The 71,835-nt window shown below is 49.9% G+C and overlaps 2 protein-coding genes across 2 annotated transcripts; one reads left to right on the top strand and one right to left on the bottom strand.

The window, feature by feature from the left end:
* Positions 1 to 35,843: 35,843 nt before the first annotated feature.
* On the top strand, positions 35,844 to 40,074 carry LOC111589308 (uncharacterized). Its single transcript, XM_023300130.2, has 3 exons — positions 35,844 to 38,749; positions 38,964 to 39,235; positions 39,323 to 40,074. The coding sequence occupies exon 1, from the start codon at positions 35,918 to 35,920 to the stop codon at positions 37,202 to 37,204; it is 1,287 nt and encodes a 428-aa protein (XP_023155898.2). The 5' UTR covers positions 35,844 to 35,917; the 3' UTR covers positions 37,205 to 38,749; positions 38,964 to 39,235; positions 39,323 to 40,074.
* Positions 40,075 to 40,294: 220 nt separating this feature from the next.
* LOC100127010 (anthocyaninless 2) lies at positions 40,295 to 41,837 on the bottom strand. The gene has a single exon (NM_001112604.2). The coding sequence runs from the start codon at positions 41,803 to 41,805 to the stop codon at positions 40,618 to 40,620; it is 1,188 nt and encodes a 395-aa protein (NP_001106074.1). The 5' UTR covers positions 41,806 to 41,837; the 3' UTR covers positions 40,295 to 40,617.
* Positions 41,838 to 71,835: the final 29,998 nt, after the last annotated feature.

Here is a 71,835-nt window from a genome sequence, read left to right as displayed (position 1 = left end):
GCCGCGCGGGAGGACGGGCTGACGGACAGGCTCTCTCTCTCTCTCCCTCGCAAACGCTTGTAACCCCCTACTGCAAGCGCATCCGCCCTGGGCGCAGGATAACACGAGCTGCGGTTCCCTTTTTTCCCCTTGTGTTCCATCTCGCGCCGACCCATCTAGGCTGGGACACGCAGCGACAATTTACTCGTCAGTCCAGGGACCTCCAGGGGTCGAAACGCCGACACTGTCGATGATCCAACTTGATCCCCCGGATGCATAAACCTACAAAACAAATTTAGTTCTTGTTTTTAGGTACCCAAACGGTTTTGGGTCCTTTGACATTAGATACAAGAACTTTGGGTACCCAAACACAAGTCTTTGATCCCTTGTGTTTGCCCCCAACATACTTGGCAACTACTTTGTCGGATTTGTTAGTTAAAACATAAGATGCATCAAAAGTTTTAAATGAAATGTTAGAATCATTTGATGCAATAGGAGTTTTCTTCTTAGGCAATTTAGCATGGGTTGATTGCCTAGAGCTAGATGTCCCACCCTTATACATAAATGCATGATTAGGGCCAGAGTGAGACTTCCTAGAGTGAATTCTCCTAATCTTGTGCTCGGGATAACCGGCAGGGTACAAAATGTAACCCTCGTTATCCTGAGGCATGGGAGCCTTGCCCTTAACAAAGTTAGATAATCTTTTAGGAGGGACACTAAGTTTGAAATTGTCTCCCTTTTGGAAACCAATGCCATCCTTAATGCCAGGGCGTCTCCCACTATAGAGCATGCTTCTAGCAAATTGAAATTTTTCATTTTCTAAGTCATGCTCATTAATTTTGGCATTAAGTTGAGCTATGTGATCATTTTGTCTCTTAATTAAAGCTAGGTGATCATGAATAGCATCAACATTAATGTCTCTACATCTAGTGCAAATAGAAACATGCTCAACGTGTCGGTGTTTTGGGTCTGACCGCACACCCGGGGTTGCCCCTCAAGGTGTTTTTAGGAGTAGGACGGTGTCGCCGACTGTAGCAAAATGGTTCGTGCCAGGTGCACGAGAGACGGTGGACAAGGTTTACAGGTTCGGGCCGCTTAGAGATGCGTAACACCCTACGTCCTGGTGAGTATGCTTGGTGATTGAGGTTACAAGGTAGCTCTCTGAATTGAGAATGCAGAGAGTTGAGGTGGGTGGCTGAATAATAGGGTCGATCATTCTGAAGGGGTGCCCCCTAGGCCTTATATACTCGACCGTGGGGAAATACACGTGGATATGATAACAATGTGCACCTAAAAGATAGTAAACTGCTTGAGTCTATCTTCCTATGGTTCTACCGACCTATCCTCGCATGGCTCCATTGCATGGGGACTCCAGCGCGGGAAAATCGGATTTCTGTTGTGGTCGCTTGCTCAACGTTGTGGGCCGTCCGGGCTTGCATCAATCCGGCCTCATGTCAACCTGCTTTGCTGATTGTCCCTCCCCAGGCCCACGAAAGAATGACCTTACGATTTATTGGGCCCTTGGGCCTTTCGTGAGGTCTTTTACTCTTCCAATGGACCTGGGGGATATCTGTCCCCCACAAGCCCCCGATCTTTGGGTTGATTTTGAGGTAATCAGCCCAAAGATCCCAGGTCCAGCTTGCAGGTAATTTGGGGAAAACGATTTCTTACTGTCTCCTCCTGCTTTGATCACTCGTAAACGGAAGCTTTGTTTCGTGCTTGTGCCTTAGAGGTCGGCATTTCATTTTGTAGGACCCTAAACTTCATTGGGTGCACCGGAGGTGCACCCAATGGGTGTAGCCCCCGAGCTTCGAGTAGATTTTAGAAAATAATCTACTCGAATGTCTTCATCAGAAATTATTTTCATCTTTACTCCTGCGCTTTGGTTGAGGGCTAGCCTTGTCTTTAATCTTGTCTTATGCCTTAGAGGTCGGCACCATCTTGGCTTCAAATAGTGATTCATGGGGTGCACCGAAGGTGCACCCAATGGGTGTAGCCCCCGAGCTTTGAGTGGATTTTTGAAAATAATCCTCTCAAAGGTCTTCATTTTGTGTCCTTTTGCTGAGAATAACCCTTTCTTTTTTTCTGAATGCCTTAGAGGTCAGCATTATGTCATCCATATTATGCTTTAGATGTCAGCATGTATTTTGTCTTTTTCAGCCGAGTTCGTGATCTGCCCATATCTCGCTAGTGGTGCAATTTATTCGCTCTGCGACTGATTGGACATTTGATGGACGCTCTCTGTCTAGTATTCACGTCGCTTCTGTCGGTCATATTTTGTACTTCACCGGCTATATTTGGCTTTCCTCTGATCCTTACTGATATCTCATTTTTGTCTTGAGGTATTCATTGCACGCCCTGCACGGATGTGACAGTTTTGAAAAATATACTAATAATTCCTGGGCGTCCCGCCCAATGGGTGTGGGCAAGGGACGGCTTGGTATGTTGAGTGTTTTAGCCGGCTGCTTCTGAGTAGTAATGTGATGTGACGGCGGATGTAATCATATCATCCGCGCTATTGACTGGAGTCCCAATGGGTGTTGTGTTGCGTGAAACGGCGTCAGCCGCCTGACGTGTCTTCAGACGGGTTGAAGTGCTTATTGAATGCTTTGCGACTGTTCAGTGACCGTGGTTGGAGGTGAGCGGTTGCCTTCTTCTTCTATAAATAATGTCGTTGCCTCTCCGGCTTTTTCACATCTCTTTCTGTTCTCTGTTGCTTGCTTTTCTTCTCTCCCTTTCGCTTCCACCATGGGCAAGAACAACAAGCGCAAGCGTGAGCCGACTCCTCCATCGGAGGATTTTGGTGACTCGGAGTACTCAGAGGAGTTCTCCTCTGAGTCTGAGGGGTCTCCGTCTCCCATCCCCCTGCGTGAGTCGTCTAACGACTCAGACGACTCCCAGGGGCTCGCGGCGGAGGTCTGGACTTACATCCGGGCCGTCGAGCGCTCCGGGCTCGAGGGCTCGGATGAGTCGGAGTACTCCTCAGATGAGGAGGACTCGTCCGAGGAGGACGGTGGCGGCGACGGCGAGGACGACGACGGCGACGACGAAGGCGGTGGCGGCGGTGATGGTGACGGCAGCGGCAGGGGCGGCAGCAGCGGCGGTAAGGATGGCGACGGCGGCAGCAGCAGGGGCGGCAGCGGCGGCGACGGCAGCAACAGGGGCGGCAGCGGCAGAGGCAGCAACAGGGCCAGTGGCTAGATGTCACTGGTCCTTAGATGTTAGTATAGTATAGTTAGAATAGTTTAGTAGTATTTAGTAGTGTAGAGTAGTATAGTGTAATGTAGTAGTAGTAGTAGTAGGGAAGTATCAACTCATAATGAGTTGATTTGTAAGTATGATATCTTCCCTTTAATGAAGAAATTATGTTGCCTTCTCTGTGCCAATCATCCCGCTTATTTGTGAAGTTGATTTCCTTGGAGTTTGTAAGTAAATAACTCTGGCATCATTTCGACGTTCTTAGAGTAGCTGCCGAGTGACTTGTAGACGACGTCGGAGTTTTAGAGGTAACTGCCGAGCGACTGAAGACAATCGTCAGCATTTTAGAGGTAACGCCGAATGACTTGAAGACAACGTCAGCGTTTTAGAGGTAACGCCGAGTGACTGAACACGATGTCGGAGTTTTAGAGTCAACTGCCGAGCGACTTGAGGGTGACGTCAGCATTTTAGAGGTAACGCCGAGCGACTTAACACTATGTCGGAGTTTTAGAGTCAACTGCCGAGCAACTTGAGGGCGACGTCAGCGTTTTAGAGGTAACGCCGAGCGACTTAACACTATGTCGGAGTTTTAGAGTCAACTGCCGAGCAACTTGAGGGCGACGTCAGCGTTTTAGAGGTAACGCCGAGCGACTTAACACTATGTCGGAGTTTTAGAGTCAACTGTCGAGCAACTTGAGGGCGACGTCAGCGTTTTAGAGGTAACGCCGAGCGACTTAACACTATGTCGGAGTTTTAGAGTCAACTGCCGAGCGACTTGAGGGCGACGTCAGCGTTCTAGAGGTAACGTCGAGCGATAGCGGGCTGCGTGGGCCACTTTGAGGATAATAGCCGAGTGATGATGTGGCGCACCGGTGTTTTGGAAATAACTGCCGGGTGATGACGTGGCACGCCGGCGTTTTGGAAATAACCGCCGGGTGCTGACTGGGCGCTTTTTGAAACGGTATCTGGCTTGGGAATATCCTATAAGTGTTGCGCTTTTAGCCGCCTCTGCTTTTTGTGCCCTAGTTCTTGCTTTCTTGCTTCTGAATCCTTTCTACAATTCGCCTCCCACTCTACTCGCCGGTAGAATCGAGATGGCGCCCAAGAGGAAGGCCTCGAGTTCGTCTGCCGCGGTGATTCCTCCAATCGATCCCAAAAACCAGTTGCCTTTCGCAGGTAACCACATGTCTGTCATCTCCGAGCCCGAACTCTTCCACCTCGTGTCCATCGGGGTTCTTCCCCCGAGGGAGCTCTGCTCTTGGCGGATTTGCCATGGGGTCATTGTCCCGATAGAGGATACCCATGAGTCCGTGATCTATGCCCCTTTCCTTCTCCGCGGCCTCGGTCTTCCCATTTATCCCTTTTTTTGCGGCCTCCTTGATTTCTACCATCTTAACTTGACCCATATGAATCCCAATTCTATCCTGCAAATTTCCATTTTCGTTCATTTATGCGAAGCCTTTCTTGGCGTGCTGCCACATTTTGGGTTGTGGAAGTACTTGTATCACTGTCGCCCTGGGATGGCCGGGGGACAACATCAGTTGGTTGGGGGTGCTAGCTTGGAGATGCGCCGCGGGAGGAAGGCTGAGTATCTTGAGATCCCTCTCAAAGACAGCATCAAGGGATGGCACTTGGAGTGGTTCATTGTTGAGAATTATGGAAACTCTCTCCCCCCTCGGTCGGGAAGACAGCCGGACGTTCGCACCCCGAGTTGGACCGAGTCCCCCACGGATCAGGAGGTAGTTGAGGCAGGTGCTTTGCTAGCTGAAGTTGGATTGCTGAAGGAGAGGGGTCTGACTGCTGAAGCTGTGGTTACTGATTTTGTCTTCAAGAATATTCAGCCGTTGAAAGACAGGGCATACCCGGCTTATCTGTATCGAGGCCTAGCCGACTCAACTCGGGTTACCAACAGAAGAATTCCCTCTGTAGACTTGGTGAACCGACTTGAGATGATCCTTAGAGGCAAGGTGTCAAATGTTGGTGCCCCAGTGGCCTACTTAGCCTGGAACTTGCCTCCTCCCAAGGCCTTCACTCTTTTCGTGTCGAATCCACCTGTCACTGATGGCAGTTTGGGCCTTAGAGTGCGACCCTCTGCTGAAGAAGTTAGCGCCTTGGTTGCCTCATTCGGGGAGATTCCTGATGATGAACGGCAGGTCCATTTTGAGGTACCCCTGAATCCTAGTGATGCAGAGATAAGTGCTATGCTTGATTTGCTGGCTGAGGACTCTTCTGATGCTGCTCCTGCTGGGAAATTGGTGGTGGCGCCCCTCCCAGAGGCTGGTACGACCTTGGACATTCAGAAGCCTGCCAGTACTCGCCCGAGGCGTCCTTGCCGAGCCAATCAACCTGATCCTTCTGCTGATGAGCAGAAAAAGAAAAAGAGACGCCTCCGGTGAGTATCCAGTTTGGATCGGGACATTGGTACTTCGGCTCCTGCTGCTGAAGAAGCGTCTGTGACTGAATTTATTGACGCTGACCCCAATGGGTGTACCCAATCTGTTGCTGTTCCCAATGTGGGTGCTCCATCTGTTGCTGATCCCAATGGGTGTGCCGCCTGTGTTGCTAATGAAGACGACGAGGAGGAAGAGGATGAAGTTCCCTTGACTCGGAAGAACAGTCGGCAGTTCATCGCTAGTGGTGAAAGTAGTGGAGTTCCTTCTCCTGCTTTGTCTGCTCTCATTGGTCTGCAAGAATTGTCCCTGACGAATTTTGATCAGACTCTTGAGGATATGGTTCCAGAGGATTTGTTATCAGAGCCAGCAGATGATGGTGTGATGGAGGTTTGTGCTGATGTGCTTGATGCTGGGTTGAGGTCATCCCGTGCCTCGTCGACCTTAGAGCGCGATCTCGAGGGTCAGGAGACTGACTTGGATCGTCCTGGTCCTACGGAAGTAACTGAGGGCCCATCAGCCTTAGAGGTGGCTACCGCAGAGAACTTGGACCCAAGGATGGTGTTGACACTTGCCTAGCCCCCGAGGATGTTGTCGGGGATGACTTGGTTCGGGTGAGAAGTGCAAGCCACTGCCCAGCCCCCGAGGGTGCTGCCGGGGATGATCCGGCTCAAGTGGGCAGTGCAAACTATGACCCAGCTCCCGAGGGTGTCCGAGCGGGGTCTCCTTCTTGTACTTCTATGGACGTTCATGCGGGATCGCCTCCGCACTCCGGCTGCATGGTGGTAGCCCAAGCTTTGGACCAGGGGATCGCTTTAGAGGGCAGCGTCCCCGCTGACCAAGTTTTGGGCTCTGTTGATGGCACTGAGTTGGTTCCTGCTGGTTCGTTGCAAGCTGCTTCGGGTGGCGGCCTTACGCCCGGTCATCAATTGATCTCTCATGATTTGGGGGTCCCTTCGTTCTTTTCCAACCTCCAGGTACTGTGATATACTTTAGCTTGATTTTTACACCGCATGAACTGCTATCATTACACTCATCTGTTCTCCTTATCAGGCTTTGGTGGACGGGATGGCTAGCCAGCTGAGGTTACAGGGTAATTCTGTTCCAGAAGGAGCTTTGTCTCTTGCACGTTGGAATCCAGTGTTACTTCAACATCGTATCTCTGACTTGGAGACGACCAATGCTGGTTAGTGCTTTTTTGTTTCTCTTTGTCTTCACTATAGACTGCTTTACATTCTGACCCCTTTTGTTTGATTGTCTCCTGCTAGGTATGACTCGGCAGATTTCCACTCTTGAAGAAAAACACTCTCGAGATCAGGCTGAATTGGTCCAGCGGTGCTCTGACTTTGAGGAAAAGTATTCTCAAAGTCAGACTGAACTAGCTCAGGTCTCTGCCGCCTTAGATGACGCCAATGCACTGAGCTCTTCTCTTCACGCTCAGCTTAATTCTGAAAAGGTGACTTATGAAACTGTGCTTTGCCTCATTGCGCTCCTATTACTTGCTTGATGTTTGAGGGAGTTGACTTTTGTTTGCAGGAAGAAAAACATATCCTTGCTGCTTCTCGCGACAGTCTTGACAGATTATATCGCGATTCTAGCAACTCGCTGACCATCCTGGAGAGGAGTCATCGCTTCACCATGGAGGAGTTAGACAACCAACGTTGTAAGCTGCAGGAATCCACGGATGAGGTGACCCGGCTCAAGCAGTTGATATCAGCGAAGGACGCTACTATCAAAGAACTCTGAGCTTCCAAGAAATCCATCGCCCAGGAGTTAGAAACTACTCGGCTGGCTGCCAAGGTTGCTGAAGAAACTTCCATTACTCTCAGAGCCCAGCGCGACAGAGCCATGGACAAGGCCATTCGGGCGGGGCGAATCTTGATGAGGAGACCCAGCGTGGTTGTTCCCGAGGATATAAGGGCTGACGTGAATGCTGCTCCTGATTCCTCGAGTCGCCCTTCCTCGTCGATTGCTCCTGAGAAAGACATCACAAAATAGAGAAACATTTTGCGTGCCTTGAGCGCGCGGTTAGCATGGTCAGACATTTGTTAGAGGACGTCATTTCAGTACTTAAACGACATTGTTATTCTCATATTGTTTCAGAATTCATCAGTTCAAAAATTTGCAGTAGTAAAATGATGTGTGATGGTTTTGAAACTTGTTTGTGGGATGTAGAAGTCATCCCTGTATGAGTAATCGTAAGCGCGTCAGATCGCCTTGAGTTGCTACCGACTTAAGTCGGTCGCTTTTGTTAATAGGGCTTAGTGGTCACCCTGAATTATATAAGCGCGAGCATGTTGCACCGGCTTAAGGCGCTGCCGACTTAAGCCGATTGCTCCGTTAGTAGGGCATAGTGGTCACCCCGAGTTAAGTAAGCGTGAGCATGTTGCACCGGTTTAAGTCGTTGCCGACTTAAGCCGATTGCTCCGTTAGCAGGGCATAGTGGTCACCCCGAGTTAAGTAAGCGCGAGCATGTTGCACCGGTTTAAGTCGTTGCCGACTTAAGCCGATTGCTCCGTTCATCAGGGCATAGTGGTCACCCCGAGTTAAGTAAGCGCGAGCATGTAGCACCGGTTTAAGTCGTTGCCGACTTAAGCCGAGTGCTCCGTTCATCAGGGCATAGTGGTCACCCCAAGTTAAGTAAGAATGCAAGTTAATCATGAACAAACTGAGTCTCTTTGAAGCCTTTTTTTCATTGATGACATACTTTCATTTTACAGAGTACATCGTCGTCCTGATAGCTTTTGAAATACAGCTAGGGATAAAACTTCCTGAGGTGTTCTATATTCCAGGAGTTCCCGACTTCTGTGCCATCCATCTGAGTGAGACGATATGATCCTGGCCGAGTGACTTCTGCTACTATGAAGGGTCCTTCCCATAAGGGTGATAACCTGTGCCGTCCCTCCCCCGTTAGAATTCGGCGGAGGACGAGATCTCCTACTGAGAAGGATCGCTGCCGCACGGCCTTGTCGTGATAGCGCCTTAGAGTCTGCTGGTATTGTGCTGATTGGATTACTGCATTCAGCCGTTCTTCCTCGAGTACATCAATGTCCTCTAGCCTGGTGGCTTCGACTTCTACTATGCTTTCAAAGATCAATCTTGGCGCTCCGAACTTGAGGTCGGCTGGTAATACTGCCTCTGACCCATAGACCATAAAGAAAGGAGTGTTTCCATGCAGAGCTCGGCTAGGTTGGGTTCTTAGGCTCCAGACGACATAGGGCAACTCCCTTATCCATTTTCCTGCGAACTTTTCATTCTTATCGAAGACCTTTTTCCTGAGTGCTTCCAGTATCATCCCGTTGGCTCGCTCAACCTGCCCGTTGGCTCTTGGGTGTGCTACAGAAGCATACTTGATCTGAATACTTTTTTGCTCGTAGAAGTCGAAGAACTCTGAACTTGTGAAGTTGGATCCTAGGTCAGTTATGATGCTGTTTGGTATCCCGAATCTGAATATTATGTCTTGTATGAATTCCACGGCCTTAGCTGAGGTCAAAGAGGCAATGGGTTTGAATTCTATCCATTTAGTGAATTTGTCGATTGCTACCAGTACATGAGTGTATCCTCCTTGAGCTTTCTTGAAGGGTCCAATCATATCGAGTCCCCAGCATGCAAAGGGCCAAGTCACTGGTATGGTCTGCAGTTGCTGTGCCGGCAGATGTTGTTGCTTCGATAAGTACTGGCAAGCTTCGCACCTCTGAACTAATTCGGCTGCATCACTCTTCGCTGTTGGCCAATAGAATCCTGACCTGAAGACCTTCCCGACTAGTGTCTTAGATGTTGCGTGTATTCCACATTGCTCGGCATGGACCTCCTCCAGAAGTCGCTTCCCAGTAGATGAGAGAATGCACTTCATGAGGACGCCTGATGCACCCCTTCTGTATAATGTCTCCCCAATGAGTGTGTAATGAGCCGACTGTCTTGCAATACGCTCGGCCGTATTTTTGTCATCTGGTTCCTCTTCATTCTTTATATACCCGATGATTGGCCTTCTTCAGTCATCAGAGTCTGACTCGGGTTGATTTATAATATTACACTCTTTTGCTTGATCCATTGAGATGCTCGGCTGTAGTATTTCTTGCACAAAGACTCCAGGTGGGACCTGAGTTTGACTAGATCCTAGCTTGGACAATACATCGGCTACCGTGTTCCGATCTCTTTCTACATGATGAAATTCCAGACCCTCGAATTTATCTTCCAGCTTTCGGACGGCAGTGCAGTACTTTCCCATTGAATCGCTCGAACAATCCCATTCCTTGTTTATCTGGCTAATGACTACCAGAGAGTCTCCGTAGACCATCAGTCTCTTGATGCCCAATGATATGGCGATGTTCAATCCATGGATCAGAGCTTCATACTCGGCTGCATTGTTGGAGGCCGGAAACAGCAACTGGAGGGCATATTTGAGGTGCTCGCCTCCAGGCGCGGTGAAGAGAATTCCTGCTCCGGCTCCCTGCAGCTTTAGCGAGCCATCAAAATACATTCGCCATACTTCTGCAGTCTCTGGGTTATCTGGTACTTGCTGTTCAGTCCACTCTGATACGAAGTCAACCAATGCTTGAGTTTTAATGGCAGTGCGAGGTCGAAATTCGATGTCATGAGATCCCAGTTCGCAGGCCCACTTGGCTATTCGGCCAATGGCTTCCTTGTTGTGAAGAATATCCCCTATTGGAAAACCAGTAACCACTATGACTTTGTGGTCGTCAAAGTAGTGACGTAGCTTGCGGGCAGTTAGAAGTACTGCATACAATAGCTTCTGAACTTGAGGATACTTTTTCTTCGAGGGACCCAGAACTTCACTGATGAAGTAAACAGGATGTTGCACTGGGTAGGTATGTCCTTCTTCTGCTCGCTCGACTACTAACGCGGTGCTTACCACGTGAGTCGTGCAAGAGATGTACAACAGCAGATCTTTAGCTGGTTGAGTTGATGTGGCTCGCCGTGGCGGCTTCAGTACTGGTGGTGTTGTCAAGAATTTCTTCAGTGCATCTAGAGCTTCCTGTGCTTCTGAAGTCCACTGAAACTTATCCACTTTCTTGAGTGGCTTGTAAAACGGTAAACCTTTTTCTCTCAGCCTGGATATAAATCTGCTCAGAGCTGCCATACATCCAGTAAGTCGCTGAACCTTCTTTTGTGATCGAGGTGCTTCCATCTTCATGATAGCTTCAATCTTATCCGGATTAGCCTCAATTCCCCGGTGGCTGACAATAAACCCGAGTAACTTTCCTGCTGGTACCCCAAAAACACATTTTTCGGGATTAAGCTTCCATCGATACCGCCTCAGACTGTTGAAAACCAGATGTAAGTCTTCGATGAAGTTTTCCGAGTTCTCCGTCTTGATTACCACATCATCTACGTAGGCCTCCACATGCTTGCCCCAGTGGTCGGCTAAGCATGTTTGAATAACTCTCTGATAAGTCGCTCCAGCATTTTTGAGGCCAAACGGCATGGAGGTATAACAGAAAGCACCAAACGGAGTGATGAACGCTGTTTTTTCCTCGTCTTCCTTTGCCAAACTAATCTGGTGGTATCCGGAATAGCAATCCAGGAAAGACAGCACAGAACATCCAGCGGTGGAGTCCACCACCTGGTCTATCCTCGGGAGCCCGAAGGGATCCTTTGGACAGTGTTTGTTGAGATCAGTATAGTCGACGCACATGCACCAATCCACTTTATTCTTTTTTAGTACAAGAACAGGGTTGGCTAACCACTCGGGGTGTAACACCTCTCTAATGAATCCAGCCACGACCAAGCAAGCTAGCTCGGCGCGAATGGCCTCTCTCTTGTCGGGTGTGAAACGTCGTAGTTTTTGGCGGATCGGCCTTGCCTGGGGATAGACCTTCAGTTTGTGCTCGGCTAGTTCTCTTGGGACTCCTGGCATATCCACAGGTTGCCATGCAAATACATCTCGGTTATCTTGCAGAAACTGGGCGAGCGCGCTTTCCTATTTGTCGTCCAGGTTAGAGCTGATGATGGCAGTCTTGCGTTCATCAGCGAACCCCAGGTTGATCCTTTTAGTTTCTTCAGTCGGCCGCATAGAGGTCGCGGCCTGAGCTTCGTTTGCCGGTACTGCAAGGTCCTCCTCAGGCTTAGAGTTCGCCTGTGTTGAAGAAATCGTCGACGACTTGGTGGTGAGGGCCGCTTGGATGGCCACTCGGAAACACTCTGCGGCGCCTTGGAAGTCGGCGCGCACAGTTATGATTCCTTGTGGTCCTGGCATCTTCAGTATCATGTACGTGTAATGGGAAATGGCCATGAATTTGGCCAACCCCGGCCTCCCGATGATGGCGTTGTACCCGCAGTCGAAGTTCGCTACTTCGAACCTCAGGAACTCGGTCATGTATTTCTCCGGAGTTCCGAAGGTGACGGGCATGTAGATGTGGCCCAGCGGGTATTCCCCTTCAGTCGGCACGATGCCAAAGAAGGGAGTGTCCGACTCGTGGAGCTCTTTGAGGTGAACTCCCAAGCCTTGGAGTGTCCGGGGGAAGGTGACGTTGATGCTGCTCCCCCCGTCCACTAGCACCTTCTTCACCCTGCTCTCTCGGATCACCGGATCGACGAGGAGCGGGTATTTGCCAGGGTGGTCGAAGTTGAGCCATTGATCCGCCCGAGTGAAAGTGATCGGGTGCTCCGACCACTGGTATGGGGCGGGAGGACCGGTGGTCGCCACCAGTATCTGGCGATCATTGAGCTTTTGTTGTCTTTTGTTCTCCTGCGACCCGTGTCCACCGAAGATGACATTGACCTCCCTGTCAACGCGTGGGAAAGCTCCTCCTCCTCCCTCCTCCTGCTGATGGGGTTGTCGTGGTTCTTCTGGTCCTCCCCTCGGCGGAGGAGGAGGTAGAGGTTGGAAAGGTCGGCCGTGCCCGACGGAGTGCTTGAAGTCTCGGCAGTTCCGAAGAGTGTGGCGCATGTCCTTGTGGTACGGGCACGGGGCATCGAGGATGTCGTCCAGCGTGCGCTCGCCTCCGCGAGGTCCTCCTCGGGCGCGTGAGGCTGGTGGTCCGGCGGCGTGTACTTCTTCGCGAGGTCTCTTCTCCCAGCGTTTGTCGGGCTGCTGGTTCGCATCGCGTCGTGGTGCCACCGGTGCGGGCTTCGCTCCTCCGATGAGGTCCTGGGTCCGCTCGTCGGCGGTGATGTAGAGGTCGGCTTCCCGGAACAGCTCTTCGGAGGTAGTCGGCGCCTTCTGCAATATGGCTCGGACGAAGGCTGAGTCATTGGATCCTCTGTAGAAGTCCTCGATCACGGCCGCCTCTGTGACCTCAGGGATACGATTTCTCATGGTCTGGAATCTTTTGAGGTATGACCGGAGAGTTTCGTCTCCCCGGCGCTTGATGGATTTGAGGTCCCACGGTTGCGCCGGTTTGTCGGAGAGGGACTGGAAATTGGCGGTGAAGCGTCGACTGAAGTCGCCCCAGTCGTCGATGCAGTGTCGGGGTAGATGTCGCAGCCATTGCAGCGCGTCTTGCCCGAGGACAATGGGTAAGTACGCGGTCATCACGTCTTCGGACGCCCCGGCAGCTCGAGCAGCGGTGGTGTAGACGGCTAGCTAGCCCCCTGGATCCTGCTTAGGTTCATATTTATCGACATTGGATACCTCGAAGTTAGGAGGCCATTGGATGGCCCTAAGGCGTGGAGTAAGAGCAGACACTCCACACGTGTCCTCCTGTCGTCGGGGATGATGTCTGTCCCGGGGAGGGGAGTAATTGTTGTGGTTCCTCGATCGTCCCCGGGTAGTACCGCCAGTTGAGGCCGTTGCCGACTCAGTTCTGGTGGTCTGGCTCCGAGCTGGGATGCCATGATCCCTGTCGTACTCCTCCCGGCGGCGAATCTCGTTCTCGTGCCGTCGTTCACGTGAAGCATTGATGGAGCTTCGCGCGTCCCGACGGTTGTTGATAGCGTGTCGTAGATCGTTCGGCGGGTGAGCAAGCGGTAGAAGATGGTTGGCTACCTGAGTGAACAGTCGTCGATAGCCCTCGGCGTCGGGAGTCCGAGGGAGTCCATCAGCTATCCGAGCTAGTACTCCCCCAACTTTGCTCGGCGTGTTCATGGCTCGGGCGAAGTCGGGATTCAGGTTGCGCCCGAAGAGTGGATTCTCCCGGCGTTGCCTTGCGTCTTGCTGAGCTTGTTCTTGAGCTCGGCGGCGATCTCGTCGTCGGGAGTTCCTTCGTTCCCTGAAGACGCGTTCCTCCGGGGTTTCTCCTATCTCCGAGACCTCGTCCCGCGAGACAGGTTGCTCCGGATTCCGTTCTCCGGCCTCGTGATGTTGCCGAACGTTCCGGCGCTGGTTTCTCCGTCGGCGGGATTCTCGTTGAGGTGGTTCTTCTCTAGGTGTGGTCGGCTCGTCGTCGGAGATGGGAGGCGACTCCGCTCTCCCGATGAAGAGGACGTCGGGATAGAATGGTGCTGCTGTCGTGGCGACTTTCTTTCCGTTCTCCTTTGAGGGCGGAGGAACGGAAAGAACAACTTGCTTCCCCTTGGTCTCCTTCTTCCTCACGATCTGTGTCCATTCTTTCGTCGGGGAAGTAGACAGTGGAGTTCTCCGGGTCAGCGGGCTCTCGGCCCCCGACTTTCTGAAGGCGATCTTTTTCCGAAGAACTGGAGGTTGCGCTTCTCCGACATTTTTGGAGTTTGTTGGAGGAGACTTCTTTTTCGGCGGATCTGCAATGCGGTGTAGAGTTCCCTCTTCATCTGCTACGGATGAGATTGTTCCGAAGCAGAATACGGATCCGGGACGGAGGGTGATCTTGCTGTGGAAGGTGACAGCCATTGAGCTAGCTTGGATCGTCGACACACCCCCTACCTGGTGCGCCAGCTGTCGGTGTTTTGGGTCCGACCGCACACCCGGGGTTGCCCCTCAAGGTGTTTTTAGGAGTAGGACGGTGTCGCCGACTGTAGCAAAATGGTTCGTGCCAGGTGCACGAGAGACGGTGGACAAGGTTTACAGGTTCGGGCCACTTAGAGATGCGTAACACCCTACGTCCTGGTGAGTATGCTTGGTGATTGAGGTTACAAGGTAGCTCTCTGAATTGAGAATGCAGAGAGTTGAGGTGGGTGGCTGAATAATAGGGTCGATCGTTCTGAAGGGGTGCCCCCTAGGCCTTATATACTCGACCGTGGGGCAATACACGTGGATATGATAACAATGTGCACCTAAAAGATAGTAAACTGCTTGAGTCTATCTTCCTATGGTTCTGCCGACCTATCCTCGCATGGCTCCATTGCATGGGGGCTCCAGCGCGGGAAAATCGGATTTCTGTTGTGGTCGCTTGCTCAACGTTGTGGGCCGTTCGGGCTTGCATCAATCCGGCCTCATGTCAACCTGCTTTGCTGATTGTCCCTCCCCAGGCCCATGAAAGAATGACCTTACGATTTATTGGGCCCTTGGGCCTTTCGTGAGGTCTTTTACTCTTCCAGTGGACCCGGGGGATATCTGTCCCCCACACAACGGTAGATGTAGAGGGTTTGCAAGAATTTAATTCAACAATCTTAGCATGTAATATGTCATTTTTAGTTCTAAGATCCGAAATGGTAATATTACAAACATCTAAGTCTTTAGCCTTAGCAATCAATTTTTCATTTTCAATCCTAAGGCTAGCAAGTGAATTATTCAATTCTTCAATCTTAGCAAGCAAACTAGCATTATCATCTCTAAGATTGGAAATTGAATCATTACAAACATTTGAATCAACCTTAGCAATTAATCTAGCATTTTCATTTCTAAGGTTGGCAATGTCATTATGGCAAGTGCTTAGCTCACTAGATAGTTTTTCACATTTTTCTACTTCTAGAGCGTAAACATTTTTAACCTTAACATGTTTCTTGTTTTCCTTGATTAGGAAGTCCTCTTGGGTGTCCAAGAGTTCATCCTTCTCATGAATAGCACTAATTAGTTCATTTAATTTTTCTTTTTGTTCCATGTTAAGATTGGCAAAAATAGTACGCAAATTATCTTCCTCATCACTAGAATGATCTTCATCACTAGAGGATGCATATTTAGTGGAGGATTTTGATTTTACCTTCTTCCTTTTGCCGTCCTTTGCCATAAGACACTTGTGGCCGACGTTGGGGAAGAGGAGTCCTTTGGTGACGGCGATGTTGGCGGCGTCCTCGTCGGAGGAGCTCTCGGCGGAGTCACACTCACGGCACACATGGGCATCGCCGCCCTTCTTCTTGTGGTACTTCTTCTTTTCTCTCCTCTTGCCCCTCTTGTCGTTATCCCTGTCACTATCACTTGATAAAGGGCATTTTGCTATAAAATGACTGGGCTTACCACATTTGTAGCAAACCTTTTTGGAGCGGGACTTGTAGTCTTTCCCCCTCCTTTGCTTGAGGATTTGGCGAAAGCTCTTGATGATGAGCGCCATCTCCTCATTGTCGAGCTTGGAGGCGTCGATGGGGACCCTATTAGGTGTAGAGTCTTCTTTCTTCTCCTCCGTTGCTTTAAATGCAACGGGTTGCACATCGGGTGTGGAGGAGACGCCATGCTCGATGATTTTCTTGGAGCCTTTGATCATCAACTCAAAGCTCACAAAGTTTCCTATTACTTCCTCGGGAGACATTAGTGTATATCTAGGATTACCACGAATTAATTGAACTTGCGTAGGGTTAAGAAAAACGAGTGATCTAAGAATAACCTTGACCATTTCATGGTCATCCCATTTTTTGCTCCCGAGGTTGCGCACTTGGTTTACCAAGGTCTTGAGCCGGTTGTACATTTCTTGTGGCTCCTCCCCTTGGTGAAGTCGGAAGCGACCGAGCTCCCCCTCGATCGTCTCTCGCTTGGTGATCTTGGTCACCTCATCTCCTTCGTGCGAGGTTTTGAGCACGTCCCAAATTTCCTTTGCGCTCTTCAATCCTTGCACCTTATTATACTCCTCTCGACTTAGAGAGGCGAGGAGTATAGTTTTGGCTTGGGAGTTGAAGTGTTGGATTTGTTCGACCTCCTCCGAGTCGTAATCCTTGTCTCCCTTCTTTGGTACCTGCACCCCATACTCAACAATATCCCATATGCTTTTGTGGAGTGAGGTTAGGTGATGCCTCATTTTATCACTCCACATAGAATAATCTTCACCTTCAAACATAGGTGGTTTGCCTAATGGAACGGAAAGTAATGGAGTGCGTCTAGAAATGCGAGGATAGCGAAGGGGCATCTTACTATACTTCTTGCGCTCATGGCGCTTCGAAGTGGTGGATGCCGATTCCGAGCCAGAGGTGGAGGGTGACGAAGAGTCGGTCTCGTAGTAGACCACCTTCTTCATCTTCTTCTTCTTGTCACCCATCCGATGGGACTTGATGGAGGAAGAGGATTCCTCCTTGTGCTTGTGGGCGGACTCCCTTGAGTGTGTTCTTCCCGAGCTTGCAGACTTGTCGCCGGTCCCGAGATCCCTTTTGGCGGATGCTCCCGACATCACTTCGAGCGGTTAGGCTCTAATGAAGCACTGGGCTTTGGTACCAATTGAAAGTCGCCTAGAGGGGGGTGAATAGGGCGAATCTGAAATTTACAAACTTAAGCACAACTACAAGCCGGGTTAGCATTAGAAGTATGAACGAGTCCGAGAGAGAGGGCGAAAAACAAATCGTGAGCAAATAAAGAGTGAGACACGATGATTTGTTTTAACGAGGTTCGGTTCTTGCAAACCTACTCCCCGTTGAGGTGGTCACAAAGACCAGGTCTCTTTCAACCCTTCCCTCTCTCAAACGGTCACTTAGACCGAGTGAGCTTCTCTTCTCAATCAAATGGAACACAAAGTTCCCGCAAGGACCACCACACAATTGGTGTCTCTTGCCTCGATTACAATTGAGTTTGATCACAAGAAGAATGAGAAAGAAAAGAAGCAATCCAAGCGCAAGAGCTCAAATGAACACAGATGTCGCTCTCTCTAGTCACTATTTGATTAGGAGTAATTCCGGACTTGGGAGATGATTTGATCTCTTTGGTTGTGTCTAGAATTGAATGCTATAGCTCTTATAATGTGTTGAAGGTGGAAAACTTGGATGTATTGAATGTGGGGTGGTTGGGGTATTTATAGCCCCAACCACCAAAAGTGGTCGTTGGGAGGCCACTGTCGCATGTCCGGTGCGCCACCGGACACTTTCCGGTGCGCTAGCCACGTCAGCCGACCGTTGGGTTCTGACGGTTGGAGCTCTGACTGGTGGGGCCTCTGGACTGTCCGGTGGTGCACCGGACAGGTAATGTAGACTATCCGGTGCGCCTTCTGCGCGTGCTCTGTCCTCTGCGCGCGCAGGCGCGCATTAAATGCGTTGCAGTCGACCGTTGCGTGCGAAGTAGTCGCTGCTCCGTTGGCACACCGGACAGTCCGGTGTGACACCGGACACTGTCCGGTGCTTCACCGGATAGTCCGGTGAATTATAGCGGAGCGGCTTCCCATTTTCCCGAAGGTAGCGAGTTCGGCTTCAGGTTCCCTGGTGCACCGGACACTGTCCGGTGGTGCACCGGACAGTCCGGTGCGCCAGACCAGGGTGCCTTTGGGTTGTCTTTTGCTCTCTTTGTTTGAACCCTTTCTTGGTCTTTTTATTGGCTTATTGTGAACCATTGGCACCTATAAAACTTATAGATTAGAGCAAACTAGTTAGTCCAATTATTTGTGTTGGGCAATTCAACCACCAAAATCAATTAGGAAAAAGGTGTAAGCCTAATTCCCTTTCATCTAGCCTGACTGTGCAAGTAGGATGATTCGGGTGTTCGTAATGTCGATTAGATGGTTCCTCCATTGTTTTTCCTCCTGCCTTGTCTTTCGAGACCTCGTGCTTTGGTTCTCTGACTTTCACGGCTACTTTGTGCTTTGGTTCTCCAACTTTCAAGACAAGTGTTAGTTCTAAATGTTTTCTAAAAGCGACGTGGTCTTTTTTGTTGTATTTATAACGGTACTAACATCAAAACTACTCTTTGTTGAAGTAGAATGATTTGTGGGAGACTAAGTTCTGGGACAAAGCTGAAGGTGGCCTCAGGATTCATGAACGAGGCAAGGGCGTTAGGGTAATCGATAGCTTTTGACAACTAGATTAAGAGATTTTTTATCCTTCTTGGCCAATAGTTAATCTTTGGTGGATCATTAACGACGATCAAATTTTGTCAGCATCAGCCCTTCGACAGAGCAGGTCTTGCCGGTTGTGGCACAGGAGTGGTTGAACACTGAGTTGGATGATGGGCCAGAAGAGCAAGCCGATGATGGGCCGAGAAGGGGCGTTCGTCAAAGGAAAATGAACCCACTAATGCACAAGCATAGACTAGAGTATATATATATATATATATGGCAGGTATAACGGGAGCCCTGGGCTTCCAATAGTTAAAGAAAGCCCAGGCCGACCACCCCTGCAAATTGGTTCAACCAGCGCGCCCAACCAGGCTGTCGGGTGCGCCACCTGCTCACGTCTGTTAGCGCAAAAAAAGGAATGCATGCATGAGTCAAACACGATCCAATGCATGTGCATAAATTTAGGAAAGATATGTGCGGCAGTTTCTATTTTTAAATCCTTTATTTCCTCTATAAATTTAGGATCGCTGCAACAGCCATGCAGCTAGACACGTAAGGACCATTTTATGATATATACTGAGACTAAATATGCTACACTGTGTAAATAATTATGCAATTCGATATACTGCGTAAAAATCTGTTACCAGATGCATGCACACGAATTTATGATGAAAAATAATTTGCAATGAAAGGAAATAAATTACACGCATAGAAACAAAAAATCGTATTTAATATTTTATTTCCTTCATAAATATAAGATCCCTCCAACAGCCATGCAGCTAAACACATTAAATCTAGTTTATGATATATACTGATACAAATTATACTATATGGTGTAGGTATTTATGCAATTCGTTACACTGCGTAAAAAATCTGGCATGTTGTTCACTGGTAGACGCACCTCCGGGTTGGAGCGTAATAACCAAAAGTTTTGAGCATAAAATCCCTCAATTATAAGCTTATACACCGAGCCAATGTGAGAGGTTGATAGCTCTAGTAGGTTGTTATTACAATCCTATTTTTATGGCAGATCCGAAAAGCATGGCAGCTGCATGCATGCGGTTATACAGATCCAAAAATTATGGCAAAATGCATGCATGAGTCAAACACGTTCCCTTGCATGCGCGTAAATTTAGGAATGATATGTGTGACAGTTTCTATTTTAAATACTTTATTTTCTCCATAAATTTAGGATTGCTGCAATAGCAATGCAGCTAGACTCATAATTATTATTTTATGATATATAGTGATGCTAAATATGCTACACTGTGTAGATAATTATGCAATTGGGTATACTGTGTAAAATTCTGTTACCAGCTGCATGCATACGAATTTATGATGGAAAGAATATGCAATAAAAGGAAATGAATTGCATGCATAGAAACAAAAAATCACATTTAATGTTTTATTTCCTTCATAAATATAGGATCCCTCCAACAGTCATGCAGCTAAACGCATTAGAACAAGTTTATGATGTATATTGAAACAAATTATACGACACGATGTTGGTATTTATGCAATTCCTTACACTGCGTAAAAAAACTGACATGTTGTTCACTGGTGGACGCATATCCGGGTGAAGCGTAAAAACCTTAAGTTTTGAGCATAAAATCCCTCAATTATAAGCGTAAAAACCGAGTCAATGAGAGGTTGATAGCTCTAGTAGGTTGTTATTACGATCCTATTTTTATGACAGATCCTAAAAACATGGCAGCCGCATGCATGCGGTTTCTATTTTTATACAGATCCAAAATTTATGGCAAAATCGTGGGAGTTTCCATTGCATGCGCGCAAATTACGAACAACATAAATTAAGGAATTGTCTTTCCAATGTGCATGCAGTAAACTGATATACGAACTCCGTGTTCAAGCATAAAATCATACAGTTTTTAGCGTAAATAGTACATGTGGTAGGCATAAAACACAATAATCGAAAAGAAAACTGCGCCGGATCGGAGGATGTCACGCATGATCATCACTACGCGCATCTCGCGCCTTCCGTGACGTCGCTCGCTCGAACATCGCACCTCATGCGTCGCCGTCGCTACTCGCACGTCGACGGGCGTCGCTTGCTCGCCGGCCTTGGAAGTGCCGCCTCCTCGGAGCTTCGGGGACGCCGCCGCTTGCCCGCACAAGGGCCCCGCTGCGGATCGAGGAACCTTCGCCACCGTGCGTTGAGGTAATGGAGTTGCGGCCACCGGCCTGGGAACCGCCGCCACCGCACAAGTGCGCTGCCGCCGCTCGCCCTCTGGATCGGGGGCCGCCACCGCCGGCCTAGGAACCGCCGCCACCGCACAAGGGCGCTGCCGCCGCTCGCCCTCTGGATCGGGGGCCGCCACCGCATGTCGAGGTCGGGGAGCCGCGGCCACCGCCGCGCGCACTATCGGGCAACCGTCGTCGCTAATGAATCGAGATGGGGCGTGAAAAACTGATCCCTAGCACTACGGATTTTCTTTTATAGACGTCTGGACCTGGTCCGGCTCGACCGGATTGCACTGTCTGGCCTGAGCTTCCAATAACTAAAGGAAGCCCAGGGCTCCTAATATACAATCTATATATATTGTCGGGGACCATAATTAGGGGTACCCTCAAGACGCCTAATTCTCAGCTGGTAACCCCCATCAGCATAAAGCTGCAAAGGCCTGATGGGCACGATTAAGTCAGGGATCAGTCCACACGAGTGACTCGATCACGCTTCACCCGAGCCTAGCCTCGGCCGAAGGCAGCCGACCTCGAGAGACTTCCGTCTCGCCCGAGGCCCCCTTTTTATGGCGGACACATCACCGGCTTGCCCAAGGTCTTGGCTTCGCTCAGAAGCAACCTTGACTAAATCACCACACCGACTGACCAAATTGCAGGGGCATTTAACGCAAAGGTGGCCTGACACCTCTATCCTGACACGCGCCCCCGGCAGAGCCGAGGTGACCGCCGTCACTCCACCGCTCCACTGGCCAGTCTGACAGAAGGACAGCGCCACCTGCGCCACTCCGACTGCAGTGCCACTCGACAGAGTGAGTCCGACAGGCAATCAGGCCTTGCCAAGGGCGCCACGACGAACTCCGCTCCGCCCGACCCCAGGGCTCGGACTCGGGCTAGGACCCGGAAGACGGCGACCTCCGCTCCGCCCGACCCCAGGGCTCGGACTCGGGCAAAGACCCGGAAGACGGCGAACTCCGCTCCGCCCGACCCCAGGGCTCGGACTCGGGCTAAGACCCGGAAGACGGTGAACTCCGCTCCGCCCGACCCCAGGGCTCGGACTCGGGCTAAGACCCGGAAGACGGTGAACTCCGCTCCGCCCGACCCCAGGGCTCGGACTCGGGCTAAGACCCGGAAGACGGCGAACTCCGCTCCGCCCGACCCCAGGGCTCGGACTCGGGCTAGGACCCGAAAGACGGCGACCTCCGCTCCGCCCGACCCCAGGGCTCGGACTCGGGCAAAGACCCGGAAGACGGCGAACTCCGCTCCGCCCGACCCCAGGGCTCGGACTCGGGCTAAGACCCGGAAGACGGTGAACTCCGCTCCGCCCGACCCCAGGGCTCGGACTCGGGCTAAGACCCGGAAGACGACGAACTCCGCTCCGCCCGACCCCAGGGCTCGGACTCCGCCCTGGCCTCGGCCGAACGACCTCCGCCTCGCCCGACCCCTTGGCTCGGGCTCGGCCACGGCAACTGAAGGCAAGACTCAACCTCGGCTTCGGAGGAAACCCCACGTCGCCCTGCCTAGAGCACAGACCGCCACGTCAACAGGAGACGTCATCATCATCCTACCCCGAATCGACTCGGGTCACGGAGAACAAGACCGGCGTCTCGTCCGGCCAGCTCCACCAGAGGGGCAATGATGGCGCTCCACAAGCTCTATGACGACGGCGGCCCCCAGCTCTCTTACGAAAGCAAGACAACGTCAGCAGGGACTCGACCGCTCCAACAGCTGTCCCTCCATCAGGCTCCGCCGCACCTCCGATAGCCACGACATCACGCCAGCAGGATGCCCAGATCTCTCCGGCTGCCACATCGGCATGTACCTAGGGTGCTAGCTCTTCCTCCGCTAGACACGTAGCACTCTGCTACATCCCCATTGTACACCTGGGTCCTCTCCTTACGACTATAAAAGGAAAGACCAGGGCCTTCTCAGAGAAGGTTGGCCGCGCGGGACCGAGGACGGGACAGGCGCTCTCTTGAGGCCGCTCGCTTCCCTCACCCGCGTGGACGCTTGTAACCCCCCTACTGCAAGCGCACCCGACCTGGGCGCGGGACGAACACGAAGGCCGCGGGACTTCCACCTCTCTCACGCTCGGCTCCGGCCGCCTCGCCTCTCCCCCCTCCGCGCTCGTCCACGCGCTCGACCCATCTGGGCTGGGGCACGCAGCACACTCACTCGTCGGCTTAGGGACCCCCCTGTCTCGAAACGCCGACAGTTGGCGCGCCAGGTAGGGGCCTGCTGCGTGCTGACGAATAGCTCCCCGTCAAGCTCCAGATGGGCAGTCTCCAACAACCTCTCCGGCCCGGGACGGTGCTTCGTTTCGGGGCTCTCGAGTTCATGTCCTTCGACGGCAGCTACGACATGATACTTCTTCCACCGCCGTGCGACCACGACAATGGCGGCCGACAACCCGCCCGCCGGCGGCGGAATCGACGACGTCTTCCCCGCGTGGTGGAAGAGCTATATTCGGGCTCGCTCCGTTCTCTCCCCCGCCAACGGAGGGGAAGGCGGAGCCGTCAAGGCCAGACGGGAGGCCGCGCTTCGTCAGCCGTCGAGCGAATCGACGCCCCCGACGCCCCGACGGAAGGCACGCCGGACGTCGACCTCGTGTTCGAGACGGAGGCGAGCGCCGTCCCCCCGCGGCACGCTGACCCTGAGCAAGAAGACGACGCCGGCGCGCTCGCGGAAAGCCTGCAGGACGTCGCCCTCGAACCAGAGATGACGGCGCAACCAGTCCCCGATGTGACTACGTCGCTCCTCGTCGACCAAAAGGTAACGACTAACTCCCATCTTGCGTCATTTCGACTCGGCCTCCACCCGCCAAACGACCTCGATTTGGCGGGCGCTCTCACTGAGGCGAGTGCAACCCCACTGAGGTTCTGTATGCGGTCGCCTTGGGACCGACTGACGGACGTCTCGACCTACGGGCCCTCTGGGTCCGAGGAAGATGACGACCCCAGCATCGGTTGGGATTTCTCCGGACTTGGCAACCCCAGTGCCGTGCGGGACTTTATGACCGCATGTGACTACTGTCTGTCCGACTGTTCCGATGGAAGCCGCAGCCTTGGCGACGAGAGCTGCGGCCCAAGCCGCGAATGTTTCCACATCGAGCTGGGGGATCCCACCGAAGGCAACCATCTTGGTATGCCGGAGGATGGTGATCTCCCTAGGCCGGTGCCTCGCGCGGACATCCCACGGGAGCTAGCTGTGGTCCCCGCTCCGGCGGGGGGTTACGACCCACAACTCGAGCAAGTCCGCGAGGCGCAGGCCAGGCTCAACGAGGGAACAGGAGCGCTTGAGCCGATCCGTCGGGACGTCGGACAGGCATGGGTGGGCCGACCCTTGGCCGGAGAAATACGTCATCCGCCCCAAGGTCTCCAGCACCGCGTCGCCAACGACGTCAGGATCAGGCCGCCGCCCGCATCCAGCGGGGTCGGTCAAAACCTGGCAACCGCAGCAATGCTCATCCGCGCGATGCCGGAGCCGTCAACCACCGAGGGTCGGCGGATCCAGGGAGAACTCAAGAATCTCCTGGAAGGCGCCGCGGCCCGGCGGGCCGAGAGCACTGCATCCCGAAGGCAAGGATATCCCTCGGAACCTCATGCCGCGACTTCCCGATTCATGCGGGAAGCCTCGGTCTACACCGGGCGCACGCGCAACACCGCGCCTGCGGCCCCGGGCCACCTCGGCAACGAGCACCATCGACGCGACCGTCGGGTTCACCTCGACGAAAGGGTGCGCCGAGGCTATCACCCCAGGCGTGGGGGACGCTACGACAGCGGGGAGGATCGGAGTCCTTCGCCCGAACCACCCGGTCCGCAGGCTTTCAGTCGGGCCATCCGACGGGCGCCATTCCCGACCCGGTTCCGACCCCCGACTACTATCGTAAAGTACTCGGGGGAAACGAGACCGGAGCTGTGGCTCGCGGACTACCGCCTTGCCTGCCAACTGGGTGGAACGGACGACGACAACCTCATCATCCGCAACCTCCCCCTGTTCCTCTCCGACACTGCTCGTGCCTGGTTGGAGCACCTGCCTCCGGGGCAGATTTCCAACTGGGACGACTTAGTCCAGGCCTTCGCTGGCAATTTCCAGGGCACATACGTGCGCCCCGGGAATTCCTGGGACCTTCGAAGCTGCCGGCAACAGCCGGGGGAGTCGCTCCGGGACTACATCCGGCGATTCTCGAAGCAGCGCACCGAGCTGCCCAACATCACCGACTCGGATGTCATCGGCGCGTTCCTCGCCGGCACCACTTGCCGCGACCTGGTGAGCAAGCTGGGTCGCAAAACCCCCACCAGGGCGAGCGAGCTGATGGACATCGCCACCAAGTTCGCCTCTGGCCAGGAGGCAGTCGAGGCTATCTTCCGAAAGGACAAGCAGCCCCAGGGCCGCCCATCGGAAGAAGCCCCCGAGGCGTCTGCTCCGCGCGGCGCCAAGAAGAAAGGCAAGAAGAAGTCGCAATCGAAACGCGACGCCGCCGACGCGGACCTTGTCGCCGCCGCCGAGTATAAGAACCCTCGGAAGCCCCCCGGAGGTGCAAACCTCTTCGACAAGATGCTCAAGGAGCCGTGCCCCTACCATCAGGGGCCCGTCAAGCACACCCTCGAGGAGTGCGTCATGCTTCGGCGTCATTTCCACAGGGCCGGGCCACCCGCCGAGGGTGGCAGGGCCCACGACGACGACAAGAACGAAGATCACCCAGCAGGGGGGTTCCCCGAGGTCCGCGACTGCTACATGATCTATGGAGGGCATGCGGCGAGTACCTCGGCTCGGCACCGCAAGCAAGAGCGCCGGGAGGTCTGCTCGGTGAAGGTGGCGGCGCCAGTCTACCTAGACTGGTCCGACAAGCCCATCACTTTCGACCGGGCCGACCACCCCGACCATGTGCCAAGCCCGGGGAAATACCCGCTCGTCGTCGACCCCGTTGTCGGCAATGTCAGGCTCACCAAGGTCCTGATGGACGGGGGCAGCTGCCTCAACATCATCTACGCCGAGACCCTCAAGCTCCTGCGCGTCGATCCGTCCTCCGTCCGAGCAGGCGCTGCGCCCTTCCACGGGATCATCCCTGGGAAGCGCGTCCAGCCCCTCGGGCGACTCGACCTCCCAGTCTGCTTCGGGACACCCTCCAACTTCCGAAGGGAGACCCTGACGTTCGAAGTGGTCGGGTTCCGAGGAACCTACCACGCCGTGCTAGGGAGGCCATGCTACGCGAAGTTCATGGCCGTCCCCAACTACACCTACCTGAAGCTCAAGATGCCGGGCCCCAACGGGGTCATCACTGTCGGCCCCACGTACAAACACGCGTTCGAATGCGACGTGGAGTGCGTGGAGTACGCCGAGGCCCTCGCCGAGTCCGAGGCCCTCATCGCCGACCTGGAGAACCTCTCCAAGGACGTCCCAGACGTGAAGCGCCATGCCGGCAACTTCGAGCCAGCGGAGACGGTCAAGGCCGTCCCCCTCGACCCCAGTGGCGACACCACCAAGCAGATCCGGATCGGCTCCGGGCTCGACCCCAAATAGGAAGCAGTGCTCGTCGACTTTCTCCGCGCGAACGCCGATGTCTTTGCGTGGAGTCCCTCGGACATGCCCGGCATACCGAGGGATGTCGCCGAGCACTCGCTGGATATTCGGGCCGGAGCCCGACCCGTCAGACAGCCTCTGCGCCGATTCGACGAGGAGAAGCGCAGAGCGATTGGCGAAGAGATCCACAAGCTAATGGCGGCAGGGTTCATCAAAGAGGTATTCCATCCCGAATGGCTTGCCAACCCTGTGCTTGTGAGGAAGAAAGGGGGGAAATGGCGGATGTGTGTAGACTACACTGGTCTCAACAAAGCATGTCCGAAGGTTCCCTACCCTCTGCCTCGCATCGACCAAATCGTGGATTCCACTGCTGGGTGCGAAACCCTGTCCTTCCTCGATGCCTACTCAGGGTATTACCAGATCCGAATGAAAGAATCCGACCAGCTCGCGACTTCTTTCATCACGCCGTTCGGCATGTACTGCTATGTCACCATGCCGTTCGGCTTGAGGAATGCAGGTGCGACGTACCAGCGGTGCATGAACCATGTGTTCGGCGAACACATCGGTCGCACGGTCGAGGCCTACGTCGATGACATCGTAGTCAAGACTCGGAAGGCTTCCGACCTCCTTTCCGACCTTGAAGTGACATTCCGGTGTCTCAAGGCGAAAGGAGTCAAGCTTAATCCTGAGAAGTGTGTCTTCGGGGTGCCCCGAGGCATGCTCCTAGGTTACATCGTCTCCGAGCGAGGCATCGAGGCCAACCCGGAGAAGATCGCGGCCATCACCAGCATGGGACCCATCAAGGACTTAAAAGGGGTACAGAGGGTAATGGGATGCCTCGCGGCCCTGAGCCGCTTCATCTCACGCCTCGGCGAAAGAGGTCTGCCTCTGTACCGCCTCTTAAGGAAGGCCGAATGTTTCGCCTGGACCCCCGAGGCCGAGGAAGCCCTCGACAACCTGAAGGCGCTCCTTACGAAGGCGCCCGTCTTGGTGCCCCTGGCGGATGGAGAAGCCCTCTTGGTCTACGTCGCCGCGACCACTCAGGTGGTTAGCGCCGCGATCGTGGTCGAGAGGCAAGAGGAAGGGCATGCATTGCCCGTTCAGAGGCCGGTCTACTTCGTCAGCGAAGTGCTGTCCGAGACCAAGATCCGCTACCCACAAGTTCAAAAGCTGCTGTATGCTGTGATCCTGACAAGGCGGAAGCTGCGACACTACTTCGAGTCTCACCCGGTAACTGTGGTGTCATCCTTCCCCCTGGGGGAGATCATCCAGTGCCGAGAAGCCTCGGGCAGGATCGCAAAGTGGGCGGTGGAAACCATGGGAGAAACGATCTCGTTCGCCCCTCGGAAGGCCATCAAGTCCCAGGTATTGGCGGATTTCGTGGCCGAATGGGTCGACACCCAGTTGCCAACGGCTCCGATCCAACCGGAGCTCTGGACCATGTTTTTCGACGGGTCGCTGATGAAGACAGGAGCCGGCGCGGGCCTGCTCTTCATCTCGCCCCTCGGGAAGCACTTGCGCTACGTGCTGCGCCTCCACTTCCCGGCGTCCAACAATGTGGCCGAGTACGAAGCTCTGGTCAACGGATTGCGGATCGCCATCGAGCTAGGGGTCAGACGCCTCGACGCCCGCAGTGATTCGCAGCTCGTCATCGACCAAGTCATGAAGAACTCCCACTGCCGCGACCCGAAGATGGAGGCCTACTGCGACGAGGTTCGGCGCCTGGAAGACAAGTTCTTCGGGCTCGAGCTCAACCACATCGCTCGGCGCTACAACGAAACCGCAGACGAGCTGGCGAAGATAGCCTCGGGGCGAACGACAGTCCCCCCGGACGTCTTCTCCCGGGACCTGCATCAACCCTCCGTCAAGCTCGACGACGCGCCCGAGCCCGAGGTACCCTCGGCTCGGCCCGAGGCGCCCTCGGCTCAGCCCGAGGTACCCTCGGCTCAGCCCGAGGTACCCTCGGCTCGGCCCAAGGTACCCTCGGCCCCCGAGGGCGGGGCATTGAACATCGAGGAAGGGCAGAGCGGGGCCACGCCAGACCAAGATTGGCAGGCCCCGTACCTGCAATATCTCCGTCGAGGAGAGCTACCCCTCGACCAAGTCGAGGCTCGGCGGGTAGCGCGACGCGCCAAGTCATTCGTCTTGTTGGGCGACAAAGAGGAGCTCTACCATCGCAGCCCCTCGGGCATCCTCCAGCGATGCATCTCCATCGCCGAAGGTCGGGAACTGCTGCAAGAAGTACACTCGGGGGCTTGCGGCCACCACGCAGCACCCCGAGCCCTTGTTGGAAATGCTTTCCGGCAAGGCTTCTACTGGCCAACGGCGGTGGCTGACGCCACTAGAATTGTCCGCACCTGCGAAGGGTGCCAATTCTATGCGAAGCGGACACATCTGCCCGCTCAGGCTCTGCAGACAATACCCATCACCTGGCCCTTCGCTGTATGGGGTCTGGACCTCGTCGGCCCCTTGCAGAAGGCGCCCGGGGGCTACACGCACCTGCTGGTCGCCATCGACAAATTCTCCAAGTGGATCGAGGTCCGACCTCTGAACAGCATCAGGTCCGAACAGGCGGTGGCATTCTTCACCAACATCATCCATCGCTTCGGGGTCCCAAACTCCATCATCACCGACAATGGCACCCAGTTCACCGGCAAAAAATTCTTGGATTTTTGCGAGGATCACCATATCCGGGTGGACTGGGCCGCCGTGGCTCATCCCATGTCGAATGGGCAAGTAGAGCGTGCCAACGGCATGATTCTACAAGGGCTCAAGCCTCGGATCTACAACGACCTCAACAAGTTCGGCAGGCGATGGATGAAGGAAATCCCCTCGGTGGTCTGGAGCCTAAGGACGACGCCGAGTCGTGCCACGGGCTTCACGCCGTTTTTCCTGGTCTACGGGGCTGAAGCTATCTTGCCCACTGACCTGGAATACGGCTCCCCGAGAGCGAGGGCATACACCGAACAAAGCAACCAAGCTAGCCGAGAAGATTCGCTGGACCAGCTGGAGGAGGCTCGGGACAGGGCCTTACTACACTCGGCGCGGTACCAGCAGTCCCTGCGACGCTACCACGCTCGAGGGGTCCGGTCCCGAGAACTCCAGGTGGGCGACCTGGTGCTTCGGCTGCGACAAGATGCCCGAGGGAGGCACAAGCTCACGCCCCCCTGGGAAGGGCCATTCGTCATCGCCAAAGTTCTGAAGCCCGGAACGTACAAGCTGGCCAACAATCAAGGCGAGATCTACGGCAACGCTTGGAACATCAAACAGCTACGTCGCTTCTACCCTTAAGATGTTTTCAAGTTGTCCATATACCTCGCACCTACGCAAAGTTTAGTTGTCAAGGAAGGGTCGGCCTAGCCCCGGCAAAGCCCGACCCTCCCTCGGGGGCTAAAAGGGGGGAGACCCCCTCTGCGTCGAATTTTTTCTCGAAAAAGGATCTCTTTTTGGCAGGGTTTCTTCCGTGCCTCTTGACTACTTCGGAAAGCGGATCCTGGAAACGACGAGGTACACGTAAGCAGCCAAGGCTGACCGAGCCGAGGGACTCCTACGCCTCCGGGATACGGATACCTCACTCGTCCCTTTCTGCGATAAGTAACTTGCGCTCGGGTAAAGCGACTCCGTGGACCGAACGAGTCATCACGTTCGGAAGCTCTCCTGCCGAAGCAGTCCTTCAAGCTTTCTCGACTAAGTCGGGGACAGGGCCTCATGGACGGGTGAAAGTACGCGTAAGTGGCAAGGCCGACCGAGCTGAGGGATTCCCACGCCTCTGGGATACGGATACCTCACTCGTCCCTTCCGCGAAAAGCAACTCTTGCTCACACAAACGTCCCTGTTACCGACAGAGTCCAGATGCTCGAAGCAGGAGGAAAAAAGACGCAGCTTCGCAAGCGCGACGAGGGCGTGTTCTTCTGGCCTCGGCGGCCGCAGAAAGCGCACGCTACAAGATGATCTGATCCTGCAGGCTCGGGTCTTCACGCCGAAGGGAGCCGTAGCACCCTCGGCATCGACGACGTCTACAGCAAAGCCCGACCAGGCCTCGGGCGGCGCCGAGGTCCAGGGGCTCCTCCAGGAATCCGGCCCGAGCAGGCGGCTCAACCGGTTACCCCTGAGGCCTCGGGCAACCGGCTTCCAAGGGCGCTAGCCCGATCCGAGGCCCCGACTGACCGACTTGGGCGTCGGCTCCGCTGACGGGCAACGCGGCTAGGCTCCGGCCAACCAGGTTCCCCATTCTCGAGTCAACTCCGCCTCTGTTCATACTGATATCGCTACCCCCGGCCTCGATCCACCAAAGGGCGGCCGAGGGGTCTCTTCAACTAAGCTAGAGGAGCCTCACATAACAAGGCCGAACGGGCCGAGGGATTCCTACGCCTCCGGGATACGGATACCTCACCCGTCACCTTGACACAGGGGCAACTCATGCTTGGTAAAGCGGTTCAGATAATCAAACAGGCGAGACTTAGTGCTCAGAAATGAGGAAAAAACACGGCTCCGTGCCAAAATTACATACGCATTCAGGCCTCGACAGCCACAATGGACAAAAACACTGGCATCCAAGGTGCCATCACAAACGGGACTCCGGTTCCGTCCCCGAGGGTATGAGCGACCTCGGGCCTGCGGGGCGACGACCTCTGCAGCGGCAGCCATGGCCCCGGGTGAACGCAGTCACCGGAAGGCTCTTGTTCGCGGTCCCACTCAAGGGATGCGAACAAGCCATCAAAGCCAAAGAGCGGGCCGCCTCCAAGCGCTCCGGTAGATCCTCGCTGCCGTCCTCGCCCCGAACGCGAGGGGGAAGACAGAATGTTGCGTCCTAGCTGGACAGCAACAGTTCGCCTTCCCCGGCATGACTGGAGGACGACTCCGTCGTAGCGCGGGAGGACGATTGCCACCACCAGAAGCTGGAAGAGGAGGTGGTTCGCCGACCCGCACGCGAGGTAGAGCCCCGGCTCGCCTCGGCCCCCGCCCCAGCGAGGATGACGAACGCACCCGACGCTGAGGGCGGGACCGCAGCCTGGTCTGTCTCTCCCCATCCAGGAGCTGGAGGTCACCGTCTTGGGTGGCCACTGGCGGAAGGGAGCAACCAGGCTGCCTGATGAAAATCCTTGAAGCCGAACGATGGCTGAGAGGTACCAACTCCCATGGAGTTGCGTTCCTCCAACGAGGAGGCGGAAAGGCGGCGGATACCCCCCATCCGGGGGCTTGGAAGACGGGAAGACCCGACGCTTAAGGGAGGAAGAAGACATGGTTGCCTTACGAAAGGAGCCTCCCTCCTTTTAAAGGCAACTCCCCCTACGTGCGCCCCCAGGCGCCGCGGGCCGAGTCTTCTCCAACACGCTCCAAGGCCCTCCCCTGCGACTCGGGGGCTGGGTCCCGCATGTCATGAAAAGCCGGCTCAGGCCAGAAGAAGCCAAACCGCCGCGCATGGTGCGCACGACCGTCCAGCGGTTACAGGCGACCCCCCATTTCCGCCCAGACCAACGGGCAGAAGGGGCGGGCAGCCATGCAGGCGGCATGCAACCGCGCCAGATGGACGCGCTTCTCCGACTTCTGACACGCCAGCTTGGAACCCAGGCCCACGCGTCGAGCAACCGGCACGCCAGTTGCTGCATGCAAGCAACCGCACCGCCACTTGTGCCACCATCGCGCCTCTTCGGTTGCGAAGCCTATGCCACGACTCGAGGCGACCCAACAGCGCCAGACTGGCGCGTCGGTCAAAGCGACCGAAAGTGGGCCGGCAGTAATGGCGGTGGCAGGCGGGCGGGCGCAGCGGTCACGTCGTCAGCCAAGCTCACGTCCCATCCTGAGACAGCAAGAGAGCCTCCTCTCACGGCGTGAAGACGGTGCACCCGTGACCCGTTCCTCGAACGGATCACCCGCGCGCAACGGCCGCCCCGCCAACCACTCGCCCCGTCGCATTAACTCCGCGGCGGGACACGCGGCGCCTCTGGAAGGAGGAGCGCGCGACGCTTCACCTTCGCCGTAATAACCGCTTCAGAAAAGGTACGCCACGTCGTCCGATTTCGTATCTTTTTCCGTTTTCCTCTTTCTCTATCTCTTGCAACAGGGACCGGGGAAGGGGGATACCCCGAAAGGGATCCTTCTCCGCGAAGGAACCGGGCTCCAAGCCCCCCATTACTGATCAGGGGTTCGAAGGCTGGCCCCCCGAGGGTTCAACAGCCGCCTCAGATCGCGTGGGCCCGACACCCACTACTGGTCAGGGGTTCGAAGGCCAACCCCCCGAAGGGCTCCATGGTCGCCTCAGGCTACTCGGGCTCCGCGCCCATTACTGATCAGGGGTTCGAAGGCTGGCCCCCGAAGGGTTCACAGTCGCCTCAGACACCGAGCGAGGGATGACCAGGGGTACGTTCGATACATAACCGAGGCTCGGGCTGCGCTCCCGAGGTACCCTAGGACATTTCCGAGACCAGCGGGAACGATCTTGTAACGGAATCCCATCGGAGGGAGGCATCGAGCCCTCGGACCCTGTCGCCAGGGGACCGGGTCCGGCAAATCACCCGCAGGTACTTTTGGGCGTGCCTCTGGGCCCCTAGCCGACCCCCAACGAACGGGGCACGGACGTCCACTCGGATTACCCGCTTGCAGCTCACCGGAGACACCATGTTCGGTGCCCATCGAGGGTAACATGGCGCACTCCCCCCCTCCTCCTTGCGGAAAGGCGACGTAGGGGCGTATGTAAAAAGCCGAGTCTGTCCCTGATCGTCCTCTCGCCCTGTGCAGAGGCTCGGGGGCTGCTCTCGCAAAAACCGGCTCCGGCCAAATCGTTGACAGCGTCAACATACCAGCCCGAGAGCTTGGGCCCCGACCGTGCACCCGGGCTACGGCCAGTTCGCATGAGGGAACGACCAGACCAGCCAAAGCGTAAAGCGAAGCATTAAGACCTCGAAGGAGTGTAACCACTCCTCCGAGGCCTCGGGGGCTACACCCGGCGGGTGCGCTCGCGCGCACCCACCGGAACGAAATGCAACCGAGAAAGGCTGGTCCCCTTGCAAAAAAGTGCGACGAAAGCCTCCAAGCGAGTGCTAACACTCCCTTCGAGGCTCGGGGGCTACTGTCGGGGACCATAATTAGGGGTACCCTCAAGACGCCTAATTCTCAGCTGGTAACCCCCATCAGCATAAAGCTGCAAAGGCCTGATGGGCACGATTAAGTCAGGGATCAGTCCACACGAGTGACTCGATCACGCTTCACCCGAGCCTAGCCTCGGCCGAAGGCAGCCGACCTCGAGAGACTTCCGTCTCGCCCGAGGCCCCCTTTTTATGGTGGACACATCACCGGCTTGCCCAAGGTCTTGGCTTCGCTCAGAAGCAACCTTGACTAAATCACCACACCGACTGACCAAATTGCAGGGGCATTTAACGCAAAGGTGGCCTGACACCTCTATCCTGACACGCGCCCCCGGCAGAGCCGAGGTGACCGCCGTCACTCCACCGCTCCACTGGCCAGTCTGACAGAAGGACAGCGCCACCTGCGCCACTCCGACTGCAGTGCCACTCGACAGAGTGAGTCCGACAGGCAATCAGGCCTTGCCAAGGGCGCCACGACGAACTCCGCTCCGCCCGACCCCAGGGCTCGGACTCGGGCTAGGACCCGGAAGACGGCGACCTCCGCTCCGCCCGACCCCAGGGCTCGGACTCGGGCAAAGACCCGGAAGACGGCGAACTCCGCTCCGCCCGACCCCAGGGCTCGGACTCGGGCTAAGACCCGGAAGACGGTGAACTCCGCTCCGCCCGACCCCAGGGCTCGGACTCGGGCTAAGACCCGGAAGACGGTGAACTCCGCTCCGCCCGACCCCAGGGCTCGGACTCGGGCTAAGACCCGGAAGACGGCGAACTCCGCTCCGCCCGACCCCAGGGCTCGGACTCGGGCTAGGACCCGGAAGACGGCGACCTCCGCTCCGCCCGACCCCAGGGCTCGGACTCGGGCAAAGACCCGGAAGACGGCGAACTCCGCTCCGCCCGACCCCAGGGCTCGGACTCGGGCTAAGACCCGGAAGACGGTGAACTCCGCTCCGCCCGACCCCAGGGCTCGGACTCGGGCTAAGACCCGGAAGACGACGAACTCCGCTCCGCCCGACCCCAGGGCTCGGACTCCGCCCTGGCCTCGGCCGAACGACCTCCGCCTCGCCCGACCCCTTGGCTCGGGCTCGGCCACGGCAACTGAAGGCAAGACTCAACCTCGGCTTCGGAGGAAACCCCACGTCGCCCTGCCTAGAGCACAGACCGCCACGTCAACAGGAGACGTCATCATCATCCTACCCCGAATCGACTCGGGTCACGGAGAACAAGACCGGCGTCTCGTCCGGCCAGCTCCACCAGAGGGGCAATGATGGCGCTCCACAAGCTCTATGACGACAGCGGCCCCCAGCTCTCTTACGAAAGCAAGACAACGTCAGCAGGGACTCGACCGCTCCAACAGCTGTCCCTCCATCAGGCTCCGCCGCACCTCCGATAGCCACGACATCACGCCAGCAGGATGCCCAGATCTCTCCGGCTGCCACATCGGCATGTACCTAGGGCGCTAGCTCTCCCTCCGCTAGACACGTAGCACTCTGCTACATCCCCATTGTACACCTGGGTCCTCTCCTTACGACTATAAAAGGAAAGACCAGGGCCTTCTCAGAGAAGGTTGGCCGCGCGGGACCGAGGACGGGACAGGCGCTCTCTTGAGGCCGCTCGCTTCCCTCACCCGCGTGGACGCTTGTAACCCCCCTACTGCAAGCGCACCCGACCTGGGCGCGGGACGAACACGAAGGCCGCGGGACTTCCACCTCTCTCACGCTCGGCTCCGGCCGCCTCGCCTCTCCCCCCTCCGCGCTCGTCCACGCGCTCGACCCATCTGGGCTGGGGCACGCAGCACACTCACTCGTCGGCTTAGGGACCCCCCTGTCTCGAAACGCCGACATATATATATATATTAGGAATGTGTTGCGTTAGAGGGTATGAAATGTAATAACCTAAACTTCCACTTGTTTCCAGCTGTCACGGCGCTACCAGCTCTCTACCATATCTCTCTGTTCCTCTATATCTTCCTCTTCTCTCATACATCTCCACTAGTAATTTGTTCAGCTTCAATTTGTCAACACCATGACTCTCAACTTCAAGCTCATCCTCAACGAGTTCAATCGAAGGTTCGACGAGTGGGAGGCTCGCTAGGACCGACGCTTCTCGCCTCTGCCAACGATGGAGCCGCAGAATGTCCCATCGGTCGCCTCTGCGCTCATCTGCAACAACACCACCGTGTTGGGCCCCGCTAACTCTGGAGCCGCGGACGACTCCGTCAAAGCGCTCGTCGCCTCCACTAACCCCAACGCGCTACTCAACACCGTCACCGCGGACGCGCTCGCAACCCCGTCTGTGGACGTTGGGGCCGTCGTCGTCGCTGACAACTGGGGCGGGTACTTTGACGACAGCAAGCAGTACTACGGGTCGCCATCCGTCATCGCTGACAACTGGGGTGAACTCTTCGATGGCGGTGACGATGACGCTGATATCTCTTCGAACATTCTCGACTCTGATACCTCCAACTCCGACGCGCCAATATCGTACCAGATCGCGGCGGGCGACACCTACTAAATCATCTCCACCACCAAGCCGCAGAACACGCAGTACCAGCATGGAGCGCGTGAACCCCAAACTGGTGCCCACCAACCTCGACATCGGCATCACGGTCATGTTCCCTATCTTCTGCCAGTGCCCGGCCGCCGCCGACAACGCCACCGCGCTCATCACCACCAAGCTTCAGCAATACACGTCACTCGATGACGTTTCTGCGGACGCGCTTTTGCGCCTCACCCGCCCGATGGAGTGGGAGAGGACAACTAAGCCGGCTATGGCGCACCAACCGTTAAGCACGATCTGGCTAGGCACGACGCCGAAGGGGGCAAGCACCTCGCAGAGGCAGCTGAGTAGTGGGACGCGCATGCCAGCCTGTAGAGGAGGAGCATCGAAGAATGGTGCTCACAAGTTGTTCGATGAAATGCCCTCAAGCAACTGGAGGTCACCAGGCCGCTTCCTCGACGTCAATATATGCCTGATCAAGTGCTACATGCAGCAGCTGTTCGTGGGGCTGCAGCACTGCCATGAGCGGGGCATCCTTCACCAGGACATCAAGGGCTCCAATCTGCTGATCGACTACCCCGACATGCTCGGTGACTTCGGCCTCAACAACTACGGCGCTGGGCACCGACAACCGCTCACCAGCCGCGTCGTCACGCTCTGGTACCGCACACCTGTGCTGCTGCTGAACTCCACCAGCTACGGCGTCGGCTTCGACCTCTGGAGCGCGGGTTGCCTCAACGAGATCTTCTTCGGCAAGCCCCTCATGCCCGGCAGTGGCGAGATGTACCAGCTACTGAAGATCTTCAAGCTGTGCGGGTCACCTCCGGATATGGTCGAACTCCAACAGCACATCAACAATGGTCACGCGGTTCTAGGTGCCCACCGTGTGTTCGAGGAATTGTCATCACATGTTATTGCCACCTGCAACAATGGTGTTGGCTCGACGATGCAAGACCTGGCACATGCTATCGGTAATACTGAAGTGTGGCCAATACCATGGCCATCTTTCAGTTTCTCTCCAATTGGATTGGCTCCACTATTAGCATTGGAATCAATTGCAGTGGTAGGTGGAAGGTGCGTGCTTCAGAAGAGTGCAAAATTCAAAATTATCTATAGGCTGAGTAGTGTGTTGGCTTGGTTTGTTGGTTCTGGTGACCAGGAACTTAGATGGTTGTCTAGTTATCTATTCATGCATTATGGTAATTCCTGGAAGTTAGTTGTGTATGATGGCCAAGGGCACATATTGGTGACAATGTTGAGCTCAATTTCTATTCGAGAAGTGGGTTCCTTTAGATGTGTGCTGAAATTCATATGGGTCCTATTCTGGTCGTGGGTGTCCTAGACTTCATGATGGTACTATCCATGAGTCTAAAACAGTGTGATACAAAATCATCTCGCAGAGTGGAGAAAAGGGAGATTTCTAAAATTACAGATGCAACAATCATGCTTTTAGAAGAAATGAAGGCACATGGTATTAAGTTGAAAGGAGAAACCTACCATTGTCTACTGAATGCACTTGCAACAACAAGGCAAACTGATCAAGCTTATGTCGTATTTAGTGGTACGAGTGTTGCTGGGCTTGTGCACAGAGATTCTGTTCAATTCAGGCCAATACCATGGTTTTTCTTCAGATTGTGTAGTGAGGTTGGTTACAGGTCCTATAATTGGACTGAGCGAATATCTGAACCCACAGAACAACTCATGATGGTGTTGTCATCTCTAGCTTGGTCAGGTACTCAGACAGTTACCACACTAAAATTACAAGATCAAATTCAGCAGCAAGACATTATGGTGCTCATTGACTCTGGATCTTCTCATACTTTTATCAGTGACAAATTGCGACCAATGTTATCGGGTGTGGAACCTCTGGTTAACCCAATCACAGTTCAACTGGCTATTAGACAAGTTATTCCTTGCCATTACCATTTGCCTTTAGCCAAGTGGAGTATGTCGGGCTGTCACTTTTCAGCAGACCTGAAGTTCTTGCTAATACCTTCATTTGGTCAAGTTATTACTTGCAATTATCAGGTGCCTTCAGCTGAGTGGACCATGCCTGTTCGCAGTTTTTCAGTGGATCTCACGTTTTTACTCTTACCCTTGTTTGATCTGGTCGTGGGCATGGACAGGCTGCAACGATATAGTCCTATGCCAGTGAACTGGTCTAACAAATGGATGATCATTCCCTATCAAGGAGCAACTAGGTGTTTACAAGGTGTTCACCCTTCTGTTCCCACAGGAGCAATAGTGGAGCTGTGGTTACTCTCGGCCACCTCCCAGCAGAACCGTTTCCCTGACAGCAAGATGCCAACAATCAATACTCAGGTGCAGGATATTCCTTCCCAGTTTTTGGATATTTTTGAGGATCCAGTTGGGTTGCCTCCAAGCAGGCCGGGTGATCACAATATCCCTCTGTTACTCGGTGCACATATGTTTACTGTGTGCCTCTATCAGTACACACCGGCTCTCAAAGATCATGATACGCAAGCACAAGAGTTGTTGACTCAATTGGCCATCGTCTCAGCATATCCCAATTCACCTTTCACTATGCAGTTGGTACATGGTCCAAGTGATCTGGTCAGGGATGGATGCTTCGCATGCAACTTGGGAGGACGCCGAAGCGCAGAAGAATCGCTTCCCATCAGCGACCGCTTGGGGACAAGCGGCGTTCGAAGAAGGGGGGAATGTCAGCATCAGCCCTTCGATAGAGCAGGTCTTGCCGGTTGTGGCACAGGAGCAGTTGAACGCTGAGTTGGATGATGGGCCAGAAGAGCAAGCTGATGATGGGCCGAGAAGGGGCGTTCGTCAAAGGAAAATGAACCCACGAATGCACAAGCAGAGACTGGAGTATATATATATTAGGAATGTGTTGTGGTAGAGGGTATGAAATGTAATAACCTAAACTTCCACTTGTTTCCAGCCGTCACGGCGCTACCAGCTCTCTGCCATATCTCTCTGTTCCTCTGTATCTTCCTCTTCTCTCATACATCTCCACTAGTAATCTGTTAACAAATTTCCGTGCTTAAATTTAGCCCAGACCTGCTAGCCTGTTTTGTTGGCTAGATTCTCATCATCGTTTCCTTGTATATTTTTGCATATTGCAGTTTTGTAGGCTAGCAGCTGCGACCGTCTTCTCCTATTACTATCTGAAGCTCTGAACTTGGAAGATAACTCTCTCAGCCTTAGCGGTCTGGTGCTGACCGGTAACCGCCGCGCCTGGGATTCTGAGCTGTGGGTGATGTTCTTGTACTTTCTTTATTGATGGCGAATGCAGAAGGTTCTTGCCTCGTGAGATGTCCAAACTGTCTCGACATTCTCCCAGAACCGCACAACGTTATAGTCTACAAGTGCGGCGGATGTGGCACCATCCTTCGTGGTAATTTTGTTTGGTAGTCCGCTGAGAAATAAAGTTTATCATTTGTTTGCTCATAGTTTCTGAAGTACCCTCGTTGTGCTTTTGCAGCTAAAATCTGTGCTAGCAATGGCCAACACATGGCTGCAAAACAAGGTCGCCAAGACTCTGACAGTTATTCGGTCGCTACAGCTGTGAGCAATGGGGCGCCTCCTCGAAATAAAGAGCGAGGCTCAGAGAGCTCCTTCAATGTTGATGCTCCTAGCTTCGAGCATGGCAACAATAGGACAGGGAAGGGTGAAAATGGTGATGATGTGCTGGCTAGGCAGAATGCTATGGTGGTTCACCATGCTGAGAGCAAGGAAAACCACACTGTGGAATAACCTACAGAGAATAGGGTGAAAATGGTGATAATGTGCTGGCTAGGCAGAATGCTATGGTGGTTCACCATGCTGAGAGCAAGGAAAACCACACTGTGGAACAACCTACAGAGAATTCAAAGACCTTCCGAGTAGTAAGTGGACGTGATGATATAGAACAACTCTAATAACAAAATGGTTTCTTTTGAGAACAGCAAAGCAGTCGCGGCCGTCAGTATGCAAGATCCTGAGCAGAAGGAAGCAGGCAGAGTCAGAGCTGAACATGCAACTAACAAGAAGGGTTATCTTGTGAGGGTACTATCTTGGTCCTGTGATCTTCAATAGTCACGACTCACGAGACTCGACTGATTTCCATTGTGCACGGACTTCTCTGCAGCCGAAAAGTTTTAGAGCCAGTGAGATTGTATTTGATTTCCATTTGTCATGAGACTCGTCAAACAAAAGGCAATTGAGATTATATTTGAAATATTTTGATGATTATAAGGATTTTTGGGTTGACCGGAAGTAGCCTCTACTCTCTACTCTTATAATACACCAGTTTTCATCGTCGTAGTGCGTCAGGAGATGGATGGTGCAGGAGATTAACAACATTTTGGTTGTTGGTAAATAATTTGAGTTAGGATCGATGATAATAAATCTCTTGTGTATTTTTATGTAATCGTTGTATACTCATATTTTATAAAATATTGGTATTGTTTATTTTTTTACTAGTGATGGTACAATCTTATATATCTTTTAAAGTATATAAATCTTAACTTTTAGTTACGCTAACAAAATTATAGAATAATAATTAGTGTTTTGGTATATCAAATTATTTTATTATATTGATTTCGTAACAACATATATAATATTAGTGTTACAGTAATATTTTAACACATGGATTTTATATATCATAGATACTATTTTTTTTCTCGTAGTAACGTAGGAGCATGAAACTAATATAAATATATGGAAAATGCTGATGGATCCTTATTAATTTCGCGAGAGAAGATATGCGTGGGCGGATGGAAAGACATGTGCAGCCCATCAGTTGGTCTGCGGCGGCGGCTCGTGGCGGTGGTGGTCACCATTGCCGCCATCCTCTTCCTCTGCTTTTGCTTTGTGCTGCTGTTTCTTCTTGAAAAGCTTGCGATCCAGGTGCTGCTTGAATGTGCGCGGCGTGAACCTTGCGGGGTGGCCTTCCGTGACAAGCTCCGGCAGCGGGTGCAGCAGCACGGAGTCTGGTGGCGGCTCGCAGAAGACGACCCAGGAGATGCGCACGGCCTCCCGGTTGACGAGGCCGCGGTGGAGGACGCTGGTGTAGCGGCCGTTGCTGAGGATCTCCAGGGCGTCCCCCACGTGGACGATGATGGTGCCCGGCTCGTGGCGCGCCGTCACCCAGCGGGCGCCGTGGAGCACCTGCAGGCCCGGCACGCCGTTGTGGAGGATGAAGGAGAGGGCGCTGACGTCCGTGTGGGCCTCCACGCCGACGGCCAGCTCCGGCTGCGGGCACCTCGGGTAGTAGTTGATCTTGAGCTGCAGGAGGAGGTCGTCGTCAGCTGCTGTCCTGGTGGTGGTGGTGGTGAGCGCCTTCTCTAGCGCGTCGCCACGGTCTGTGCCAAGGAGGCCCATGGAGAGGATGGCGAGCAGCGTGGAGGCCAGGTCCCGCGTTCGGCGGCCGAAGTCGCGGGTGGCGGCGATGTAGTCGGGCGGGTACGCAGGCCAGAGCGCGTGGTCGGCGAGCCCGTCGGGGTGCACAAGGTGGAAGAGGTAGTCCTCCCACTCGCGCTGCCCGCAGGTGTTGGTGGCGAGGCGGCTGCCGTAGCCCTGCAGGCGGCCGGCGGCGGGGTCGTTGGCGTAGGCCTCCTTGTCCTGGACGGGGAGGGCGAAGAAGGCGGTTCCTGCGGCGCGCAGGCGGTCCATGAGCTCGGCGGGGATGCCGTGGCCGGCGATGTGCATGACGCCCCAGTCGGCGGCGGCGGCACGCACGGCCTCCACGCATTCGTCCCGCTGCTGCTGCTGGCTGCTGCTGTCGAGGAACGGGGAGATGTCGACGACGGGGATCCTCGGCGCGGTGTGGTCGTTGGCATGGGTGCGCGCCAGGTCGAAGGCATCCCCGAGGCCGGCTCGCTCGTCGGCGGGGCGGACGTACTCGGGCGGGATGGCGGAGAGGCCGCTGAGGCTCAGAGCCTCCACGCGTGCCGCCGGCAGCTGCAGCAGCGGCGACGACTCCATGTCTCTGCTTGCTTTAAGATGGATGGATCGTCGTCGAGATGGATGCATCTCTGCTAGGAGCTTCTCGAGATGTATATATATTGCTGTACATACAATACAAGCCTGTTGTTGTTAGCTACTTAGCTGCCTGCCATTCGTCTTGACTGGTGGTTGCGATCGCGACGACAGGCATAGGCATTGCATGGAGGAGCCAGCTACCACCCGAACACGTGCCAAGGGAAAAAAATTTGGTGCAGCACTGCTGCAAACCAGAGTGTTTGCAGCCCCTCACAAAAAAGAGGATAGACCCCACCCGCAGCAACAATAATACAACTAAAACGTTATCTGCTGGACCTGCAGGTGGGGTCTATCCTCCTTTTTGTGAGGGGCTGCAAACCACTCTGGTTTGCAGCAGTGCTGCACCAAATTTTTTTCCGTGCCAAGCGCCACCCAATCCGACGGTCACCTGCTGGTATATGTGGCCAGCGGCGGCGGGCGAGACCATTCCGTGGCACCTTGGGATTAGCTTGATGCTTGGCAGGATTATTGTTGATCACTGGAATCAGCCATGGGTCACTCAAATCAATACATGTGTACGTTAATTCTATACTAGTTAGATGTCCGTACGTCGTTAGGTAGATCTTATTTAAATAGAATAGTTATTCAAACACTTGCATTCCTCAAATAAATAGATCTAAGGTACCGTTTAGTTTGGGGTGACTAAAGTTTAGTCACTTTTAGTCCCTAAAGAATTAAATATGGTGACTAAAGTGTTGTGACTAAACTTTAATTCTTTAGTCACCAAGGGATGGCTAAAAGGGATTAAAGTAGGATTTTTACCTTATTTGCCCTCTTCACTTTCTTTTTGCAGCAAATATCCACTAATTAATATGGACAACATAGTCATTATTTACATCAATTAATGCTCTTTAGTCTGGTTTAGTCACTGAAACCAACGAGGTACTTTAGCGATTAAACTAAAGTTTAATCTAGTGACTAAAGTAACAAACAGGGTGAAGTAAAATAAGCGTGTATTCCTCAAACAAATAAAATATAACAAATAAGATCATCAATAACTAAATTCAGCCGTATATGATCTAAATATTTTTTCAATGTTTTTTCTCTATCGGCAATAACTAAATTCAGAAGAAACCATAATTTTTAACAAATTGATTTAACATTAATTTCATTTATAGCAAACTATTATCATGGCATTCTTTAACAAAGAATTAATCGTGTGCTTCAGTTTACAAGAGGTACAATATACTCATCAAACACTCATAAACAAACAAATATTGAATTTTTAAATATAAAAACGAAAAAAGGAGGTCACGTGATAACAAACGCCGAGATTCTCCCACAGCTTCTCGGCACAACGCTTCCCACGCAAGCCGCAATACAATGGTAGGAAAGAATCAGCCAAAGCACCGCGTGTCCGCGTCCGTAGAAAAGTGGTCCACACCTGTGACCCTTCGACTGATTTTTTTTTCATTTTAGGACCCTTTTGCAGAGAAATTTCACATTTAGATTCTTGTAGGAACAATTCTTAAATTTAGACTCTTTGCTCAGCGTCATGAGCCATGGCACCAAAGTAACACGTTTCAGCGTCACAGATCTTGGCGCCGAGGTGTTGGCCCCGATGACGTAGATGGATCGAGCTGGCAGCTCACGTGGTCTAGTTTTGTGTTAGACCTTGGCGCCGAGGTCTAGGTCTGTGATATAGATCTTCGTAAATGGTGCGCTTGCTGGTGATGCTGTTGTCGCTTACGGAAACTACGTCCCCCTAACCATTGAGCAGCAACAGCATCAACAAGCAACAGTCGCAGAGGCCAAGGGCAGCCAGCAGCAGCAGCCGGAGGAGGCTAGCAGCGACGGCGGGGGCGATAATCCTGGCATCCCAGCTACTACCGCCTGTGGCGAGAAGCGCCGCCGGCACGTACGTTCGACTTGCAGCTCACGCTGCCGGAGAAGTCCAGCGAGGAGACAAGGACGATCTCCAGGTGCAGGAGCAATACGACAACATCGTCCTCGCTCTCGATGAGATTTTCTCCAAGATCACGTTGAATACTCAGAAATCTATATTTCCAGTTCCTGGATACAAAGGCGGAGCACGGATAAGAGAGAACTAGGATCACGTTCACATGAAGGAAGAACTAGCAGCAAATGGGGACAGGCAAGAAGGATCCTTGTTGCTAATTGCTATGTAGCGACATTTTTTCCCTTCTAGAGAGAACTATTTAGCTAGTTCTTGTGAGTATCCTTCGCTACATCTATTTACCCTACTGTCGGAAGGGGAAACCAGAAAGAATCACACTTTTCATCTATTTACCCTTCTTGTGAACTTACGTTGCTACATCTATTTACCCTATTGTCTGAAGGAGAAACCAGAAACATGGAAGGACCTGAAATCTCAAGATAAAATACAGTCGTATGTGGGAAAAGGGTGCTAATTAGTGAACATCACTTCAAATTCTTACCATTGTAATGCCAGGAAACACGAAGCTAGGAAGATTTTCATCTATTGCCACAGTAAGAGCATCTCCCAGAGTGTGGCTTAAAATAATGCCTTAAAAATTAAAAAGAGGCTTGATTTAAAGTATTTAGGACACACAAAACAAATTAAGCTCCAACAGAGAAGCCCTATACCGAAATATAGTTGATCTATTCCCACCGAATTATTTCCGCCATGTTTTTCTACTTATTTATCTCCGTTTCGCGTGTCATATTTTCCTCCCTCTTTGCTATTTCGCGGCCCATAACTTTGTTTCCTGGCTTCATCATCGCCAAACGCAGTAGCCGCCCTCTACATCAGTACACCTGACGCAGCCGCCACCCTAAGCACCTGACGCGACTTGGTTCATCTAGAGGTGAGACCACTCTCATCCATCTGTTGTTTTGATATTTCCTAGATCACAGAGTCGTACGTATGATAATTGAAGATGAACGTGATGCTAATCGTGTATACAAGTCATATGACAAGAGAGATGCCGAGACAGAACATGTGGTTTCACGAACACGGGCATCAAATTTTACATCATTTGTTGACAAGCATGAAGAAATATAGGATTCTCGCATTCATCATCAACTCCAACAAGACTTAGTTGAACATTTATGGGACTGACGAGGGTAGATGAACCAGCAACAGTAGTGAACCCACATCTTATTAGAACAAATAAGATAGAAAAGTTGCAGATTATTAGAACAAATAAGATAGAAAAGTTGCAGCTTATTAGAACAAATAAGATAGAAAAGTTGTTGGTATGCGGACTACAAAAATAGAGTACTCAAGGATTTAAAGCAGCATTTAGCCTAGTTATTGGTATGTGGACTATGATGAAGTATGCCCAAAACGGCGAGCTAAGATCTCATGTTTCATAAACTTGAAGTATTATTTTGCCTCGTTGTCCATTGTACTTGTGTCAGTTTCCATTATCTTTTTGTCAAACTGGTCTTGCTCAAGCTCAAAGAATCTATCATCATGGTCCTTCTTATCTTTCTCTGTTTCCTGTCGTGCTTCTCTCATTTTTTAACTTCTTCAATTAAAGGATCAAATTCATTGTCATCCCGCTCTCTCGCTCGTACATTTTCCTTCTCAGCTTTCCTTCCCGGTGGTCTTTCAGTATTGAGGTGACCCTGCTCATTAGTATTCTGTGACTCCAGATTTGTGTTAGCCATCTTGGATTCTCTATAAGATGACCACTTTGGCTCGTGTCTAAGAATGATCCACGCATGGAACATAGAAAAAACCTTTTTTGCAATTTATGAAACATTTCTTTCGCTTCGCCAATCTACAAAATAGATATAGTAAACACTTGTGAAACTTTGACATAATGTGAACAAGTCGAACTTAGAATTTACCTTATCATTCATTGTCTTTCCACTTTCATTCTTCCTTTCTATGGCATTGTAGTAACTCTGGAAAAGACCAACTTCCTTCTGAATTATACCCCATCTGTGCCGCAAGGATGACCAATTGTGATCTAACTCAAATTCTCTATTAGCGTGAAAGTAGTTCTCAACTCTTTCCCAAAATTTGCCATCTTTTTGATCCCATCCAGTAATAGGATCTTTACTAATGTTAACATAGGCTAAAACTAATAATTTATCTTCTTCCTCAACAAAATTATTTGATCTGCCCTTTTGTTTTGGTTGTGAGTTCACAATAGATGAGTCTGATAGATTATGATCAACTTCCACATTATCCTCCGAGTCAAAAACATCTATCACTTCCTGGTTGAGCAGATTTGTGAAGTAATTGCCCTGGGAGGGCATTGTACTGCCAAAAAAATAAGTAAATTAGAGAAAACCATAACACCAATGTTCTGTGCATATAGAAACTAGAAATGCCCCCGCTGATGGAACAAACTAAAAACAAAACTACAAGTCACTTGTTGTTATAATCGACTTAATTGATAGGAATCAATGGTGAAACAAATTTATTTGATTAGATCCAAAATGAAATGAAAAATTAATTCACTAGTACCCTCTTGGGCTCAATAAAAAAATTGTTGCTCAGGTCAAACGATAAAATAATTTGCTAATACTCTCCATTCGTCATGATTACATCTTGGAGGGAGTGCTATAGGAGCAGGTGGAGAGGTTTCTTGGGCATATGCTTCGTCCCAACTCTGGTATGTAGAACTTTTTTTGCAGGATCTCCTCTATGTACATTAGATAGTACACGAGGAAGCCAAGAGATGCATACCTATAATTGGACACCATCCAGTTGCGAGCACCCATGCCAGACATCGATTGATAAGATGCAGGAGTTACATATGATTTTGGCTATGCAGCGGCGTCCATGACCATGGGACTAGCACAAGAAACTTGACGAGAAGCATATCGGGCTCCTTGAATCACACCTACGACTGCTTCCAGCGAAGACCTACGGCCCGTCAGCGCCATCCTTCCATCCATCGGCAGCTGCGACAGTGACTGGGGCGCGGGCGACAGCGGCGGTGGGGAAAAGACTTCTGGGGAACGCTCGGTTTGTTGGGATGATGAGATAGGGCAGGCCGAGAGGTGAGTATATCTAGGACAGAGGAAGGATTGCCCTATTTAATTTGACGAAAAATATAAAATAGGGCAATTGTTGGATCTATTTTCTGAGAAATGTGCCCTATAATGTAAGATACTACACCTATTTAGGGCACTGTTGGAGATGCTCTAAGTGGAGGCATCTTAGTCCTCAGCCCAGTCAGTTGAGTCGTGTTGTTTATATAAGTATTATCATCAGTGGGAGAAGCACCTGTATCACAAAACCAAACCCTTACCGGCATAACTGAAAGGGAAATAGGCTTACACCTTTTCCTAAATGATTTTGGTGGTTGAATTGACCAACACAAACAACTGGACTAACTAGTTTGCTCTAGATTATAAGTTCTACAGGTGTCAAAGGTTCAACACAAACCAATAAAAAGTCCAAGAAAGGGTTCAAATAAAAAGAGCAAAAGACAACCAAATGTTGCCCTGGTCTGGCGCACCGGACTGTCGGGTGCACCAGGGAGATCAACTCCAAACTACCACCTTCGGGAATTCTGGGAGCCACTCCACTATAATTCACCGGACTGTCCGGTGTAGCACCGGACTGTCCGGTGTGCCAAGCGGAGCAACGACTACCTGTGCCAACGACCGTCTGCAATAGCTACAGTGAACAGTGAACAGTGCGCGACTGCGCGCGCAGAGTCAGAGCAGGCGCAGAAGGCGCACCGGACACTGAACAGTGACTGTCCAGTGCACCACCGGACTGTCTAGTGGCCCACATGTCAGAAGCTCCAACGGTCGAACCCTAACGGTTGGGTGACGTGGCTAGCGCACCGGACTGTCCGGTGCGCCATACGACAGCAGCCTTCCCCAACGGTCATTTTGGTGGTTGGGGCTATAAATACCCCCCAACCACCACACTTCAATGCATCCAAGTTTTCAGCCATCAAACCTCATACAAGAGCTCTAGACTTCATTCCAAGACACAAAAAAAGAGATCAAATCCTCTCCCAAGTCCGGAATCACTCCAAACAAATTAGTGACTAGAGAGAGACTTTTGTGTTCTTTTGAGCTCTTGCGTTTGGATCGCTTTTCTTCTTCCTCCTTTCTTGTTCTCAAGATCATTGTAATCAAAGCAAGAGACACCAAGTTGTGGTGGTCCTTGTAGTGGACTAAGTGTCCCGTTTGATTGAAGAGAAAAGCTCACTCGGTATAAGTGACTGTTTGAGAGAGGGAAAGGGTTGAAAGAGACCCGATATTTATGACCACCTCAACGGGGAGTAGGTTTGCAAGAACCGAACCTCGGTAAAACAAATCACCATGTCATCCGCTCTTATTCGCTCGTGATTTGTTTTCGCCCTCTCTTTCGGACTCGATTATATTTCTAACGCTAACCCCGGCTTGTAGTTGTGCTTAAACTTTATAAATTTCAGATTTGCCTATTCACCCCCTAGGCTACTTTCAATTGGTATCAGAGCCCAGTACTTCATTAAGAGCCTAACCGCTCGAAGTGATGTTGGGAGCTCACGCCAAGAAGGAGATGGTGACCGGCGAAAAGCCTGCCACAAGCCACGGGAAGGCTCCATCAGGAGAGTCCGGCAACAAAAGGGAGGAATCACCTCCCCGCGTCAAGTCGCACCGGAGTGGCGACAAGAAGAAGAAGATGAAGAAGGTGGTCTACTATGAGACCGACTCTTCGTCGCCTTCCACCTCCGGCTTCGATGCGCCGTCTGTCACTTCTAAGTGCCATGAGCGCAAGAAGTTTAGTAAGATCCCCTTACGTTATCCTCGCATTTCCAAACGCACCCCTTTACTTTCCGTCCCACTAGGCAAACCACCGGTTTTTTACGGTGAAGATTATTGTATGTGGAGTGATAAAATGAGGCACCATCTAACCTCACTCCACGCTAGTATTTGGGACATTGTTGAGTTTGGTGCACAGGAACCATCCGTAGGGGATAAAGGCTATGACTCGGACAAGGTAGCCCAAATCCGACACTTCAACTCCCAAGTCACTACTATACTCCTCGCCTCTCTAAGTCGAGAGGAGTATAATAAGGTGCAAGGGTTGAAGAGTGCCAAAGAGATTTGGGACGTACTCAAGACCGCGCACGAAGGAGACGAGGTGACCAAGATCACCAAAAGGGAAACGATCGAGGGGGAGCTCGGTCGCTTCATGCTTCACCAAGGAGAGGAGCCACAAGCCATGTACAACCGGCTCAAGACCTTAGTGAACCAAGTGCGCAACCTTGGGAGCACCAAATGGGATGACCATGAAATGGTAAAGGTTATTCTAAGATCACTTGTATTTCTTAATCCTACACAAGTTCAATTAATTCGTGGTGATCCTAGATACAAGCTAATGTCTCCCGAGGAGGTTATATGAAAATTTGTGAGCTTTGAATTGATGATCAAAGGCTCCAAGAAAATCATCGAGCAAGGCACCTCCTCCACACTCGAAATGCAACCCATTGCATTCAAGGCGACGAAGGAGAAGAAAGAAGAGTCTACATCAAGTAGACTCCCCATTGACGCCTCCAAGCTTGACAACGAGGAGATGGCGCTCATCATCAAAAGCTTTCGCCAAATCCTCAAGCAAAGGAGGGGGAAGGACTACAAGCCCCGCTCCAAGAAAGTTTGCTACAAGTGTGGTAAGCCCGATCATTTTATTGCAAAATGTCCTTTATCAAGTGATAGTGACAGGGGCGACGACAAGAAGGGGGGAAGGAAGGAGAAGAAGAAATATTACAAGAAGAAGGGCGGCGATGCCCATGTATGCCGCGAGTGGGACTCCGATGAGAGCTCCACCGACTCCTCCTCCGACGAGGACGCCGCCAACATCGCTGTCAACAAGGGCCTCCTCTTCCCCAACGTCGGCCACAAGTGCCTCATGGCAAAGGACGGCAAAAAGAAGAAGGTAAAATCTAGAGCTTCCACTAAATATGCAACATCTAGTGATGAGGCTAGCTCTAGTGATGATGAGGATGATTTGCTCACCCTTTTTGCCAACTTAAACATGCAACAAAAAGAAAAATTGAATGAATTGATTAGTGCTATTCATGAGAAGGATGAACTCTTGGATAGCCAAGAGGACTTCCTTATTAAGGAAAATAAGAAGCATGTTAAAGTTAAAAATGCTTATGCTCAGGAATTAGAGAAGTGTGAAAAATTAACTAGTGAGCTAAGCACTTGCCATGATATCATTTCCAACCTTAGGGATGAGAATGCTAAATTGATTGCTAAGGTTGAGAAATTAAATGATTGTGATGATTCTCTTGTCAAATTTAAAAATGATAATGCTAATTTAATTGCTAAGATTGACAAGTTGAATGAATCAATTGCTAGCCTTAAGATAGAAAATGAAAAATTGATTATTAAGGCTAAAAATTTAAATGTTTGCAATGATATTGTTTCCAATCTTAGAAATGAAAACGTCATGTTACATGCTAAGATTGATGAATTAAATGTTTGCAAACCCTCTACATCTACCGTTAGTCATGTCTCTATTTGCACTAGATGTAGAGATGTTAATGTTGATGCTATCCATGGTCACATTGCTATGATTAAACAACAAAATGATCATATAGCAAAATTAAATGCTAAAATTGCCGAGCATGAATTAGAAAATGAGAAATTTAAATTTGCTCGTAGTATGCTTTATAGTGGGAGACACCCTGGCATTAAGGATGGTATTGGCTTCCAAAAGGGAGACAATGTCAAGCTTAATGCCCCTAAGAAATTGTCCAACTTTGTTAAGGGCAAAGCTCCCATGGCTCAAGATAACGAGGGTTACATTTTATACCCTGCCGGTTATCCCGAGCACAAAATTAGGAGAATTCACTCTAGGAAGTCTCACTCTGGCTCTCATCATGCTTTTATGTATAAGAGTGAGGCATCTAGTTCTAGGCAATCCACTCATGTCAAATTGCCTAAAAAGAAGTCTCCTACTACATCAAATGAACCTAATATTTCATTTAAGACTTTTGATGCCTCATATATGCTCACTAACAAATCAGGCAAAGTAGTTGCCAAATATGTTGGGGGCAAACACAAGGGGTCAAAGACTTGTGTTTGGGTACCCAAGGTGCTTGTTTCTAATGTGAAAGGACCCAAGACCGTTTGGGTACCTAAGAACAAGGCCTAAATTTGTTTTGTAGGTTTATGCATCCGGGGGCTCAAGTTGGATAATTGATAGCGGGTGCACAAACCACATTACTGGGGAGAAAAGGATGTTCTCCTCCTACGAGAAAAACCATGATCCCCAAAGAGCTATCACATTCGGGGATGGAAATCAAGGTTTGGTCAAAGGACTTGATAAAATTTCTATATCACCTGACATTCTATTTCCAACGTTTTTCTTGTAGATTCTTTAGACTATAACTTGCTTTCTGTTTCTCAATTATGCAAAATGGGCTACAATTGTCTTTTTACGGATATAGGTGTTACTGTCTTTAGAAGAAGTGATGATTCAGTAGCATTTAAGGGAGTGTTAGAAGGTCAGCTATACTTAGTTGATTTTAATAGAGCTGAACTCGACACTTGCTTAATTGCTAAGACTAACATGGGTTGGCTCTGGCATCGCCGACTAGGCCACGTTGGGATGAAGAATCTTCACAAGCTTCTAAAGGGAGAGCACATTTTGGGACTAACAAATGTTCATTTTGAGAAAGACAGGATTTGTAGCGCATGTCAAACAGGGAAGCAAGTTGGTGTTCATCATCCACACAAGAACACCATGACGACCGACAGGCCGCTTGAGCTACTCCACATGGATCTATTCGGCCCGATAGCTTACATAAGCATCGGCGGGAGTAAGTACTGTCTAGTTATTGTGGATGATTATTCTCACTTCACTTGGGTATTCTTTTTGCAGGATAAATCTCAAACCTAAGAGACCTTAAAGGGATTCTTGAGACAGGCTCAAAATGAGTTCGGCTTGAGGATCAAAAATATTAGAAGCGACAATGAGACGGAGTTCAAGAACTCACAAATAGAAGGCTTCCTTGAGGATGAGGGCATCAAGCATGAGTTCTCTTCTCCCTACACACCACAACAAAATGGTGTAGTGGAGAGGAAGAACAGAACTCTACTTGACATGGCGAGGACCATGCTTGATGAGTACAAGACTTCGGACCGGTTTTGGGCGGAAGCAATCAACACCGCTTGCTATGCCATCAACCGTCTCTACCTTCATCGAATCCTCAAGATAACATCCTATGAACTCCTCACCGGTAAAAAGCCCAATGTTTCATATTTTAGAGTCTTTGGTAGCAAATGTTTTATTCTTGTTAAAAGAGGTAGAAAATCTAAATTTGCTCCTAAGGTTGTAGAAGGCTTTTTACTTGGTTATGATTCAAACACAAGGGCATATAGAGTCTTTAACAAGTCCACTGGACTAGTTGAAGTTTCTCGTGACATTGTGTTTGATGAGACTAACGGCTCTCAAGTAGAGCAAGTTGATCTTGATGAGCTAGATAATGAAGAGGCTCTATGCGTCGCGCTAAAGAACATGTCCATTGGGGATGTGTGTCCTAAGGAATCTGAAGAGCCTCCACAAGCACAAGATCAACCATCTTCATCAATGCAAGCATCTCCACCAACTCAAGATGAGGATCAAGCTCAAGAGGATGAAAATGAAGATCAAGAAGATGAGCCACCTCAAGAAGGGGACAATGATCAAGGGGGAGATGCCCATAATCAAGATAAGGAAGATGATGAGGGTCTAAGACCGCCACACCCAAGAGTCCACCAAGCAATACAACGAGATCACCCCGTGAACACCATCCTCGGCGATATTCAAAGGGGGGTAACCATTCGATCTCGTGTTGCTCATTTTTGTGAACATTACTCCTTTGTGTCTTCTATTGAGCCATACAAGGTGGAAGATGCATTAAGAGATTCAGATTGGGTGTTGGCAATGCAAGAGGAACTCAACAACTTCACGAGGAATGAGGTATGGCATCTTGTTCCACGTCCTAACCAAAATGTTGTAGGAACCAAGTGGGTCTTCCGCAACAAGCAAGATAAGCATGGTGTGGTGACAAGGAACAAAGCCCGACTTGTGGCCAAGGGATATTCACAAGTCGAAGGTTTGGATTTCGGTGAAACCTATGCACCCGTAGCTAGGCTTGAGTCAATTCGTATATTACTTGCCTATGCTACTTACCTTGGCTTTAAGCTCTATCAAATGGACGTGAAAAGTGCCTTCCTCAATGGACCAATCAAGGAGGAGGTCTATGTTGAGCAACCTCCCGGCTTTGAAGATAGTGAGTACCCTAACCATGTATATAAACTCTCTAAGGCGCTTTATGGGCTCAAGCAAGCCCTAAGAGCATGGTATGAATGCCTAAGAGATTTTCTTATCACTAATGGATTCAAAGTCGGAAAAGCCGATCCTACTCTCTTTACTAAAATAATTGCCAATGATTTGTTTGTATGCCAAATTTATGTTGATGATATTATATTTGGGTCTACTAACAAATCTACATGTGAAGAGTTTAGTAGGATCATGGTACAAAAATTCGAGATGTCTATGATGGGGGAGTTGAAGTATTTCTTGGGATTTCAAGTGAAGCAACTCCAAGAGGGCACCTTCATTAGCCAAACGAAGTACATTCAAGACATACTCACCAAGTTTGGGATGAAGGATGCCAAGCCCATCAAGACACCCATGGAAACCAATGGGCATCTCGACCTCGACACGGGAGGTAAATCCATAGATCAAAAGGTATACCGGTCGATGATAGGATCTTTACTCTATTTGTGTGCATCTCGACCGGATATAATTCTTTCCGTATGCATGTGTGCAAGATTCCAAGTCGATCCTAAGGAAGTTCATCTTAGGGCCGTAAAACGAATCTTGAGATATTTAGTTTATACTCCTAAGTTTGGCCTTTGGTACCCCAAGGGATCCACATTTGATTTAATTGGTTATTCAAATGTTGATTGGGCAGGGTGTAAGATTGATAGAAAGAGCACATCAGGGACTTGCCAGTTCTTAGGAAGATCTCTGGTGTCTTGGGCTTCAAAGAAGCAAAATTCTGTAGCTCTTTCTACTGCCGAAGCCGAGTACATTGACGCAGGCCATTGTTGCGCGCAATTACTTTGGATGAGGCAAACCCTTAGGGACTATGGTTACAAATTAACCAAAGTCCCTCTCCTATGTGATAATGAGAGTGCAATCCGCATGGCGGATAATCCCGTTGAGCACAGCCGCACTAAGCACATAGCCATTCGGTATCACTTTTTGAGGGATCACCAACAAAGGGGGGATATCAAGATTGCTTATGTTAGCACTAAAGAACAATTAGCCGATATCTTTACCAAACCACTAGATGAGAAAACATTTACCAAACTTAGGCATGAGCTAAACATTCTTGATTCTAGGAACTTTAATTGATTCCTTGCACACATAGCTCATTTATATACCTTTGATCATATCTCTTTCATTTGCTATAACTAATGTGGTTTTCAAGTGTATTACATGCTAAGTCATAGATTGAAAGGGAAATGGAGTCTTCGGCGAAGACAAGGCTTCCACTCCACTCCATCGAACTATTCATCCTTCGCCGTCGCTCCACATTGCTCTCCAATTTGGTATAATCTTCACCCTTATTTTATTTACCAAAGGGAGAGGAAGTAAAAGGGCTTATATTTCACTCACAAGTATCCGTTTTTGGCGATTCATGCTAAAGGGGAGAAAGTATTAGCCCAAAGCAAAAGGACCGCACCACCACCGATTTCAAAAATATAGTCTTTAAAATTTGTATTAAAAGAAGGTTTTTCAATTAGTATCTTATTTTTGATAGAATTTTCAAATTTGTATAACCCCTTTAAAAATTAATATCTAAAACCCTCTTGAACACTAAGAGGAGAATTTCATTGAGGGGGAGTTTTGTTTAGTCAAAGGAAAAGCATTTGAAACAGGGGGAGAAAAATTCAAATCTTGAAAATGCTTCTCAAAATCTTATTCATTTACCTTTGACTATTTGCAAAAGACTTTGAAAAGAATTTCCAAAAAGAGTTTGCAAAAACAAAACAAGTGGTGCAAGCATGGTCCAAAATGTTAAATATGAAGAAAGCATCCATGCATATCATATGAAATAAAATATTAGTTTAATTTCAAGTAACCTCTGCACTTACATAATGCAAACTAGTTCAATTCTACACTTATATATTTGCTTTGGTTTGTGTTGGCATCAATCACCAAAAAGGTGGAGATTGAAAGGGAAATGGGCTTACACCTTTTCCTAAATGATTTTGGTGGTTGAATTGACCAACACAAACAATTGGACTAACTAGTTTGCTCTAGATTATAAGTTCTATAGGTGCCAAAGGTTCAACACAAACCAATAAAAACTCCAAGAAAGGGTTCAAATAAAAAGAGCAAAAGGCAACCGAAGGCTGCCCTGGTCTGGCGCACCGGACTGTCCGGTGTGCCACCGGACTGTGTCCGCCTTCGGGAATTCTGGGAGCCACTCCGCTATAATTCACCAGACTGTCCGGTGTACCACCGGACTATCCAATGTGCCAAGCGGAGCAACGGCTACCTGCGCCAACGGTCGTCTGCAACAGCTACAGGAACAGTGAACAGTGCGCGACTGCGCGCGCAGAGTCAGAGCAGACGCACCGGACAGTGAACAGTGACTGTCCGGTGGCCCACATGTCAGAAGCTCCAACGGTCGAACCCTAACGGTTGGGTGACGTGGCTGGCGCACCGGACAGTGTCTGGTGCGCCATACGACATCAGCCTTCCCCAATGGCCATTTTGGTGGTTGGGGCTATAAATACCCCCAACCACCACACTTCAATGCATCCAAGTTTTCAGCCATCAAACCTCATACAAGAGCTCTAGACTTCATTCCAAGACACAAACAAAGAGATCAAATCCTCTCCCAAGTCCGGAATCACTCCAAACAAATTAGTGACTAGAGAGAGAGACTTTTATGTTCTTTTGAGCTCTTGCGCTTGGATCACTTTTCTTCTTCCTCCTTTCTTGTTCTCAAGATCATTGTAATCAAAGCAAGAGACACCAAGTTGTGGTGGTCCTTGTAGTGGTGTCCCGTTTGATTGAAGAGAAAAGCTCACCGTTTGAGAGAGGGAAAGGGTTGAAAGAGACCCGGTCTTTGTGACCACCTCAATGAGGAGTAGGTTTGCAAGAACCGAACCTCGGTAAAACAAATCACCGTGTCATCCGCTCTTATTCGCTCGTGATTTGTTTTTGCCCTCTCTTTCGGACTCGATTATATTTCTAATGCTAACCCCGGCTTGTAGTTGTGCTTAAACTTTATAAATTTTAGATTTGCCTATTCACCCCCCTCTAGGCGACTTTCAATAACTCTAGTATTCATGCAAAACAAACTGAAAACATGTTTCATTAGATGATGCTTACATTTGTACAAGATAATTAATGTTCCTTCTTGCACGATGGAAGAGATCGATGTTGTTATGAGGTTGCAAGATGCCAAAAATAAAAGGAAATAAAAAGCAAGAGTCGATCACATGCATGCACTATGCAGCCTGCAAGGTTCAGCATGCAGGGCAGGGGATGGACAGGGCAGCCTGCGACCAGTACGCTAGCCTATATCACAGACCTCGGCGCTAAGATCTGTGGCGCCGAGGTATGCTACGTGAGCCGCCAGCTTGATCCATCTATGCCACCAGGGCCATCACCTCGGCACCAAGATCTGTGGCACCGAGACATGTTACCATGGCACCAAGCAAAGAGTCCAAATTTGAGAATTGTTCCTACAAGAATTTAAATGTGAAATTTCTTCGTAGAAGGGGCTAAAATGAAAAAAAAATTGGACCCTTCGACGCCCTCGGCGCGCTAGGGTTTTCCTCACCCACCTCGCTTATCGACGCCACTCGTCGCTCCGGTCTCAAGTTTGCCTCCTAGGTTTCGCTCCCGTCCATTTCACGCACATCCCTTCGTCGTTCCTCTTACCGACGCTTTGTCTTCATGTAGGCGCCACTGAATGCCTCCGATGATTCAGAGTTGGTGATGGTGTATACGATTTGTTGTTCTGGTGAAAGCTACATCGGTAGCTGGTGAAAGGAATCACGACACCTTGAAAGTTGTTGGTGCCCTCCACGACAGCTAGTCATCAGCGACTGCCAACTATAGTGACGGTTCGACATGCCACACACCCGGTCCTGAGCTACCATGTCAGTTAGCTGTTGCCAACCGTTGGATCTGGTTCGATGTGCCACCCACATGGTCCAATGCGCTACCAGCACATTTTCTGGAGAAGGGTCTCTCTAGAAAAGTGGTCTGGTGCACTTATTTCTTGGGCTCTTTTGGTACTATGTCTTGGACTGTGCTAAGTATTTGTATGTCTTCTATGTATGAGTCTTTTAAGTCTTTCTTGAGGTGTTGCTCCCTCAGTGTCTCAATTCAATCCAGTTTGCATCCTGTGAACTACAAAACGCAAACACTTGCACCATTGTTAGTTCACAGGTTATGTTGTTCATCAAACACCAAAATCACTTAGCTAAATGGGTCGGGTCCTTTTTTCTTACAATCTCCCCATTTTTGATGATTGATGACAACACAACCAAAGTAAGCAAATATTAAATACACAAATGAAAAATGCATTCTACTTGCTATGGATGCATATACATAAGCAAGATATATGAGATAGCAAATTGAAATATTTGAGGTCACTTAAATATTTAAACAACATTCTTGCTTATGGATCTAATCCGTAAATGTGAGATTATGGACTTAAGCCTCCCCTTAACTCCATAATCCACAAACTTCCTATCTTGGACCAAAACAACATAAATAACCAATTGAAAAATCATAAAACTTTTGAGGTTGATGGTTTTTGGTATTTGATATATTTGGTTTGGTTTGGTCCACAAAATTCTCCCCCATTGGAATTGTTGGGGGCCTTCGTCCTCCGAAGGTCCTCAAAAACGTAATTTAACAATGTCTTCCAAGCATGGCTTATGGACAGGTACCTTCGGACTCAGGATAAAAGTATATGCGACGGGAAAAGCTTGATCGTGATGAAGGTTGCTGTTGCTCCGAAGCTGTGCGCAAGGGAGCTTCGGCTAAATCGCAGAAAAGGGAACCGACTTAAAAGGGAAAAGGCTATCTAGTCCTCATAGATTTTTCTATAAGCCAATAGTAAATGTAAAGGGAATGACTGTAATTTCTCATAGGCTGTGTTCTGTGCCTATAAATAGGTGAATAGTACCCCCGTACTGTTCATGCTGACTAGTACCTGCTTTTGTGTCACGCTTGTACTTTCTTGCCTTCTGTCAAGCCGAAGGTACTTTTGTAATTCAATATTGTTCCTACCCTTTCATGATTATATAATTAAGAATGAATTAACAATGTTATATGATTGTCTATGTTGTTTTCTATATGTCATATACTTCTTCTTTTATTTAACATATACTGCGATTATGAAGGTATGTCCTTCATAACCTTCGTCTGAAGATCATTATATCTTAAGAGAAATAATGCTTCAAAGGACAAAGGGCATTAACATTTAACATCTTGTGTTGCCTTGTTCTTAATTCATAGTATTTGAGAACAAGTCCCCAACATTGGCGCCCACCTCCGGTGAACCCTTTTTCGACCACCTTCGGCAAACACTGACCTTCGTCATGCCGCCGAAGAAAGTTTCAGCGCCAGGGGCTACCGCATTGCAGCCACTGGACACAAATCAGGAGACCCTCTCTCTCCGAGAGGCCCGAAGCCAGAAAAGAAAGGCCACCAGTCCAACACTCCAGGAGGAGGAGTTGGACCAAGAGATCAGAAACATGGAGATAGTTCACCAGCAAGTACAAAGGAAGAAGGAGAAGATGGCCCGACTGGCTGATCTTCAAAGGCAGATCGACGAAGCCACTGAAGAAGTACGCCATCTTGCTCAAGACAAACAAGATTGAAGGCCCCAACATAGGGAGCTTCATCAAGAAGGCTTATTCAACGAGGATGGATGGTATGATGATTTCAATCATGATACCTTTACCTTTGATGATGCTTCTCCCTTGACAGTAGAACTGCAGGCTATCACATGGCCTCCATCATACAAGCCACCTCAGCTCCCCATGTATTATGGGCATTCAGATCCGAAACAGTTTTTGATGAGTTATGAAGCAACTATATCTTCATATGGAGGCAATGCAGCTGCCATGGCCAAGTCCTTCGTCATGGAAGTTCGGAATGTGGCCCAAACATGGTATTCTTCTCTTCGGCCAGGGACTATTACTTCGTGGCAGAAGCTCAAGGATATGCTAGTGATAAGTTTCCAAGGTTTTCAGACGAAGCCAGTCACAGCTCAGGCCCTGTTTCAATGCACGCAAGACCATGAGGAGTATCTCCAGGCATATGTCCGAAGGTTCTTGCGTCTGAGAGCACAAGCGCCTACAGTGCCCAATGAAATTGTTATTGAGGCCATGATCAAGGGGCTTCGTCCAGGGCCTACTGCCCAGTATTTTGCTAGAAAGCCCCCACAGACTCTAGAGAAGCTGCTTCAAAAGATGGATGAGTACATCCGGGCTGACAATGACTTCTGCCAAAGAAGGGAGGAAGCATATAGGTTCTCTGAGATGACTAGGGGCTTCGGAGGAAGAATCCATCCGAGGCATGTCAGGTCAATTCACAACTCCACCCAGAGTGAGGACAGAGGAAGTCAGCTGCAGAGGCCACAGTATACTTCACAATCTTCGGGGCAGCACCAAAGCTCTTTCCAGGCGCCAGCTCCAAGAGGTAGAGGCGTCAGGGGCTTTGGAGGAAGATATGGGGATCAACCCAGGAAGATCTACTGCCTATTTTGTGGTGAAGACAAGGGCCATACTATAAGGATGTGCCAAATCACCATCCAAAAGCAGAAGGAGATTGCAGAAGCCGAAGCTCGACAAAGTCAACCGAAGCAGGTCCTGCACACTGCTTCGTGTCACTCACCCTACATACCAGAATATGTGGGTAATCATCCTGCAGCTTCTGTTGCTTCGGCTAGTCAGCCACAGGCTTCTTGGCCACAGCTTCCACCTCCGCCACCACTACAACCTGCCTATTCACGAGGTCAGCAGCCAGAAGGGAGCCAACAGACCCATCAACAGCGGGATTTCAGGGAGGAATCCGAAGCTCGCACAGTCAACAGTACTGTGCTATAATCAAAACATATCTATTGAGAGATATCCTTCCTCTGAAACATTTTTACATTCATTGTCATTTTCTTTTTAATAAGGAACAATCAATGTAAACTTAGTTTTCTTGTCATTTTTAATTTCTTGTAATAGCTTCATTCTTGTCATAGTGAAATATATTTTTTCCATAGACTTACGAAGCTCAAAAATTGTTGAAGCTCAAAAGTCGTTCCTAAGGGAATGCAGAGCTAAAAATCGCACTGCAAGTTTTACCGAAGCTACAAAAAGTCATTCCTAAGGAGCGCAGTGTAAGTTTGCCGAAGCTACAAAAAGTCGTTCCTAAGGAGCGCAGTGTAAGTTTGCCGAAGCTACAAAAAGTCGTTCCTAAGGGAGCGCAGTGTAAGTTTTCTGCTCAAAAGTCGTTCCAAAGGGAATGCAGAGCCAAATACCGCCAAAATATAAGGCGAAGCGCGAAAAGTCAACGCGAATACCGCCGAAATAGAAGGCGAAGAAGTTCAAAAGACGTTCCTAAGGGGATGCAGAACTTACATCGAAAAATAAGCGGTGAAGCCGAAAAATAAACGGCAAAGAGATTTTGATCGTTCCTAAGGGGACACAGAGATTGTGTTTCAGTGTGGGTGTGTGTCTTCGGCATTAGCATCATTTTTTGTATCATATCATCGCATCATATCGCATAGCATCACATCATATCATCATATCACACCAATGACATGAATTGCAAACGAAGCCGATCTTCGGAGAATGTTTTACAAAAATGAAAAGGTGCTAAGGCACAAAGTAAGCTGAGAATTACAGCTTCATCAGTTCTGGTGTGGAAGAAGGGATCTATTGTTTATGAAGCATTGATGTTTTTACGAAGTGCTGATGTCCTTACGAGGCATAAAAACTCTTTTTTACGAAGCATGAAAAGAAGGGAATGTGTTTTTTGCCGAAGGCTCAAAAACGGTATGTACATAAAATTTCATGCATCGCAAAGAGTTGAATTACAAACAACTTACAAATTAGATTCAAAATTATAAACATCAAATATTATAGGCTTAGTTCAGCAAATATTACATTAATATCCTAGAAATGTTTTTACAATAACTACTGTTCTTCCTTCAGAACTATTTCTGCAGCTTCGTTAAGCAGTTTTGTAACAACTTCGTCGACAATAGCTTCGGCCATATTAATGATTTCTATTGCTTTCTTCATTTCTGGGTCGGCCAGTGGGTCGAATGGCTCTGGTGGAGGAGGTAGTTCAGCTGCGGTAGAAAACGTCAATTAGTTCGAAGCCACAAAAACAAACGGCGAAGCTACAAGCCATTAAATAATACCTATTCGTCTCTCAAGTTCTGCAGCTTTCTCAGCTTTCTTCGCTGCTTCTCGAGAGTCGTGTATATCTTTTTTTCTCTTCTTAATTATTTCATGGGCCATTTCTCGGCCGCCATTTCCCCAAATATCAGTGAAAAATTTGCCGCCCAATAAACTTGCTTCGGCCGAGGGGTCCTTCGTGTCATCCACGGAGAATGCAGCTTCGGCCTGGGCCAAGGTTTTAACATGATCGCAACCCGCCTTCTCTAAGACGACTGCAACTCCTCTCACACTAGAGAATGCGTAGACGTCCCCACGATCACTTAAGATTTCCTCAAAAGCTTCGGCTTCACCATTGATCCACTCGATAACGCCTTCAGGGTCGCCTCGTATGAAGTTGTCTTCGTTTGAATAAGCACCCACGTTGGCGAAGCTAGTTTTCATCTTCTTCACGCATTCCACAGATTTTTCAAAACATATTTCCTTGGATGCGCGAAGCTCTGCAACTGTTTTTTCTAAATAATTTTTCCAATATTCGCTAGCATCTCGGTTAGCTTCAGCAACAACACATTTTTCTTTGGCCTCAGCTAGTTGTTTCCGAAGATCTTCGATTTCATTCTTCTAAGCCTCAGCCTGAGCTTTGGAACTGGCTTCGTCTTATTTTATTTTGTTTACCAAAGAAATTAATATTTTGTCCTTCTCAAGGCCTTCGTTCCTTAGTTCAATCACCTCTGAACGAAGGTTGTTTAGAGCCATTGTACACCCTTCATCTTCGATATTTTTCCGTGCTCTGAGAGCATTGCTAAGGATCAAGCCCTGCAAGAGGAGAACAGTATTAAGTATAAACAAATGAAATAATTCGTTTTCAAATACAAAATTGATTTTCATACCTTTATACTATTATATGCTAAACTATCAGCCAATTCATCCTTTGACAATACTGAGAGGCCATCTTCTAGCTTCGGAAATCCAAAGCTTCTTCCTATCTCCCGGCTGACGGATATCTCTTTGTTATCCGGGAGACAGTACAAAAAATCTTCTTCTCTGCTGCCATTGAACACCAATGCCCCCTTCGGGTATTTCAGTTTTTGGGCATAATGTTGAGCTTCTCGTTTTTCTTCTTTAGAAAGTATCTTTCCCAAAGCATGACGGGTGATATAATCAATGCTCTCTTTCAAAGCTTCGGGAGCAAGAGTAGCAACCTTTTCAGGCGAAACTTGCTCTGTGGCCTCTTCTTCTATTGCCTCTTCTTCAATTTCTGAAGGTTTTTTCTCGGCGAGCTCTGAAGATCCAGCTTCGGCACTAGCTTGGATTACTGCAGCTTTGACTTCGGTCGGCTTTGTTTCAGCCTCGGTTTGCATTTTTGAAGTTTTGGCAATTTTCCCAGAAGGAGTGGAGCTTAAAGCCTTTACTGTTTCCAACACATCTAGTACATTTGCCATCCTTCTTCTTTTGGGAGTTGTCGCAAAACTTTTTTGTGCCTTCGGCACTGTTACTTCTGCCGAAGGGCATAAAATTTCTAACATCTTTGATCCTTCAACTTTCGGCTCTTCGGCCTTATCTTTATCGGTCTTTGACTCAGCTAGCTTCGATGAAGGTATCTTTGGCATCATAGCCGGATCTTCAGCCTTCTGCGTAGGGGGAATGGGCTCCTTTGGTTCAGCAACTGAAGAAGTTTCTCCGCCAAACTCGGGCACCACGGCCGGCTCAATATAGCGTGGCCGGTGGGTAAGGACTTTCAACTTTTTGCTTGTCGGCGCGGCTTCATCTGGAGTGGCCAAAGCAGCAGTTTTGGCCGAAGCAGCAGTTTTCCTCTTCTTTCCCCACCCTCGCAGCGGGTAACTGTAATCGGGGTAAACAAAACCAATGGCATCAAAAACTCTGTTCAATCTCTTTTTTCCTCGGCCCCCGAAGGATGTGGATAATGCATTATCTTCTGCTTTGGAATATGGCCCAAGAAATTCATCACTCGTAACTTCGATACATTTCAACCAGTCGTCATTTGGTTCATCAAATTTATCTCCATATCTGAATGTATACTTCAGTCGAACCAGGTCACCTTCGCCAGACTTGGTGACAGTCTCCTTCGGCATCTCCCAGTTCTCTACAAGCGGCCATACTCTGAATGCTATATGTTCTTGAATTAAGTCTCTTGTACCAATGAAGAAGCATATAGTACCAAAGGCCTTCTGGCATGCTTCAGCGGCTTCATCGATTTCAACCTTCGGCTTTCGAAGGCCGAAGCGGGACCAAGTCGTTCTTCACATAAAACCATTTCTCCATCCAATTTCCCGACCACCTCTTCCGAAATGTTGGCAGTGGGTGACTTGCATTGGGACGGGCAATAAACCCGTAACAACCAAAGTTGTTGTGATACTGTTCCTTCCCCATGGCCTTTGTCTCATACATAAGTTTGTGCATGCTGCAGAAGCACTTTGCGCTTGGTTCTATCCTTTGGCTCTTTGCTGCCCAGACGAAGACTCCCATCCTCAATATGGCTTCGGGAGTCAGTTGATGAAGAAAATTTTGGAAGGTTTTCAGCACCTCAACTACAAACCTGCTCAGTGGGAACCGAAGCCCAGCTTTAAAGAAGCTTCAGAAAATCACAACTTCATTCTCCTCAGGCGCAGGAGTGTTATTGTCTTCGCCAGCCCTCACAATAGATATATCTCGAAAGTACCTCCACCTCATACTCTCAAGGTGACTTTGCTTGATGGTCGACTTTCCAAAAATTACATGGCTTGGCCTCCATGGTCGATCTTCGGAATCTTCACCCCCACTTTCAGCATCATAGTTGTCACTGTCACCAGTATCTTCAGAAAGGCCCTCCAATATCTCCTTTGTAATCTTCTCTGTATTCGATTTTGCCATTGATTCTAAAAACCCAACTATATAAGGATTCACAGCCTTCTTCTGCTCAAAAAGCTTCTCTTCGGTTAGCTTCGTCTCAGCAACAATCTTCTTGTCTTGAGACATTTTCCCTTCAGCAATGACGAAAACGTGTCCTTCAAACCGAAGCTTAGAAAGCTTGAGAAACTAAGCAAGTGTTGGTGAGCAAGAGCTATGAAATTGAGCGAATAAAGCAAGTGGCACAAACAGCGTACCAAATGTGGTCAGGGTGAGTTCTTATTTATACGCTCGACGCGCCCCGAGTTGTGAAAGGGAAATGTGCCTTTGGGCCATTTCTAAGTATTTTGGTGATTAGTTGCCAACACAAGTGTTTAAATGTGAATCTATGCCCATGGGTGAACAAAGTGAAAATCAAGAGCAAAGGTATGTTTCTAAGTCTTAGTACATTGGTTTTGTGTACTAATATATTTGTCTAAGTGTTAGAAACAGAGAGAAGAAGAAAAGGAGAAGGTTAGCTGTGTACAGCCAACAGGCTGGTTCGGTCTGGGGCACCGGACTGTCCAGTGGTGCACCGGACAGTGTCCGGTGGTGCACCGGACAGTGTCCGGTGCGCCAGGCTGCCTCGGCCGAAGAGGCCGCTCTCGGGAATTCGCCGACGGCGTACGACTAAAATTCACCGGACTGTCCGGTGTGCACCGGACTGTCCGGTGAGCCAACGGTCGGCCAGGGCCAACGGTCGGCCACGGATTCTGCGCGTGACACGTGGTCTGGCCAACGGTCGGAAGGAGGCACCGGACTGTCCAGTGTGCACCGGACTGTCCGGTGCGCCAGATCTGCAACGGTCGGCAACGGTCGGCTGAGCTGTTTATGGAAATAAATCGGGCACCGGACAGTGTCCGGTGTGCACCGGACTGTCCGGTGCGCCCGACGACAGAAGGCAAGGATAGCCTTCCAGATGTGTTCTCAACGGCTCCTAGCTGCCTTGGGGCTATAAAAGGGACCCCTAGGCGCATGGAGGAATACACCAAGCATTCCTACAACCTTTCTAAGCACCAAGACATTGATCTAGCGCATTCGATTCATTGTGATAGCATATAGAGCTCTTGTGGAGTTGTGTACTCTTTGAGTTGTGTTGCGAGCTCTTATTGCTGCTTGTGTGCGTGTTGCTCTGATCTTTTGAAGTCTTGTGTGCGTTGCTCATTCCCTCCCTTGCTCCGTGATTCTCTGTGAACATCTTTTGTAAGGGCGAGAGGCTCCAAGTTGTGGAGATTCCTCGCAAACGGGATTGAGAAAAGAAAAGCAAGAACACCGTGGTATTCAAGTTGATCATTGGATCACTTGAGAGGAGTTGAGTGCAACTCTCGTCCGTTGGGACGCCACAACGTGGAAGTAGGCAAGTTTTGTACTTGGCCGAACCACGGGATAAATCTCTGTGATTGTCATATTGTGCAAGATCTCCTCCTTAGCCACTTGGCAATTATTGTGCTAACTCTTAACAAGTTTTTGTGGCTATAAGTTAAGTTTTTACAGGATCACCTATTCACCCCCCCCCCCCTCTAGGTGCTCTCAATTGGTATCAGAGCCGTTCTCTTCAAGAAAGGGACTAACCGCCCGAAGAGATGGATCCTAAGGGGAAGGGAATTGTGATCAACGACAAGGAGAAGGAGTCTTTCGTCAACGAGCCAAGGGATGACAAGTCCAACAACTCTGGCTCGGGCCACAAGCGAAAAGATGGGAAGAAGAAGAAGACAAGACGCATCAAGGAGATCGTCTACTACGACAGCGATGAGTCCTCTTCTTCCCAAAAGGACGACGACAACGACTACAGGAAGACGGTCAATTCAAACTTTTCATTTGATTATTCTCGTATTCCACATAGTTCGAATTCGCAATTGCTTTCCATTCCTCTTGGTAAACCTCCACACTTTGATGGGGAGGACTACGGATTTTGGAGTCACAAAATGCGTAGTCATTTATTCTCTCTCCATCCAAGCATATGGGAGATTGTAGAGAATGGAATGAAATTTGATAGCTCGGATAGCCCTATGTTTATCAATGAACAAATTCATAAAAATGCACAAGCTACTACTGTTCTCTTAGCATCTTTGTGCAGGGAAGAGTACAATAAGGTGAGCGGCTTGGACAATGCCAAGCAGATATGGGACACCCTCAAGATCTCTCACGAGGGGAACGACATCACCATGCTCACCAAGATGGAGTTGGTGGAGGGCGAGCTTGGACGATTCGCCATGATAAGGGGAGAAGAGCCAACTCAAACTTACAACCGGCTCAAGACCCTTATCAACAAGATAAGGAGCTACGGAAGCACGCGTTGGACGGATCACGACGTCGTCCGCCTAATGCTCAGGTCATTTACCGTTCTTGATCCTCATCTCGTGAACAATATTCGTGAGAATCCCAGGTACACGATGATGACGCCCGAGGAAGTACTTGGAAAATTCGTGAGCGGGCGGATGATGATCAAGGAGGCAAGATACGTCGACGACGCGTTGAACGGTCCACTCCACGAGCCTCAACCCATTGCTCTAAAGGCAACAAGGAGCAAGGAGTCGCTACCTAGCAAGGTGGCACAAGTTGAGGCGGCCGGACTCAACGATGAAGAGATGGCTCTTATCATTAAACGCTTCAAGACGGTACTAAAAGGTCACAAGGGGCAGCCAAGCAAGAACAAGACAAAGGGGAAGCGCTCATGCTTCAAGTGCGGTAAGATTGGTCATTTTATCGCTAACTGCCCCGATAACGATAGTGACCAGGAACAGGGAAACAAGAGGGAAAAGAAAAAGAATTACAAGAATGCCAAGGGCGAGGCGCATCTCGGCAAGGAGTGGGATTCGGATTGCTCCTCCTCCGACTCCGACAATGAGGGACTCGCCGCCACTGCCTTCAACAAATCAGCTCTCTTCCCCAACGAGCATCACACTTGCCTCATGGCAAGGGAAAAGAAGGTAATCACTCGTAATGCTAATACTTATGATTCTTCTAGTGATGATGAATCTAGTGAGGATGAAGTAGATTATTCATGTTTATTCAAGGGCTTAGATAGATCTAAGATAGACAAAATTAATGAATTAATTGATGCCTTGAATGAAAAGAATATACTTTTAGAAAAGCAAGAGGATTTGTTGTATGAAGAACATGATAAGTTTGTAGAGGCTCAAAAATCCCTTGCATTAGAAATTAAGAGAAATGAAATGCTTGCTTGTGAAGTGTCATCATGCCATGATTCTATTTCTAACTTAAAGAGCATAAACGATGATTTAAATGCTAAACTAGTAGAAGCAAATAAATCCAACTATTGTGTTGAATATGTTGAAGTTTGCACTAGGTGTAAGGATATTGATATTAATGCTTGTAGCGAACACTTAGTTTCTATTTCAAAATTGAATGATGAATTAGCTAGTCTTAATGCTCAACTTAAGACTAGCAAGAGTAATTTTGATAAACTAAAATTTGCTAGGGATGCCTACACGGTTGGTAGACACCCCTCAATTAAGGATGGGCTTGGCTTCAAGAGAGAAGTCAAGAACTTGACAAGCCATAAGGCTCCTATCTCCGCCAAGGAGAAAGGGAAGGCTCCTATGGCTAGTAGCACTAAAAAGAACCATGCTTTTTTGTATCATGATAGAAGACATACTAGAAATGCAAATAGAAGTTATGATGCTTTTGACTCATATGTTTATGATTCTCATGCCATGCTTGCTCCTAGTTCTTCTTATGTGTATGATAGAAATGTTACTAGGAAAAATGTTGTTCCTAAAAAGAATGTTATTCATAGGAAAGTAGCAAATGAACCTTCTACCATTTATTATACTTGCAATGCTCCCTTTGCTATTTGTAGAAAGGGCAAGAAGGTAATTGCTAGGAAGTTAGGGGCAAGATGCAAGGGAGATAAAACTTGCATTTGGGTCCCTAAGAATATATGTGCTAACCTTGTAGGACCCAACATGAGTTGGGTACCTAAGACCCAAGCCTAAATTTGCCTTGCAGGTTTATGCATCCGGGGGTTCAAGCTGGATTATCGACAGCGGATGCACAAACCATATGACGGGGGAGAAGAAGATGTTCACCTCCTACGTCAAGAATAAAGATTCCCAAGATTCAATTATATTCGGTGATGGGAATCAAGGCAAGGTAAAAGGTTTAGGTAAAATTGCAATTTCTAATGAGCACTCCATATCTAATGTGTTTTTAGTTGAGTCTCTTGGATATAATCTGCTATCTGTGAGTCAATTATGCAATATGGGATATAACTGTCTATTTACAAATGTAGATGTGTCTGTCTTTAGAAGAAGTGATGGTTCACTAGCTTTTAAGGGTGTATTAGACGGCAAACTTTATTTAGTTGATTTTGCAAAAGAAGAGGCCGGTCTAGATGCATGCTTAATAGCTAAGACTAGCATGGGCTGGCTGTGGCATCGCCGCTTAGCACATGTGGGGATGAAGAACCTTCACAAGCTTCTAAAGGGAGAACACGTGATAGGTCTAACTAATGTTCAATTCGAAAAAGATAGACCTTGTGCAGCTTGTCAAGCAGGGAAACAGGTGGGAGGCTCTCATCACACCAAAAATGTGATGACGACATCAAGACCCTTGGAGATGCTGCATATGGACCTTTTTGGACCCGTCGCCTATCTGAGCATAGGAGGAAGTAAGTATGGTTTAGTTATTGTTGATGACTTTTCCCGCTTCACTTGGGTGTTCTTTTTGCAGGAAAAGTCCGAAACCCAAGGGACCCTCAAACGCTTCCTCAGGAGAGCTCAAAATGAGTTTGAGCTCAAAGTGAAGAAGATAAGGAGCGACAACGGATCCGAGTTCAAGAACCTTCAAGTGGAGGAGTTCCTTGAAGAGGAAGGAATCAAGCACGAGTTCTCCGCTCCCTACACACCACAGCAAAATGGTGTGGTAGAGAGGAAGAACAGGACGCTCATCGATATGGCGAGGACGATGCTAGGAGAGTTCAAGACCCCCGAGTACTTTTGGACGGAAGCCGTCAACACTGCTTGCCACGCCATCAACAGGGTCTACCTTCATCGCCTCCTCAAGAAGACGTCGTATGAGCTACTAACCGGTAACAAACCCAATGTATCGTACTTTCGTGTATTTGGGAGCAAGTGCTACATTCTAGTGAAGAAAGGTAGAAATTCTAAGTTTGCTCCCAAAGCTGTAGAAGGGTTTTTGTTAGGTTATGACTCAAATACAAAGGCGTATAGAGTCTTCAACAAATCATCGGGTTTGGTTGAAGTCTCTAGCGACGTTGTATTTGATGAGACTAATGGCTCTCCAAGAGAGCAAGTTGTTGATTGTGATGATGTAGATGAAGAAGATGTTCCAACGGCTGCTATTCGAACCATGACGATTGGAGAAGTGCGGCCACAGGAACAAGATGAACGAGATCAACCTTCTTCCTCAACTATGGTGCATCCCCAAACCGAAGATGACGAACAGGTACCTCAAGTGGAGGCGCTTGATCAAGGGGGAGCACAAGATGATCAAGTAATGGAGGAAGAAGCGCAACCGGCACCTCCAACCCAAGTTCGAGCGATGATTCAAAGGGATCATCCCGTCGACCAAATTCTGGGTGATATTAGCAAGGGAGTAACTACTCGATCTAGATTAGTTAATTTTTGTGAGCATTACTCTTTTGTCTCTTCTATTGAACCTTTCAGAGTAGAGGAGGCCTTGCTAGATCCGGATTGGGTATTGGCCATGCAGGAGGAGCTCAACAACTTCAAGCGCAATGAAGTTTGGACACTGGTGCCTCGTCCGAAGCAAAATGTTGTGGGAACCAAGTGGGTGTTCCGCAACAAACAGGACGAGCACGGGGTGGTGACGAGGAACAAGGCTCGACTTGTGGCAAAAGGTTATGCCCAAGTCGCAGGTTTGGACTTTGAGGAGACTTTTGCTCCTGTGGCTAGGCTAGAGTCAATTCGTATCTTGCTAGCATATGCCGCTCACCATTCTTTCAGGTTGTACCAAATGGATGTGAAGAGCGCTTTCCTCAACGGGCCAATCAAGGAGGAGGTGTACGTAGAGCAACCCCCTGGCTTCGAGGATGAACGGTACCCCGACCATGTGTGTAAGCTCTCTAAGGCGCTCTATGGACTTAAGCAAGCCCCAAGAGCATGGTATGAATGCCTTAGAGACTTTCTAATTGTTAATTCTTTCAAGGTTGGGAAAGCCGATCCAACTCTTTTTACAAAGACATGTGATGGTGACTTGTTTGTATGCCAAATTTATGTCGATGACATAATATTTGGTTCTACTAACCAAAAGTCTTGTGAAGAGTTTAGCAGGGTGATGACGCAGAAATTTGAGATGTCGATGATGGGCGAGTTGAACTACTTCCTTGGGTTCCAAGTGAAGCAACTCAAGGATGGCACCTTCATCTCCCAAACGAAGTACACGCAAGATCTACTAAAGCGGTTTGGGATGAAGGACGCCAAGCCCGCAAAGACGCCGATGGGAACCGACGGACACACCGACCTCAACAAAGGAGGTAAGTCCGTCGATCAAAAAGCATACCGGTCAATGATAGGTTCTTTGCTTTATTTATGTGCTAGTAGACCGGACATTATGCTTAGCGTATGCATGTGTGCTAGATTTCAATCCGATCCTAAGGAGTGTCACTTAGTGGCGGTGAAGCGAATTCTTAGATATTTAGTTGCTACGCCTTGCTTCGGGCTCTGGTATCCAAAGGGGTCTACCTTTGACTTAGTTGGATACTCAGATTCCGACTATGCTGGATGTAAGGTCGATAGGAAGAGCACATCGGGGACGTGCCAATTCTTAGGAAGGTCCCTGGTGTCATGGAACTCTAAGAAACAAACCTCCGTTGCCCTATCCACCGCTGAGGCCGAGTATGTTGCCGCAGGACAGTGTTGCGCGCAACTACTTTGGATGAGGCAAACCCTCAGGGACTTTGGCTACAATCTGAGCAAAGTCCCACTCCTATGTGATAATGAGAGTGCTATCCGCATGGAGGAAAATCCTGTTGAACACAGCCGCACAAAGCACATAGACATCCGGCATCACTTTTTGAGAGACCACCAGCAAAAGGGAGATATCGAAGTGTTTCATGTTAGCACCGAGAACCAGCTAGCCGATATCTTTACCAAGCCTCTAGATGAGAAGACCTTTTGCAGGCTGCGTAGTGAGCTAAATGTCTTAGATTCGCGGAACTTGGATTGAATTGTAGCATACATGTGTTTATGCCCTTGATCATGTTCATTCTGCATTTTGTTGCTTATTATGGTGCTCAAGTTGTACAAACACCCCCCGGACCTCACAAGTCCATTGCAAAGTGATGCACATGTTTAGGGGGAGATGTGTTACAACTTGACCCTTTGAGACTAACCATATGCTTGAGTTTGCTTGATCTAGTCTCGAAGGAGAATTGAAAGGGAAAAGGTGGACTTGGACCATGAAAGACTTCCACTGCACTCCGATGAGAGGGTAATTACTTCCAAGTTCATCTCATGAACTCTTATTGCCATTTGCTCTTAATTGAAAATTTTGGTGAAGCAATGGGGTTCCAGGGCCAAGATTGATCCCGTTTTGGTGCTTGATGCCAAAGGGGGAGAAAATAAAGGCCAAAGCGATTAAATGGATCAGCTACCACTGAGAGATTTTGAAAATAGTAGAATAGAGTTTTTGTTAAACTCTCTTATTGCCTCTCTTGTCAAAAGTTGGCTTCTTGTGGGGAGAAGTATTAATTATGGGAAATAGGGGGAGTTTTTGAAATCTTTGATCAATCTCTTTTGGAATGACTCTCTTTATGCT

Source organism: Zea mays, chromosome 5 (assembly GCF_902167145.1).
Source record: "Zea mays cultivar B73 chromosome 5, Zm-B73-REFERENCE-NAM-5.0, whole genome shotgun sequence".
NCBI lineage: Eukaryota > Viridiplantae > Streptophyta > Magnoliopsida > Poales > Poaceae > Zea > Zea mays.
Note: the sequence above shows the minus strand (reverse complement) of the source record. Positions and strands in the feature narration are given on the sequence as shown.

Bases quoted from the DNA above. Each gene is read 5' to 3' on its own strand.
- LOC111589308 (XM_023300130.2), top strand. From the start codon at position 35,918: ATGGAGCGCGTGAACCCCAAACTGGTGCCCACCAACCTCGACATCGGC.
- LOC100127010 (NM_001112604.2), bottom strand. From the start codon at position 41,805: ATGGAGTCGTCGCCGCTGCTGCAGCTGCCGGCGGCACGCGTGGAGGCT.